At 40.4% G+C, this 72089-nt stretch overlaps 1 protein-coding gene across 1 annotated transcript; it reads left to right on the plus strand.

The window, feature by feature from the left end:
• Positions 1 to 2298: 2298 nt before the first annotated feature.
• Positions 2299 to 18370, plus strand: LOC311035981 (uncharacterized protein; the record flags this gene model as incomplete). The annotated part of the gene is made up of 5 exons (XM_084044509.1): positions 2299 to 2442; positions 3956 to 4129; positions 9681 to 9767; positions 17123 to 17166; positions 18044 to 18370. The coding sequence occupies exons 2-5, from the start codon at positions 3976 to 3978 to the stop codon at positions 18368 to 18370; spliced, it is 612 nt and encodes a 203-aa protein (XP_083900635.1). The 5' UTR covers positions 2299 to 2442; positions 3956 to 3975.
• Between the last annotated feature and the right edge of the window lie 53719 nt (positions 18371 to 72089).

Below are 72089 nucleotides of genomic sequence, written 5' to 3' on the forward strand. Positions count from 1 at the left end.
CCATAAGTTCCAGGACAGCCATTGGTGCTGAGGCTGACAGGCTGGTAGTAAATGCTAAATGTTGCATTTATATAGCGTTTTTATCCAAAGCGCTTTACATAGATTGTACATTACATTCACCCATTTTCTCACACACACACACACACACACACACACACACACACACACACACACACACACACACACACACACACCGATGGCGGAGGAAACCATGCAAGGCACCAATCTGCTCAGAGCAATTAGGGGTTCAATGTCTTGCTCAAGGACACTTCGACACTAACTCTGGGGGAGCCCGGGATCGAACTAGGAACCTTGCGGTTTCCAGTTCACTCTACCCAGCCACTTTACCCCTGAGCCACTGCCGCCCCATGGTGGTGCATGTGGAGTGGGCTGTTCATGTGAAACAGTGCAAGAGAGTTGTCATAGTCTCCAATGACACACACACCTTCACATTACTGCTATACTACACCCCATATACTTCCAAGCACTGAGGATGAAGGAGATCTGGCAGCAGTATGGCACTGGTGAGAAGCGGCGCATCCTCCCACTGCATCAAGCAGTCTCTCATCTTGGAGCACCACTAGCCAAGACAGTGATCAAGGCACATATCCTGACTGGAGATGACTGCATGAGTAAGGTGGGGACCAAACATGCAGCTATGGCTTCTGACCCAGTGCAATATCTGACAATCTTTGGAGAGGCAGACACCTTGACTGAACAAGACACAGCGTTGACAGAGAAGTACTTGGTGCGTGTCTGGGCAGGGGCCAGTTCAAGTACAACAGCAAGAAATTTGATGACCTCAGGGTAGAAAACTATACCAGTGGCAGTGCTGGAATGGATGTTCTCCCTCCCACAAGTAGTGTGATCAGAGGCCACATCCAAGGTGTCTTTCTGGTGCATAAGGCTTGCGACCTGTTGCGACAGCCAAGGAACCTCAGGCAAGACTAGCACCAATGGAACATGGATGGGAGGAGCACTTTGGTACACTCCTGCCATCTAAGTGTCTGAAGGCCTTACCACCAAGTCTGCTCACAGTATGCAAGTATTCAGGCAAGTGTGACACTCGCCGATGTGGGTGCCGTGCTGCTGGAGTTCCATGCATCATATTCTGCCATGGAAATTTTTTAAATCCATCCTGTAAAAGTCCATCACACTAACCAGCATGCACATATATGGTGCACTTTGAGAGGAATTGTTATTTGATTTTGAGTTATGATTTTATTTGTATATCATTTTGTAGGTCTAAATCACTCTTATTTGCTCATTTCAACACCCAATTAAAATAATAAAATATTTATAATTGTTATATATCTCATGTGTATGTCTTTTGTTATAAATAAAACAAATCATTATTGAAAATAAAAATACAATGAAAGAACAACATTATTGAGTAATTGAGTTATTGAAAAATTGCATTGACTTACATATTTCAATGACAAGATGCTCCTTAATGGTCAAAACAATATCAGAAAGGAATTATAAATGCCAGAATTAGTTTAATTAGTCTTATTACACCCGTTTTTAGTCCTAACAATGGCCAAGCTATGGCCAAGGTCTTGGATTTTCATCATAGCCGATGGCGGCCATTACGCCATTTGTGGCACTATGGCGGATGAGCACCTCTGTGATTTTTCATGTCTAGGTACCCATTGACTCAGTTCAAGTGAGAAATTGTCCTAACACCAAATTGCGAACGGTTCTATAGGCCAGGTACAGAACTACTGTGCAGATAATGAATGTGGGGAGATAATGGCAAAAACATGAATGTCCTAAAAAAGTATTAAAGCTACTCATTTGAAAAGGTTATCATGTTTCAAAGTACTTATATGGACCCTACAAACAAAATGGTGCCAAAGAGATTTTGCCACCTTACGTGTCCCTGACTTCTCGTCTGGCCCATGGACTATTTTCATCTGGTTCTCTGTCTCTGAGCATCTGTGTGCATGATGCTCTCAATCTCTCTGTCACATCCTTTGTCTGTCCACTGTTGTGTAGAACATCTAGAAACTTTATGCAAAACACTCTTCACATCATGTTCTGAATGAATGATTTTGTGTGTTATATTGACAAGCTGTTGTTTTGGTTATCTCTTGTAGCCTACTGTAGTGTTGAGTATTGTGGAGACAACACCTCTCACCATAACTGGTCATGTTGGGGGTAGAACGTCTTTCAACTGCTCAAACTGGGATGTCTGGACAACCACTAGGAGTAATACAAAGTTCTTCTGTAAAAATCAATGCAGCACAGATGAAGACATCATTGTCAAGGCAAATCAAGGAGAGACTACAACACAAGACAGAATAACTTTGCGAAACACAGGAAAATACTTATTTGTAATCATCAATAACCTCGAGAAGTCAGATTCTGGAACATACTTTTGTGGACTGGATAGATCTGTCAAGGATTCATATATAAAAGTGCACCTTGATGTTAAAGATGGTAAGTCTGTAACTATTGTTCTTCAATTATAAACTGTACATCATGTTTACACTGCAAGATAAACTACTGCCTGTGTTCCATATTCATCCTTCTGAAAACAAAAAATCACACCCTGTGTGAAGGAAGCGGTGCCTTTGGGGCGGGGCTTAACTCATTTCAGTTCGTCCCTATTGGTGGTCTGAGTCCACTTACCAAATTTGTACTTGGTAGCATGCTGCAAACTGGAATAATGGCTGTTTAAAGCCCAGCCAATGGGCAGACAGAGGGGGCGGGGCTTAAGTAATTACAGTTTGTCCCTATTGGTGGTTTTAGTCCATGTACAAAATTTGTACTCCGTAGCATGCTGAGAACTTGAGTTATGGCTGTTTAAAGGCCAGCCAATGGGAAGACAGAGGGGGCGGGGCTTGAGCAATTAATGCTCGTCCCGTATTGGTGGTCTAAGTCCACATACCAAATTTGGACTTGGTGGCATGCTGCAAACTGGAGTTATAGCTGTTTAAAATCCCGTGCTCATCCCGTGCTCATACGGGCGGACGTCCCTGGGGGTCCCTGGACCCCTCTTTGATAACCGGTGGCACGTGTGGCAAATGAGAGGAGAGATGGCATAGGCAATCTCCAAGTCTGTGTGTGTGTGTGTGTGTGTGTGTGTGTGTGTGTGTGTGTGTGTGTGTGTGTGTGTGTGTGTGTGTGTGTGTGTGTGTGTGTGTGTGTGTGTGTGTGTGCGTGTGTTTGTATGTGTTGCTTCTTTGCCGTGCTCATCCCGGGCTCATACGGACACACATACACACAGACACACAGACAGACACACAGACACCGAGTCAAAGCCCCGTGTAGAGCGGTTGGCACCGCTAAAAATGATGAAACCAAAATTTGGAATTTGGAAAATTTGGAATTTGAACACTATAGAATTGATGCTGATAAATGGGTACTCTCTCCTGATTTGATGAAATTGGCAACACAACTGAACATTTATTATTTATTATTTTCTTTTTATAAAAGGGTTGGAAAGGTGGAGAGACCTCTGTTATTGAACAAACACTTATGGCAATATGTAATAAAACAAAAAATAAACATTTTATTTTAATAAAAAATCAGTTACTCTATCTTTAATCCCTTTATACTTTGTTGACAGGGGTCTCCAAGCGCTCTATAGAGCGTGCCAAAATTCCTGAAAGGGGCGTCAACAAGTGTCTTTTGGTAGCGGCGGACATCTTTGAGGGGTAAAAACCAGGTTGACTTAACATTGCCCAATGCCACGCCCAATGCCAACGCCCCCCCGTGGTGACGACGCGTTGGCACGCTCTATACTATGTCCGCTAGTAGTTCCCTCAACACCAAATTGCATCGCCAATAAATAGCCCATCTAAGCGCCACAACATGTCGCAACACGTTGCAATGTGAGCTTGTAGATCTGCTACTTTCGCCAAATGTTTGCCCCAGAATAGTGACACTAGGGTTCATGTTAAACTTAATTGACTTTATATTCCTCTGTTGTTCTCAAACATGCTTCTAGCTCCAATTACAACAACTAAGATGACCACTCCTGTTACATCAGCTAAGATGACCACTCCCGTTATAACAACTAAGATGACCATTACCACATCTATGCTTCAACATCCTGATGTTTCTACAACCATCACCGTCGTATCCACAACAACCATGCTTTCCTCCTCGTCTTTAGGGACTGGTATGGTGTCTATTTACTCAAATAATTTGTTTATAATGCTTTCAGAGCTGCTATACACAAATCAAATATGATATTTATATATTATGATGATGATCATGATAGGGCGCTCGGGTGACGCAGTGGTGTAGTAGCTGCCCACCCCAGAGGTCTGGTGGTTCCAATCCACTGCGTGCATCTAGCTTTGTCGAGTGTATATAGTATATACGAACACAATTGGTATACAATATATATATATATAGTATATAAGATAAAGTATATTGTCAGATATACTGACATGTGCCTGATGTTTATAGTCTTACTATTACTTGAGGCACAAATTGATTCAAAGCTTTTGTTAGGAGGATGTATGTTGGTATGTCTGTGTATGGTATGTTGTGTCATGCTGATGTGGATCAATTATACACACTTCTAGGTTTGCCAGTTGGGTTAGCTGTGACGAGAGAGAGAGAGGGTGGGGGGGTGTAGCCCTGGGTGTACCCCTGCCTGTAGCCCAAAAGCCTAACACTAATGGCTCAGTTAGATGAACACATCTTGCATATATTTTTCAGTGGCCGTCCTCAGTGCCAGGAACCCCACTGAAGATGATGGAGAGGTGAGTATTATGATTATTTTCTTATGATTCTTCATTGTTCTTTGCTCTGGTGTAAATTGTGTGTTATTTTGTTGTTTTCACTCTACATAGTTTTTATATTGTTATGTCTGAAATGTGTTTGTGTGCTGCTGATTTTTTGGGCCAAACCTCTCTTCAAATGGTTGACATATAGCTCAACTCAAGGTCACTTCCTGATTAAATGAAGGTTAAATCAAACTGACTGGAACTAAACAGTTGGTTTCTGGTGGGTGTCCTGTCCTCAGACTTGCACTGCTGAAAGTGATGGTATTGGTGATAATCATAATCATACAAGTTGTGCCCTATAACTGCATGGCTCCGCTCCTTTTACGGCCTGATTACTTGCCACATCCACGTAGTTGCGATGGTCAATTTGATGTCATTCACTGCATTGCAGAACAACAAGAAGAGCAGGAGAAGGACTAGGGAGTTCAAGCTCAAAGCAGAACATTTCTGGGAAATGATTGTAGCCTATGTTTATCTCAGTCTTTTGTTTAAAATTTAGCATATATATTTGTTTATACATATTCCCTCTTCCTCCTATTTTCTAGACTCCTACAAATGAAGAAACGAGAGGTGAAGACCAATCAACAGGTCTAACCATGTCTCCTGTCTACTCGACAATCAACCTGCCTGCTATTGACACAACCTTCAACATATATGCTAATGATAATGATTACATCCACCAGGATCCTTCAGATACAGTTCATGATACTGTAGTCACCTCTGAAGAAAGAGTTACTGTTGATTTGCAACGAAACCAAGATACTAACATGTCTCAAATCTCTTCATTGGTGCCATCAGTCACTGTGTTTCCTGATGAGGATTTTTATTCAATGGCACAGTTACCTAAAGATCAGTAATTTCCAATTCCTCAGTAAAGCCACTGCCACAGAACAAGTATTATAAGTATATTGCGTGCGGTGTACAACAGATTTGGCATTGAAAATCCACAGCTGGTTTGCAAGATTATACACAGACGCACACAGACAGACATACCTTCTTCTACAGCTGAACAGTGATGGCACAACTCTCTCAATGTTATCAAACTTCTCAATGTTCTCAAACTTCTCAATGCTCTGGCTGACCTAGTGGCCAAAATATGTGTTAAAAATCAAATATCAATGTAAACATAATTGAAAGTATACCAAAAGTAGGCAGTTCAAAATCAATTATTGTCCCAGGTTTGGAGGCAATTTGACAACAGGTCTGGTAGGAGAAGCATTCTGGACACACAAATGCTCACCAGAAGGGATCAGCAAAAGATAGGCTAAGGTTACTCAAACTTGAATAATCCCACAAGTTATGTCCCAATTCTACTCTAGCATAAAATCATACAGTGCACAATTGTAATAACATTTAAATAAATAAATGAAAGTGTTAAAACTTAATCCCCAGAGCCAGGCCTTTTCCCCCTCTAATGAAGGGCCGGCAATTACATCAGTTTTCCAGTCCAATAATGGCTCTAGTCTGTCATCTTCATTTTCTTTTTTTAAATCTAGCTGTGGCAGGGTTCTGGTTTGTGTTTTTTAATACATAGGATCAGATTGATGAGCTGGACATATGCAGCAAAGAAACCAGTGTAGCTGATAGTCCTTGCAGAATACCTTCCCTCAATTGTCTTCTCTCACCACAGCTGTTCATCCCTGTCCTGTCCTAGTAGTGTCTACCCCTTCTACTCTGTCTATCCCCTCTTTATAGTGTGTACCCCCTCTACTCTGTCTATCCCCTCTCTCCTCTAGTGTGTATATACCCCCGCTACTAGTGTCCCCTCTCGTCTTCCCTCAGCATCAGTCGGTCATTCTGGTAAACATCCTTCAGCTCAGCCTATGTGGTGTCCATGCCCATGCTACACCTGTAGCTTTCTCTGCATTGGGTGTAAAAAAAAACACTGTTTTCTGGCAAAAGAGGAAGTGCAGCTTTTGTCCAGAGCACCAAATGTGTAGTGTAGTGTAGTATTCTAGTGTACTAATGTCTATTAATGTCTATTAAATAGGGAACACCAACCATCACTCGTACACACTGAATAAGGCCAGATGGCCGAAAATGTTTTCTGGAATGAATAATTAAACAAAGCAAACAGTGTTTTCTGACTGTGACTCTTTCTTTCTTAACCTGAATGTACATAGATATCTAGGATAATGCACCAAGGTCGGTGCAGTGGTATACCTACAAAAGTCATATTGTCAATATCAGCTTTCAAACTTATCAAGTTTGACAATTCTATTATACACCAGTGATATGTTTGATAATGTTGTTGTCTTAACAATGAGGAAATGTCATTTCCAACAGAGGCACACTTCAAAACCACAACCAGTTATTGTGGTTTTGAAGTGACAAATAGACAGTTGGTACAAGCTCCATTTTGCAGCACAAACTCAGACAGGTTACCAGCCTATATGTAGCACTTTGAAGTTATCTGAAGATTCAATGTGTTCTAAATTCAAGATCCAGTAATTAATAGATCTAAAGATACATACGCTACTATCAGTCAGTGAGGAGGACCATCATTGTCACTTTGTATTGGCCTCACTCTATTGTCTATTCTAATGAAAGTGAAACTTTGTACGGCTTCAAAATGTGTTTTTCTGGGAGTCTGGGTGTAAAGAGTCTGTGAATGACGTATAATACAAAAGAGATATAAATGAAACTAACGTGTGTGCGTGCGTGCGTGCGTGTGCACGGTAGAGATCAGAGGAAGAGGGTGGAGCAAATGTCTTGTTGATTATCATAAAAAACATCAAAACCTCTAATAAAAGCATGAGGAAGTCACACATCCTCTCTGGACAGAACTTGACAAGTTATCTGCAGCTCATTGTCATCATGAGAAATATCTACATTTATTGTTTGCTTTCTGGTGAGTGACCTCTTATTTTCATCTGTCTCTCTGTCTGTGTGGTTTTCTTTGTTTCTGAGCGTTTGTATGACTCTCTCAATCCCTGTGTCTCATCCATTGTCTGTCTGTGTAGAACATCTAGAAACCTTCAGCAAAAATACACTCCTCACATCATGTTCTGAATTAATACGTAATTTGTTACCTCTTGTACTGTAGTGTTGAGTATTGTGGAGACAAGACCTGTCCACAAAACCGGCCATGTGGGGGGTAAAGTGACCTTCACATGCTCATGGTCAAGGTCAAAGGATCTCTGGACTCTGAGCCCCATAGAGAGTTCTACAAAGTACCTCTGTAAAGATCCATGCAGTAGAGATGAAGACATCATTGTCAAGGCAAAACCTGGAAAAACTGAAAGACACGAAAGACTAACTTTACAAAACGCAGGAAAATCCTTATATGTATCCATCTCAGAACTCAAGAAGACAGATTCTCAAACATACATGTGTGGATTGGAAGGCTTCATATATGATTCATATATACAAGTGCACCTGACTGTCAAATATGGTAAGTCTGTAGGCCTACTGTGCTTCAATGAGGAAATGTACATCATGTTTACACTACTGCTTGTGTTCCATATTTTATTCTTTATATCTAGAAAGAACTACATTATTGATGTGTAAAAAATAATATTAGAATGCTTAAATATAAACACTTGACTTGATAAAATATATTTCTCTGTTGTTCTCAAACATGTCTCCAGCTCCCATCACAACAACTATGATGAACACTCCCATTGCAACTGCTAAGAAGATCCTGACCACATCTACGCTTCAACATGCTGATGTTTCTACAATGATCTCCATCGTATCCACAACAACCATGCTTCATGAATCATCTTCCTCCTCATCGTTAGGGACTGGTATGTAATTTGTTAACGTAGATTATTTGTGTGCAGTCCTGCAAAAGCAATCGTCAAATTCTATTTTTCAGTTTGATTCAATTTATGTTTGCGAAGCACTTTGTTGCTTTGCTTTCAGAGCTGCTATACATAAATCGAGTTTGTATTATTATTAAGACAACAATATACTTAAAGGTACTGAACTTACTAGATTAAGTAGAATGATACGGCAAGCCGATTGTCAGAAGACCATCCACATCAACTCTCCAGCCCATAGTAGAGCATTCTGCTACCAGTCCCGGAGACACCATATGAAACGCAAGGAACTTTAGTTGGAAATTAATCCTGACAATAGATTACAAGTTAAGATTGCAAATTAAAATTCCACAACAGGTCCTATGTGTTATTGTATCCATGTTTTAAATATTTTAGAGAGAGAGGGTATTGTTTCAAGCTAGCAGTGGTGTAAATTAACTAAGTACATGTACTCAAGTAAGAGTTTTTTTTTTTACTCTACTGTATTTCCGATTTTCTGTACTTTTACTTCTACTCCACTACATCTCAGAGGCAAATATTGTACTTTTACTCCTAGAAATGGTGATAGTGTTCCGTGGAGAAATATTGTTAGTGGGAATGAAAACATAGGTGCACCTCTGGAAGTGGAGGGCTGAGGGCAGACCAAAACCCTGGTTTCCAGTGAGCATACAGTAGGTCTACTTACCTGGGAGGACCAGGGAGCCCTGTAGAGACTGGTGCACTCCGTAGAAGTATAAAGTATTGAAAAATGAAATATTCAAGTAAAGTAAAAGTACCTCAAAATTGTACTTAAGTACAGTGCATGAGTAAATGTACTTAGTTACTTTCTACCACTGGTGAATAGTGAATGAAAACAAGCAGAGAATAGGTTAGGGTCTAAAGTGCAGCAGGTAGAGTGAATAAGTACAGACGTGCACTGTGCAGGAAGGCTCAGTCTCTGCTCAGCAGCCTGATGGCCTGGCTGTGGAAACTGTCCCTTAGTCTGTTTAGCAAATTGATACTGTGGTATCGCCTGTCTGATGTTCATATTCTTCCTATTACTTATGTACGGAGGAGGATGTCTGTTGTTGGTTTGTCTGTTTATAGTGCATGATTTCTAACTGCATGTCATGCTGTTTACGCATTTTTCCACCAGAGAATGCTCATGTAACTTAATTATGCACACTTCTAGGTTTGCTTGTTGGTTTAGCTGTCATGTTAGCAGTGACAGTGGTGGCTCTGCTGATGTTTTACATAAAGAGAACCAGAAAACCACAAGGTGAGTCTTACACACACACACGTGTAGGCTACTGTACATACGCATGCATGCATACTCACTCACGTACACACAAATAGCCCTGCCTGTAGCCCAGAAGCCTAATATCTCACTTGGGGGACCGAGAACAAAATTAATTTATATTATCAGTTAGATGAACATGTTTTGCATATTTCCAGTGGCCGTTCTCAGTGCCAGAAACCCCACTGAAGATGATGGAGAGGTGAGTATTATGATTGTTTTCTTAGGATTCTTCTTTGGTCTTTGCTCTGGTGTAACTTGTGCTATTGTGTTGTTTTCACTCTGCATTGTTTTCATGTTGTTTTGAATGGAATGTGTTTGATGGCCAAATCTCTCTTGACTTTCTGGCTTTCTGGTTAAATGAAGGTAAACTGTTTGTTGTCCTTGTTGCACTTATTTTAAGAATTGCACTGCTGTAAGAGTGATATTGACATCACACAAGTTGTCCTTTAACTGGGCTCATTTTAAGGCCCAATTATACTTGCCGCGCCTGCGTGGCCACGAGGGTCTACTATAAACCTTCTGTTTATACTACAATTTGTTGTCAGCGGGCGTGTATGAATTAAACTATTGAATTCAATTCATTATAATGTGTTGAATTTCAACACATGCTCACTACACTACACCAGTGTTGATTTTGTCGACTAAAACTATGACGAAAAATGTTCGGCGACAACCTTTTTTCACTGACAAAAACTAAATAAAAACTAAGCTATGATGACTAAAACTAAAACTCAATATATTGACAATTTCGTCAACAAATAAAACCAAGACTAAAATGTTAGGGAGGGACTAGCGGAGAAGAGATCCAGTAGAACTAAAAGACAAGTTGTTTTATGTTTGGTTGCGCTCAGGTATTGTGCGTTGTGAGCTTGTAGGTCGGCAATTTAAGCACGCAACCAAGTGTAAAATCAGCCATTACGACACCATCAAGGCACCGCCAAAATACATTTTAGTCGACTAAATCAACAGTAGATTTAGTCGACAATAATCTTATGACTAAAATATGACTAAAAAAAAATTGTATTCAAAAGACTATGACTAAAACTAAATAAGAATTTGCTGTCAAAATCAACACTGCAGTGCACCAGTAGGCTACAGATCAAAAATACTTAGCTCCTTCTTTGTTTCTTATACTTATACTACTCAAAAAGAAAGAAAAAGAAAATATAAAGGTAGGAAATGGTATTTGAGACCACTCAATGAGAGAAGGAACAGGGATGGGCACATCACCTGACCATACTGTTACCAGCAGCAGAACTTTAGTGGTGATGAGAGTCACTTGAATGAATTGAATACTTTATTATCAGTTTGCAAAGACACGGACAATGAAGTACAGATCAATGCAAGGTCTGTTGAGGGGATTTTAAACCCAAGAAAGCACTATGGCTTGTTTCCATTGGGGTCCTTTGTCCTCAATTCATCGAAACATTTAATGACAGACAAATACACACTACTATGCAAAAACATCATATAAATGGGTAGAAGTAAAAAAAAAAAAAAAAAAAACAATATGTACAGTAAACATCATATCAAAGATATCATATAACATCACATAAACATATAGGCATTATCAACATAATGAACATAATACCATAATGAACATAATACCATAATGAACGTCAACAAAAAGTTGCAAACATAGATAGAATACTCAGCAGATGTTCTGAAAACAGTTGTGAGAGTTAATTTGTTCACCTTTTTCTCTTCAGCTTCATCGCTTCACATTTGACTCACATGTCTGGGAAATCTTGTGTGTTTATCTCAGTCTTTGTTTCAAATTTTAAAAGTTGTATTTGTCTATTTTGTCTATGTGTTTGGGGGAAATGTTTCGGAACCCCTGGTCTATGACAAACTCCTTCTTCCTCCTATTTTCTAATCTAGACTCATACAAATGAAGGAAGGAGAGGCGAAGACCAATCAACAGATCTCACCATGTCTCCTGTCTACGCGACCATCAACGTCATGCCCACTGTTGACCCAACCTCCATCATCTATGCTAATGCTAATGATGACAATCACCAGGATCCTTCAGATTCAGTTGTCTACGATACTGTAGTCACCTCTGAAGTTACTTTTGATGTTGATTTGCATCCAAACCAAGATTCTAAAATGTCTAAAAGCTCTTCACTGGTGCCATCAGTCAATGTGATTCCTGATGAGGATTTTTATTCAATGGCACAGCTGCCTAGTGGCCATAGCTGAATGTGTAGAGAGGCCGCCTGGGAAAGAAAGGTTCCAGGTTTGATTCCCGGACTGGGAAAGGGTTGGGTGAACAGGCTCATAGGAACTGGAGTTCTGGCCTAACATGTTTGTCTACAGTAATGTAGGTCATCATATTTGACCCTTTAGTGCAGAGTTAATCATATTCAGCTCAGCACCACCCTCTGGTGGGCAGATTAGCATTTTGTTTATATGTATAATATATTGTATATATATTTTACACCAAAAGCAAAATTGTATTTTAATTTTAAGTTCGTTTTTAGGTTTTGTACCTACTATACTTAATTGCAATGTTACACAGCTCTGGTTTCACATTTCTTTATTCTAATAGGGCTATATATTTAATTCAATACTATAAAAAATCACCCTTTGGGCGTTTGGCCCCTTTCTATGTGAGAGGTTTTTAAAGCTGCACTATGTAACTTTCCTCTTCTACCCCGGATTTGAACCTGGTTTCCTGTGCAAGTGCTAAAAACTTTTACCATTGAGCTAATAGAGCCTGCCTGCTGGCTCAGGGGATACATGTAATCTTAACCTTGCTTTTTACATTGCTTGACATTGCTGCTTTACTTAGTATTGTTGTGTACAGCTAGGGTGGTTCAATTGTATTAATGTCTATTATATAGGAAACTATCTCTCGGACACTGAAGGCTGGATGGCTGAACATGTTTTTTTGCATGAATAATTAAATAAAGCAAACAGAGTTTTCTGACTGTGACCCTTTCTTTTCTTTACCAGAATGTACGGTATATAAACATCTAGGATAATGTACCAAGATCAGAGAGCAGTGGTATACCTACAAAAGTCATATGGTCAATATCAGCTTACAAAGTTTGAGGTAACACTTCTATTACACACAGTGATATGTTTGATAAAGTCTTTGCATCTTAACAGAATGATTAAATGGAATTTCCATCAGAGGCACACTTCAAAACCACAGCCGGTTGTTGTGGTTTTGAAGTCACAAATAGACAGTTGGTACAAGTTCCATTTTGCAGAACAAACTCAGACAAGTTACCAGCCTATTGTGGTAGTCTGAAGTTCATCATTCAATGTGTTCTGAACATGATAGGATACGGTAATTAATTGATCTAAAGATACATACGTTACTATCAGTCAGTGAGGAGGACCATCATTGTAACTTTGTATAGGCTTCACTCTATTTAAATGAACATGAAACTTTGTACGGCTTCAAAATGAGTCTTTCCTAAGAGTCTGAGTGTAAAGTGTCTGAATCTTAGAGATACAAAAGAGACATAGGTGTGTCTGTCTGTCTGTCTGTCTGTCTGTCTGTCTGTCTGTCTGTCTGTCTGTCTGTCTGTCTGTCTGTCTGTAGGGTAGAGATCAGAGGAAGAGGGTGGAGCAATGTCTGGCAAAGCTTAGTCAAAGCCTGAGGAAGTCACAAATCCTCTCTGACAAGTCATCTGCAGCTCATTGTCATCATGACAAATGTCTACATTTATTGTTTGATTTCTGGTGAGTGACCTCTGCTTGTTTTCATCTGATTCTCTGTCTCTGAGCATCTGTGTGCATGATGCTCTCAATCTCTCTGTCACATCCTATGTCTGTCCACTGTTGTGTAGAACATCTAGAAACTTTATGCAAAATATACAATCTTCACATCATGTTCTGAATGAATGATTTTGTGTGTTGTACTGACAAGCTGTTGTTTTGGTTATCTCTTGTACTGTAGTGTTGAGTATTGTGGAGACAACACCTCTCACCATAACTGGTCATGTTGGGGGTAGAGCGTCTTTCAACTGCTCAAACTGGGATGTCTGGACCTCCACTGGGAGTAATACAAAGTACTTCTGTAAAAATCAATGCAGCACAGATGAAGACATCATTGTCAAGGCTAATCAAGGAGAGACTACAACACGAGACAGAATAACTTTGCGAAGCACAGGAAAATACTTATTTGTAATCATCAATAACCTCAAGAAGTCAGATTCTGGAACATACTTTTGTGGACTGGATAGATCTGTCAAGGATTCATATATAAAAGTGCACCTTAATGTTAAAGATGGTAAGTCTGTAACTACTGTTCTTCAATTATAAACTGTACATCATGTTTACCCTGCAAGATAAACTACTGCCTGTGTTCCATATTTATCCTTCTGAAAACAAAAAGTGATGAAACCCAAAAAAAATGAATTTGAACACTATAGAATTGATGCTGATAAATGGATACTCTCTCCTGATTTGATGAAATTGGCAACACAACTGAACATTTATTATTTTATTTTTATAAAAGGGTTGGAAAGGTGGAGAGACCTCTGTTATTGAACAAACACGTATGGCAATACGTAATAAAACAAAAAAATAAATGTTTTGTTTTAATAAAAAAATATCACTTACTCTATCTTTAAACCCTTTGTACTTTGTTAACAGGGGTCTCCAAGCGCTCTATACTAGGTCCGCTAGTAGTTCCCTCAACACCAAATCGCATCGCCAATGAATAGCCCATCTAAGCGCCACAACATGTCGCAACACGTTGCAATGTGAGCTTGTAGATCTGCTACTTTCGCCAAATGTTTGCCCCAGAATAGTGACACTAGGGTTCATGTTAAACTTAATTGACTTTATATTCCTCTGTTGTTCTCAAACATGCTTCTAGCTCAAATTACAACAACTAAGATGACCACTCCTGTTACATCAGCTAAGATGACCACTCCCGTTACAACAACTAAGATGACCATTACCACATCTATGCTTCAACATCCTGATGTTTCTACGACCATCACCGTCGTATCCACAACCATGCTTTCCTCCTCATCGTTAGGGACTGGTATGGTGTCTATTTACTCAAATACTTTGTTTATAATTGTCTTTTTCTGTTTTGTTTGTGAAGCACTTTGTTGTTTAGCTTTCATAGCTGCTATACACAAATCAAATATGATATTTATATATTATGATGATGATCATGAAAGGGCGCTCGGGTGACGCAGTGGTGTAGTAGCTGCCCACCACAGGGAAGTCTGGGGGTTCGAATCCACTGCGTGAATCCGGCTTTGTCGAGTGTATATAGTATCAGACATGCAAAAGTGTCACTTTTCAGCTACAGTCACCTTTTTGAACCCAAATAGGGCAATTGTGTGACACCTGACCCGAAAGAAAACAACATGTTGTCACCTTTTTCACCTCGGGGCTGCATGCCTGAGTATATACTGTACGAACACAATATATATATATATATATAGTATATAAGATAAAGTATATCGTCAGATATGCTGACATGTGCCTGATGTTTATAGTCTTACTATTACTTGAGGCACAAATTGATTCAAAGCTTTTGTTAGGAGGATGTATGTTGGTATGTCTGTGTATGGTATGTTGTGTCATGCTGATGTGGATCAATTATACATACTTCTAGGTTTGCCAGTTGGGTTACCTGTGATGTTAGCAGTGACAGTGGTGGCTACCGTGGCTCTGCTGATGTTCTACGGAAAGAGAACCAGAAAACCACATGGTGAGTTTCACACACACACAGAGAGAGAGAGAGAGAGAGAGAGAGAGAGAGAGAGAGAGAGAGAGAGAGAGAGAGAGAGAGAGAGAGAGAGAGAGAGAGAGAGAGAGAGAGAGAGAGAGAGAGAGAGAGAGAGAGATGGTGGGGGTGGAGGGGTGGAGGGCTGGAGGGGGTAGCCCTGCCTGTAGCCCAAAAGCCTAATACCCTTTGGCACACAGTGTTGGGAAAGTTCACTTAAAATATGAACTAGTTCAAAGTTCAGTTCACAAATTTTAAAATGAACTAGTTCAAAGTTCAGTTCATAATTCAAAATTTTGAACTAAAGTTCATGGTTCAAAAAATGAACTAGTTCAGTTATTTTTCGTTCTTTTTTTGAATATATATTAGTGCGATTAATCGCATATTAATCGCATATTTTTTATTGGCTCAAACTTGAATGATGAACTGAAAAGCAGTGCATTGTATTGTATATGGAGCAGGATGCATCCAAATATATTATTTATTATTATTACTATACTTCTATTATTTATCCAATTCATTATAAAACCAATGTTATTTATTTAATTGTCTTATACATTATATCCTCTCTGGTGTTCATACATAAAGCACCCTATATTTATTATGTCCAGTGGTGTAAAGTAACTAAGCACATTTATTCAAGTACTGTACTTTATTTTTAATTATTTCAAAACTTGAGTTACTAGTTACTTTGTAGATTTTACAAATACATGAATCACTTCAGCCCTATTTAAGTTTTGGCTATTGGAAAATAGCCGATCTACAAGCTCACAACAGGTCACGGTGCGACATAGTGAGCTTGAAGATCTGCTATTTTCTAAAGATTTTCATTCATCTTGGGGGCGGGCTGGGGGCTTGTCAAAGTGAGTGTATGACACTGTTAACATCAAAAGCCAGGTGCAGAAGTCCACTTTTAATGCCAAAATAAAGTCGGGTCGGACGTCCAGACTACAATATGACGGTCATTCAGAGGTTCGGGGGCCGGGGCTACCGTCCTAAAGTCGGCTGTTAGGCTACGGTGCTACACAGCCACGTTGTTGTTGTGACATGATCCCAAACTCATTTCGCCATTCCGCGGTGTTTACTTATTAATTCAGCCCAGCTTCAAGTTAATTTTGTCGGCAGTGAAGCCAAGGAAACAACACCGATACTTTGGAAGAGACACAAGTCAACTTCCAAATGCTTGTGGCCGGGAAATGATCTTCGCAGAGCGGATAAAGTGTCAGCTCTTCGCCCTGGCCGAGTGGCCGTAACTGTCTGTGCTGCTCGGACTCCGCGCTCGGCGCGCTGCGCAGATGAATGTTAGACACCGCCTTGCTTTTCTTTTTTGGGGCTGGTGGTGCGTTCAAGGCGCCTCGGAAACACAGAATAGGATGAAATACAACATGACAAACCGATGTAACCATGGAAATTTGGGACACTCTTGAACGAAGTTGAACGAAGAGAGAACGCCGTTCACAAACGCCAGAATGAACGCGTTCACGATAACGTTCATCTAGCGGATATACAGTACGTTCAGTTCACGTTCGCCCAAAATATGAACGAGTTCATGAACGATCGTTCATTGAACGCGTTCAGGCACAACACTGTTGGCACAGTTAGATGAACACATCTTGCATATATTTTTCAGTGGCCGTCCTCAGTGCCAGGAACCCCACTGAAGATGATGAAGAGGTGAGTATTATGATTATTTTCTTATGATTCTTCATTGTTCTTTGCTCTGGTGTAAATTGTATGTTATTTTGTTGTTTTCACTCTACACAGTTTTTATATTGTTATGTCTGAAATGTGTTTGTGTGCTGTTGATTGTTTTGGGACAAACCTCTCTTGAAAATGGTTGACATATAGCTCAACTCAAGGTCACTTCCTGATTAAATGATGGTTAAATCGAACTGAGAACTTAGATTGTCCTCAGACTTGCACTGCTGAAAGTGGTGATATTGGTGATAATCACACAAGTTGTGCCCTATAACTGGGCTCCGCTCCTTTTAAGGCCCGATTACTTGCCACATCCACGTGGTTGCGAGGGTTAATGTACTCTTTGCCATTCATTAGAGAGCAAAAATACACGGAAGGCAGATCATACAGTAGCTGTCAAATGTGTTTAACAAGGAATTACAGTCATTAATGATACACCAATGGTTCAGAAGTGTTTCTCACTCTCTCTTTCTATTTGGGTCTCTTATACCCACCAGTCTGTTGAACTATACTGTTACCAGCAGCAGAAATATTGTGGTAACAGAGAAGTGTGTCACTCACAGTGCTTTATATCTCAGTGGTTTGCTTGTGTTGTTAAACCTAAAGTTTAATTACCAACATAATGAACGTAATAGCAGAAGAACGACAACAAAAAGATGCAAAGATACATACAAAACAGTTGTGAGAACTAATATGACCCCTGTTGTCTCTTGGGTGAGTTCAGCTTCATTGCTTCACATTTGCCTCAACGCAGAACATTTCTGGGAAATGATTATATCCTATGTTTATTTCAGTCTTTGTTTCAAATAAAAAATATATATTTGACATATTCCCTCTTGCTCCTATTTTCTAGACTCATAGAAATGAAGAAACGAGAGGTGAAGACCAATCAACAGGTCTCACCATGTCTCCTGTCTACTCTACCATCAACCTGCCCGCTGTTGACACAACCTTCAACATCTATGCTAATGATAATGATTACATCCACCAGGATCCTTCAGATACAGTTCATGATACTGTAGTCACCTATGAAGAAAGAGTTACTGTTGATTTGCATCCAAACCAAGATACTAACATGTATCAAATCTCACTGCTGCCATCAATCAATGTGTTAAGTGATGAGGATTTTTATTCAATGGCACAGTTACCTAAAGATCAGTCAATTCCAATTCCTCAGTAAAGCCACTGCCACAGAACACGTATTGCAAGAATTGTCAAGTAGTAGTACTGACTACTGTCAATTGGCATGATTACATTGGCACCACCAAATCTAACACACACATAACTTGCTGAAAAAACTGAAAGTAGGCCTACCAAAAGTAGGCAGTTCAAAGGCCAGACACATTACCAATTATTGTGCCAGGTTTGGAGGCAATTTGACAACTGGTCTGGTAGGAGAAGCATTCTGGACAAACAAATGCTCACCAGAAGGGATCAGCAAAAGATAGGCTAAGGTTACTCAAACTTGAATAATCCCGCAAATTATGTCCCAATTCTACTCTAGCATAAAATTATTCAGTGCACAGTTGTGATAACATTTAAACAAAAATAAATGATAGTGTTAAAACTGAAGTCTGTAACTCACAGCCCCCAAAGCCAGGCCTTTCTCTGCATTGGGTGTAAACCAAAGCACTGCTTTCTGGCGAAAGAGGAAGTGCAGCTTTTGTCCAGAGCACCACATGTGTAGTGTAGTATTGTAGTGTACTAATGTCTATTAATGTATTATTAGGGAACACCAACCATCACTCGTACACACTGAAGAAGGCCAGATGGCCACAAATGTTTGTTGGCATGAATAATTAAACAGTTTTCTGACAGTGACTCTTTCTTTCTTTACCTGAATGTATATAGACATCTAGGATAATGCACCAAGGTCAGTGCAGTGGTTTACCAACAAAAGTCATAAGGTCAATAACAGCTTTCAAGTTTATCAAGTTTGAGGTAATAATTCTATATACACCAGTGATATGTTTGATAAACTTGTTGCGTCTTAACAATGAGGAAATGTAATTTCCAACAGAGGCACACTTCAAAACCACAACAAGTCATTGTGGTTTTGAAGTGACAAATAGACAGTTGGTACAAGATCCATTTTGCAGCACAAGCTCAGACAGGTTGCCAGCCTATTGTACTTTACTTACTTTACTTTATTGTACTACAGCACTTTGAAGTTATCAGAAGATTCAATGTGTTCTAAATACAGGATCCAGTCATTAATAGATCTAAAGATACACGCTACTATCAGTCTGTGAGGAGGACTATCATTGTCACTTTGTATTGTCCTCACTTGCAAAAATCGGCCTCCTAGTAGCGCTATAATAGGCCTATGTTTAAAGGTTGGCATTTGTTCCTCAATGTAGTGCGATTGTGCGAATGTGCGTGCAAAGTTTCACCACAACCGGACGCTGTGTTCATGATTTGCGGCATTTTGTTCAAAACAGGGCACTCCTGCAAACTTTAGATGTCAATCTTAGCCAATCAGGATGGAATATGAAAAATCAAACAGATCCGTGTTGATCACATGACTATGGAGATCATGTGTACTGATTTGTGTGAAATGTGGAGAAAATTTGAAGGAGTAATATACAAAAATGTGTTTTACATAAGTCAGCCTCCTCGTGGCACTATAAAAGGCAGATGCAGGGCAAAGGTTTTTCCTTGGCCTCTAGAGTCTAGGGAGTGCACATACAAAGTTTTAGGTGCAGTTATAGGCAAGAACAAGAATCGTCCTGTTATAGCACCACCATGAGGCTGATTAAAAGAAATTCAAGTGGCATTTCTTCCTCGGCCTAGTGGGAATGTGCGTGCAAAATGTCACGGAAATTGCATGCTGCGTTCATGATTTAAGACATTTTGTTAAAAATGGAGCACTCCTGCAAACTTTGGAAGCCATCCTTAGCCAATCAAGATGGAATATGAAAAATCTGAAAGACCCGTTTTGTTTAATGACTGTACCAGCGTCAGAGAGCAGTTCTATAATCTTCATATCGTTGTCAACATCAGCTTACATACTTCACTGTACTGTAGCAAGGTTTAACACTTCTATTACACACCAAAGTTGAAATGATATTTCAACTTTATCAACAGACCATTGTGTAGGCATTTGATGTTATCTGAAGTTTATCCTTCAATGCATTTTAAATATAGGATCTAGTAATTAATATTAGTCAGTGAGGTCCAACATAATTATGTATCCATTTTGTGCCAAAAGTCATATTGTAAAAGTAGAATTATCTCTATTCAAATGAAAGTAAAAGTTAACTCTGTAAGGCTTCAAAACATGCGTGTGTGTGCAGTAGAGGTCAAAGGAAGAGGGTGGAGCATACTGCATTTCTGGTTGGTTAAAAATATCTATACCTTTATGAGGCATGAAGGCATGAGGAAGTTTCAAATCCTCTCCGGCCAGAACTTGACAAGTCATCTGCAGATCACTGTCATCATGAGAAATATCTACATTTATTGTTTGTTTTGTGGTGAGTGACCTCTGCTTGTTTTCATTTGATTCTCTGCCTGTGTGGTTCTCTGTCTCTGAGCATCGGTCTGTATGACGATTTCTATCTCTGTCTTTTATCTGTGCACTGTTGTGTAGAACATCTAGAAACTTTATGCTAAAATACACTCCTCACATCATGATATGAATTAATTATTTGTGTGAACTGTGAATACTGACGAGCTGTGTCCTTGGTTACCTCTTGTACTGTAGTGTTGAGTATTGTGGAGACAACACCTCTCAACATAACCGGATATGTTGGGAGTAGAGTGTCTTTCATCTGCTCAAACTGGGATGTCTGGACCGCCACCGAGAGTAATACAAAGTACTTCTGTAAAAATCCATGCAACACTGAAGACGTCATTGTCAAGGCAAAATATGGAGAAATTACAACACACGGAAGAATAACTTTGAGAAATGTAGGAAAATACTTATATGTAATCATCAATAACCTCAAGAAGTCAGATTCTGGAACATATGTTTGTGGACTGGATAGACCTGGCATGGATTCGTATATAGAAGTGCACCTTAATGTTAAATATGGTAAGTCTGCCTTCAAAGATTAACTGTACATTATGTTTACACTGTAAGTTAAACTACTGCCTGTGCTCTGTGTTTTATTCTCATTGATGTGTCAAACTAATATTAGATGCGCATAAACAAGAGCATTTGACTTTATAAAATATATTACGGCTCTACAAAGGCTCTACGTCCTGTAGGGGCTCCTCGCTGCCATGTGAGTCAGTAGGATACAACAGTAGTGACAACGCACAAATGTGTGTGGGGAGGAATTAATTGGCAGGACGACTAAATTGGGGAGAAAAAGAGTGGGGGGGGGGGAGAAGTTAAATGAATAAAAAAATATTTGTAGAAGGCCCAAGAGATATTATCTCTACATGTTCGAATATACAACAGATGAAATGTAAATGTTCTTCAGTCTATTGTGCAAAATGGGATGGATAGAATTGGCATCTTGGTGAATCATATATAAAAGTTAAAGATGGTAAGTCTGTAACTAATGTGCTGCAATGATTAACTGTCCATCATGTTTACACTGTAAGTTAAACTACTGCATGTGTCCCATGTGTTATTCTTCATACTTTATGTGTCAAACTATTAGAAATGCATAATCATGAAATGACTTGATCAAATATATCCCTCTGTTGTTCTCAAACATGATTCCAGCTCCCAATACAACAGCTAAGATGACCACTCCCATTACAATTACTAAGATGACCATAACCACGTCTACGCTTCACCATCCTGATGCTTCTACAATGATCTCTGTCGTATCCACAACAATCATGCTTCATAAATCCTCTTCCTTCTCTGTAGGGACTGGTATGTAGTCTGTTTACTCAAATAAATATTTTATGTCCTGCAATAGAAATACAGATAGTCAATAGATTAATTTACTGTTTGCTAAGTACTTTGTTGCTTTGCTTTCGTAGCTGCTATACAGTACATAAAGTAGATTATTTTTATAAAATGCATAATAATTATTATTAGTAGTAGTATTAGTATTAGTATTAGTATGATCATCATCATCATCATAAAGAAAACCAGTCAATAATCCAGTCAATACCAGAGCTACTGAATTGACTGGATTAAGTAGACCGATAAGGCCATCTTAATGTCAGAAGACCATCCACATCAACTCTCCAGTCCATAGCAGAAAATTCATCTAACAGTCCTGGAGACGCCACATGAAACATAAGGGACATCATTTAGTGATAATACATGATAATATGGTGTAGATAGTGTTCATAGTGAAGATTATATTTCATATGCCACCACAGGTCATGTACGGTGTTGTATTCATATTTTCAAACATTTAGAGAGTGTTGGGTTTTGTTTAAAGAGTAATGTCAAGTGTTGCACTGCGGTGCAAAAGAGGAAACTGTGGAAAGAAAACAGATTATGGTGTACAGTTCAGCAGGTAGATATATGGGTGAGGAAGTACAGATGTGCAGCAGGGCTCAACACCTGTTCAGCAGCCTGATGGCCTGGCTGTGAAACTGTCTGTTTAAGATGGCATTTTATACTGCAATATCACTGATGTTCATATTCTTCCTATTACTTGAGTCACAAAGTGATTCAAAGCTTAATGTAAGAAGGATGTGTGTCTGTTTATAGAATGTACAGTATGTCATGCTGGTTGCACATTTGTCCACCAGAGGGTGTAACTCAATTATACACATGTCTAGGTTTGCTTGTTGGTGTAGTCGTGTTAGCAGTGACAGTGGTGGCTCTGCTGATGTTCTGCATAAAGAGAACCAGAAAACCACATGGTGAGTCGCACGTATGGACACGCACACACGCACACGCACACACGCACGCACGCACGCACGCACGCACGCACGCACGCACGCACGCACGCACACACGGGTAGCCCTGCCTGTAGCCTAGAAGCCTAATATCTCCTCAGCCAGGGGGATTCCCCTATGGTTCACATTATATTATCAGTCAGATGAACACATGTTTTGCATATATTTTCCAGTGGCCAGGAATCCCACTGAAGTTGATGGAGAGGTGAGTGTTATGATTGTTTTCTTATGATTCTTCATTGTTCTTTGCTCTGGTGTTGTGTTGTGTTGTGTTGTGTTGTGTTGTGTTGTGTTGTGTTGTGTTGGGAATCCTCCATTCTGTTGAAGACCATACTGTTACCAGCAGTAGAGCCCTGGTGGTAACAGAATAGTGTGCCAGTCACAGTGCTTTACAGCTCAGAGTTACTGTATGCCTGGTGTTACGCCTAAAGTTTCATTACCAACATAATGTAAACAGTTGTGATAGTTGTCTATGACATACTCCTTCTTCCCTCTATTTTCTAGACTCATCATACAAATGAAGCAACAAGAGGTGAAGACCAATCAACAGGGACCCCCTGTCTCACCATGTCTCCTGTCTACGAGACCATCAACCCAACCTCTGACATCTATGCTACTGTACAGTAGACCCCTCTGAAGAAAGCCATTCCAACATTGATTGATTGATTGATTGAATATTTTAGTGACATTTGGAAGTACAACATATGGTATATTCAATTAAATTAAACATTCAACACTCAAGCATATTGGACATACAATCGTGCAAATACAATACTAGAAAAAGTGCTCTCGGAGCACAGGTCTGTGCTAGGTCACGTAGGTTATTGTGGTCCAGCAATGTTCGGAATTCGTTATCAGGATGGAATATGAAAAATCGGACCAAAACGTCTTGATCACTTGACTATAGAGATAATGTGTACCGATTTGCATGATGTTTGGACAAAATTTGTAGGAGTAATATAAAAAATCACACCCTGTGTGAAGGAAGCGGTGCCTTTGGGGCGGGGCTTCACTCATTTCAGTTCGTCCCTATTGGTGTTCTGAGTCCACTTACCAAATTTGTACTTGGTAGCATGCTGCAAACTGGAATAATGGCTGTTTAAAGCCCAGCCAATGGGCAGACAGAGGGGGCGGGGCTTAAGTAATTACAGTTTGTCCCTATTGGTGGTTTTAGTCCATGTCCAAAATTTGTACTCCGTAGCATGCTGCGAACTTGAGTTATGGCTGTTTAAAGGCCAGCCAATGGGAAGACAGAGGGGGCGGGGCTTGAGCAATTCATGCTCGGCCCGTATTGGTGGTCTAAGTCCACATACCAAATTTGGACTTGGTGGCATGCTGCAAACTGGAGTTATAGCTGTTTAAAATCCCGTGCTCATCCCGTGCTCATACGGGCGGACGTCCCTGGGGGTCCCTGGACCCCTCTTTGATAACCGGTGGCACGTGTGGCAAATGAGAGGAGAGATGGCATAGGCAATCTCCAAGTCTGTGTGTGTGTGTGTGCGTGTGTTTGTATGTGTTGCTTCTTTGCCGTGCTCATCCCGGGCTCATACGGACACACAGACGGACACACAGACAGACGGACACACAGACACACAGACACCGAGTCAAAGCCACGTATAGAGCGGTTGGCACCGCTAAAAAGAAGTGGTTTGAAAAAATCTGCCTCCTGGTGGTGCTATAATAGGGAAATGTTAAAAGGCTGGCATTTGTTCCTCAATGTAGTGCGAATCCTCACTCCTGCAAACTTTAGCCAATCTTAGCCAATCAAGATTGAATGTGAAAAATCGAACAGATCCGTCTTGATCACATGACTATAGAGATCTGAAATTTGGATAAAATCTGAAGGAGTGATATAAAAAAAAGTGTTTTACTTAAGTCGGCCTCCTGGTTTTTCCTTGGCCTCTAAGGGAGTGTGCATACAAAGTTTTACACAGATCGGTGCAGTTATAGGTAAAAACACAAATCAGGCTGTTATAGTGCCACCATGAGGCTAATTTGAAAATGTTTAAGTGGCATTTCTTAACCCTAACCCTAGTAGGAATGTGCGTGCAAAATTTCACGGAAATTGCACGCTGTGTTCATGATTTGAGGCATTTTGTTCAAAACGGAGCACTCCTGCAAATTTTGGAAGCCAATGTCAGCCAATCAGGATGGAATATGAAAAATCTGAATCAGTTTTACTGCAATGGGGCCTACGATGAGGGAAATTAGCTGTTCACAGACGGAAGGACGGACACACTGACTGACTGACGGACGGACGGACGGAGGGACGGACAGGGTGCAAAACATAGTCATGCCGAGACAATAATATATACATAGCAATGAACACACACACACACACACACACACACACACACACACACACACACACACACACACACACACACACACACACACACACACACACACACACACACACACACACACACACACACAAATAGTAAAACTAATGAGTTCAGTTATAAATCATAACTCTATAATAACTGAAAAAAGTATTGTATACAATAAAGTTCTACAACAAATGTGCTACATTTGTTGAGTTAGGAGTCTTTCCTTGTTAATTCAGCCCAATTGCTGTGCGACATATTTCCAGCTCAGTTTTTTGGCGAAAGAGGAAGTGCAAGTGCTTTTGTCCAGAGCACCACATATGTGTAGTGTAGTATTGTAGTGTCCTAATGTCTATTAATGTCCATTAAATAGGGAACACCAACCACACACTCGTACACACTGAAGAAGGCCAGATGGCTGACCTTGTTTTGTGGCATGAATAATTAAACAAAAGCAAACAGAGTTTTCTGACTGTGACTCTTTCTTTCTTTACCTGAATGTATATAGACATCTAATGCACCAAGGTCAGTGCAGTGGTATACCTACAAAAATCATATGGTCAATATCAGCTTTCAAATTTATCAAGTTTGACAATTCTATTATACACCAGTGATATGCTTGATAATGTTGTTGCATCTTAACAATGAGGAAATGTCATTTCCAACAGAGGCACACTTCAAAACCACAACCAGTTATTGTGGTTTTGAAGTGACAAACAGACAGTTGGTACAAGCTCCATTTTGCAGCACAAACTCAGACAGGTTACCAGCCTATATGTAGCACTTTGAAGTTATCTGAAGATTCAATGTGTTCTAAATTCAAGATCCAGTAATTAATAGATCTAAAGATACATACACTACTATCAGTCAGTGAGGAGGACCATCATTGTCATAATATAAATGAAACTAACGTGTGTGTGTGTGTGTGTGTGTGTGTGTGTGTGTGTGTGTGTGTGTGTGTGTGTGTGTGTGTGTGTGTGTGTGTGTGTGTGTGTGTGCGTGCGCGTGTGCACGGTAGAGATCGGAAGAAGAGGGTGGAGCAAATGTCTCGTTGATTATCATAAAAAACATCAAAACCTCTGATCAAAGCCTGAGGAAGTCACACACCCTCTCTGACCAGAAGTCATCTGCAGCTCATTGTCATCATGAGAAATATCTACATTTATTGTTTGCTTTCTGGTGAGTAACCTCTGCTTATTTTCATCTGTCTGTCTGCCTGTGTGGTTAACTCTGTTTCTGAGCGTTTGAATGATGCTCTCAATGTGTCTCATCCATTGTCTGTCTGTGTAGAACATCTAGAAACCTTTGGCAAAAATACACTCCTCACATCATTCTGAATTAATAATTTGTTACCTCTTGTACTGTAGTGTTGAGTATTGCAGAGACAACAACTCTCCACAAAACCGGCCATGTGGGGGGTAAAGTGACCTTCACATGCTCATGGTCAAAGTCAAAGGATTTCTGGACTCTGAGCCCCATAGAGAGTTATACAAAGTACCTATGTAAAGATCCATGCAGCAGAGATGACATCATTGCCAAGGCAAAACCTGGAAAAAATGAAAGACACGAAAGAATAACTTTACAAAACGCAGGAAAATACTTGTATGTATCCATCTCTGAACTCAAGAAGACAGATTCTCAAACATACAAATGTGGATTGGAAGGCTCCATATTTAATTCATATATACAAGTGCACCTGAGTGTCAAAGATGGTAAGTCTGTACTGTGCTTCAATGAGGGAAATGTACATCATGTTTACACTACTGCTTGTGTTCCGTATTTTATTCTTTATATCTAGAAAGTGATGTGTCAAAATAATATTAGAAATGCTTAAACATAAACACTTGACTTGATAAAACATATTCCTCTGTTCTCAAACATGTCTCCAGCTCCCATCCCAACAACTATGATGACCACTCCCATCACAACAACTATGATGACCACTCCCATTACAACCGCTAAGAAGATCCTGACCACGTCTACACTTCAACATGCTGATGTTTCTACAATGATCTCCATTGTATCCACAACAACCATGCTTCATGAATCATCTTCCTCCTCATCTTTAGAGATTGGTATGTAATGTGTTTATGTAAATTATTTGTGTGCAGTACATAGACTGTAAAAAGAAGGGACAGCGTTACACCCATAGACTTTACAGACCGTAAAAGAAGCCTATTTTTCAGCAATTTCAAATCCGCCTTTCTATATCGTGTCATATTGTGTCATTCCTATGCAACCGGAAATTAATGCTATTGGTTGGGTAGCTTGTCAATCAAGAGCGGGGGCGGGGAATGAATGCCATTGGTTGTGTAGCTTGTCAATCAAATCATCCCACCCCTCCTAAAGCATACCCTACTTTATCATCAATTTTAAAATAAATGGGACCATAATTTACCAAAACGCATATCATGATGATTGAAAGAAGACTTTAAACTAGCGACTCGAAGCATATAGCATTTATGACAATGTTTATTAACGTAATAAAATCAAGTCTAAAGTTCGGCAAAAACCCACCCACTTGTATTGAGAGTTATTTCTTCTGACACCAGCAGGGGTAAAACAGCAAAAATTCAGGCCATTCATATGAACTAAATTAGAAAAAGAGGTTGCGCATCAACAATGGGTTTTCTCAGTGGAGTGCTAGACCCAAAATCCAGTATACACATCAAAAGTAGGAATTTAAAAAATCCCAAAAAGGTAGCACATCTAAAATTTCAAATCAATGGAGGACAAAGTACTCACATTTCCTATGGCTATGAGCCTTCATCAGAGCATTCATATCACATAGATTCAACTCACTTTATACAAAAGGTCAGAGTTCACCTACATCTGAAATGTCAAGTCAATCACCAAGGTCCAATCACGTGTATGCAAGAACAATCGCTGATTACAGGCAATTACACGCATATATCAGAAAGGCATATATCATATATCATGCATATATCATAAAGTAACACATCCAATAAACAGTGCAGCATTTTATCGTCATTCGGAATGACGATTAGAGCCTGTAATTGCCTGTAATCAGCAATTGTTCTTGCATACAAGTGATTGGACCTTGGTGATTGACTTGAAATTTCAGCTGTAGGTGAACTCTGACCTTTTGTATAAAGTGAGTTGAATCTATGTGATATGAATGCTCTGATGAAGGCTCATAGCCGAAACGCGTAAGCGTTCGTTTATTGGTGTGTGCCAATAAAACATGTTTTTAAAAAGTGGAAATGTGAGTAGTTTGTCCTCCATTGATTTGACATTTTGGATGTGCTACCTTTTGGGGATTTTTTTCATTCATATGAACTGTCACTTCCTATATGGACTCAATTTCAAAGGCGGATGCTGGGCCCTTGGTGCAGTCCTGCAAAAGCAATCGTCAAATCTTTTTTCTATTATTGTATCTTTCGATTTTATGTTTGAGAAGCACTTTGTTGCTTTGCTTTCAGAGCTGCTATACATAAATCTAGTTTGTATTATTATTAAGACAACAATATACTTGAAGCTACTGAACTGATTGGATTAAGTAGAATGATACGGCAAGCCGATTGTCAGAAGACTATCCACATCAACTCTCCAGACAATATGATCTACATAGTGTTCATAGTGAAGATTACGAATTAAAATTCCATGACAGGTCCTATATGTTATTGTATCCATGTTTTAAATCTTTTAGAGAGAAAGATGGGTATTATTTAAAGAGTAATGTCTAGTGTTGCACGATTTCAAGCTAGGCTGTCAAGGACAGTAAAGAGGAAACTGTGGTCCGGTGGTTGTTGATGATGTGAAGACGATGATACTGATATGTTTTTAGAGCATTACTTGTCTTAGTGTTGACTCTGAATTTCTTTCATTTGTTGTGTCATGTTCACGAGTCAAATATAAAATGTTCCTCAGTCTATTGTGTAAAGTATTATCATATATACTGTATACGTATATGTCATAGTGCACATCACTGAGAACTTCTCATGGACAATGCACCGCTGAGAAAATTAAAAGCCTCAAAGGCAGCTACCACTAGATCATCCTGATGGGGCCGTGGGCTTTATTATTTTGTTAAAATAAGTGTTAAATAGCTCTACATTCTGATAGTACTCATTGCTATAGAGTGTTTGTTCAGTAAAAGGAGTCCCCCATGTCTCTTTAGCTCTTTATTAAACAGAAAATGCATCAATGCTCTCTCCTGATTGGCTTAAATGTTGTCACCTACCTGAAAATGTATTATATTCTGTTTACTAAAGAGCTGGAGAGAGCCCTGTGACCAAACAAACGCTCTGTAGCAATGATTACTATCAGAATATAGTACTTTAAGCTTTTTAACAAAAATAAATAAATACCCAAAAATATCACTAAACCCTACCTTTAATTATACACACTTCTAGGTTTGCTTGTCAGTTTAGCTGTCAAGTTTGCAGTGACAGTGGTGGCTGTGCTGATGTTCTGCATAAAGAGAACCAGAAAACCACAAGGTGAGTCTTACACACATGTGTAGGCTACTGTATATACGCACGCATGCATACTCACACACAAATAGCCCTGCCTGTAGCCCAGAAGCTTAATATCTCACTTGGCCAGGGGGACTGAGAACAAAATGAATAAATACTATCAGTTAGATGAACATGTTTTGCATATTTCCAGTGGCCGTCCTCAGTGCCAGGAACCCCACTGAAGATGATGGAGAGGTGAGTATTTTGATTGTTTTCTTATGATGCTTACTTTTTCTTTGCTCTGGTGTAACTTGTGTTGTGTTGTGTTGTGTTTTCATTTTACATAGTTTTTATGTTGTTTTGTCTGAAATGGTTTTGTGCTTGAAGCTGCTCTTACGATTTGGTCAAATCTCTCTTTAAAATGTTCGATGTGGTTGATGACTTCCAGATGAATTGAAGGTTAAATCAAATTCAGGTCCTGCAGTCTGTTTCTCGTGGGTGTCCTCATTGTACTTCTGTTAAGAATTGCACCGCTTTAAGTGTGGTATTGATATGTCTGTCTGTCTGTCTGTCTGTCTGTCTGTCTGTCTGTCTGTCTATGTTGGGGAGGGAATCCTCCACTCTCTTGAAGACCATACTGTTACCAGCAGTAGAGCTCTAGTGGTAACAGAATAGTGTGCCAGTCACAGTGCCCTATTTTACGTGTCGAAAGTACCTCCAGGTCTTATTCCTTCATTTAAGAATTAAATTATAACAATCGGTTTAGAATTGACCGAGTTGTGGTTTATTTAAATGTGAGTGCTGACATTTGCTTTTAGCTTGAAATCGTTTGATGGAGAGACAATAAAAAAATACTCCTTCTTCCTTCGATTTTCTAGACTCATACAAATGAAGCAACAAGAGGTGAAGACCAATCAACAGGGACCCCCTGTCTCACCATGTCTCCTGTCTACGAGGCCATCAACCCAACCTCTGACATCTATGCTACTGTACAGTAGTCCCCTCTGAACAAAGTGTTACTTTCAATGTAGATTAGCATCCATTCTAAACCAAGATACTTCACTTTGAGATTGATTGAATATTTTATTGACATTTAGAAGTACAGTTTAGAAGCCAAAGGCTTGTTTCCACTATGGTATATTAATCATTCAGCACTCAAGCATATTGGACAGACAATAGTGCAAATTCAAAAATATATGATATATACATGGCAATGAACACACACACACACACACACACACACACACACACACACACACACACACACACACACACACACACACACACACACACACACACACACACACACACACACACACAGTACACCTAATGAGTTCAGTTTTAAATCATAACTCTATAATAACTGAAAAAGGCATTGTATAGTTGTATTGAGGTATGATTATTTATATTACTTTATTAATTCTCAAAAGGGAAATGCAAATTGTCACCAACAAAGAAACATCCACATGGAGAAATCATCATCATCATCATCATTTTACGTTTATTATTAGTGTGGTTGCCCGAATAGGGTAACCAGACTATAGTAATAGATAAACTTTATTCTTTATTGTCTCCGCCAGGCCGAAAGGCAAGGCGAGAGAGTATGTTTTGCCCCCCGTCTGTGTACAGCTAATCTCCGGCACCATTGGCTTGCTCGCAGTGAAACTCTGCACACACACTCCCTAGATGCCACAGAAGAACCTCTGCCCAATTATTTTTCAGATGGGTCTTTTATAGCACCACCAGGAGGCTGATTTGTGCAAAACATATTTTTTGACAGTACTCCTACAGATTTTGTCCAAAAATCCCACAACTCGGTACACAGTATCTCTATTATAGCTTGGCGGCGTAGCACGAAAATCGTTCAATTTTGTGATGAAAGCGCCAAATTTGGCAGAAGTGTTGATTGATATATTGGAAACAAAACTGGATATTGGGACATCAGAAATTCTCACCCTTGTGGGCGTGGCAGGCATTTTTCAAAATGGCCACCAAACCTTCCTAAATCACCCTCTAGCAGCTACAGATTTTGCCTTAGGAAGCTGAAATGTTGCATGAAGGTCAAGTATATGTTTGTGAAGCTGTGTGTGCGTGTTCGTGTCAATTGGTTAAAAGGGGGTGTGGCAATGGGAGTGGCCGATCAAACAAATTGCATAACTTTACTAACTTTGAGTAACTGTTCATCACAAATTCTCACCCTGGTGGGCGTGGCAGCCATTTTTCAAAATGGCCACCAGCGGTTGATAAAATCCTCCTAGTTGTTGTCCTAGTAGGCTGAAATGTTGCGTGATGTATGCGAGTATGAAAGGTGTGTGGGTGTGTTCATGCTAATTGCCTAAAAGGGGGCGTTGCAATGGGAGTGGCCTAGTTAACGGCAATATTTTGGGAGAATTGTTCAAATGGTGATACAAGCGAGAACTTTGGTACAAATCATCTTTGGAGATCACACTTCGATTTAGGACACCGGGCCACTCATAAATCAAAGATGGCAGCCATTTTTTTCAAGATGGCTGCCAAAATGTGACTGTTTTTGCATTTCTGCATAATTTTGCCTATAATTCTTTGAGGTAAATTACCAAATCACCAAAAAGCACTCCCATAGTAGTGTATGTTTTGAACATTTTCAAACAGGAGTTACCATTTACGGTGAAGGTGCCAACAATCGAGTACCATGGCTTGAGTCCTGTGGTAGGTACTGGGAGCTGATGTTAGGTGTGAAGATGAACAAAGAACAATGCTCTGTGGAGCTCAGGGAGGAGACAAGAAAGGCAGCAAGAGAGATGAAGAAAGTAGGGAGGAGTACAAAGAGATGAGGGGTAAGGCGGAGAGAAAGGTTGTGAGGGTTAAGGAAAAGAGTATGAGTAGTTGTATGAAAGTTTGGACACCAAGGAGGGAGAAAAGGACCCGCACCGATTGGCTAGACGCAGGCAATGAGATGGGAAGGATGAGCAAGAGGTTAAGGTGATGAAGGATGGATGGAAATATTCTAGCAACCGAAGACAGTGTGTTGAAAAGATGGAAGGAGTAGGCCTACTTTGAGGGAACGGATGGAGGAAAGTGTCAGTGTTATTCTATTTATAGTGGCTCATAGGAATGGACTATGTGACAACCAGGAATAGTTTGTGACCACTGGAGAGACGTTTGACAGCCGGAATGTAGACAGCATCCGGGAGCAATATGGGTTAGCGCCCTAGCCTGTGTCTTCCGTGAGGAAGAAGCCCAACAAATCCACGGTGAGGCCGCAAGTGGAGCCTGTAGTACCACCACGGCCCAAGAAACCATCACGCCAGAATGAAATGTTTGGAACAGGGGAGTCTGGTGCAACACTCAGGTCCTGGACCTGGTGAGACGAAGGAGGAGACGGCCAGGAGGCCGCATCGACAGAGCCTAGTCCCTCCACGTGCCAGAGCTTCCACTCTCCCCCAGTCCTGGCAGAGTAGTCCCGGATAAGCGGACTGAGAGGCCCCGTCTTGCCCTAAGAGGACTGACCGTGGGTAGCTACTGGGATGTAAGTCGGGGGCTTGATCAACCCCAGCCATGTCACGTCGGCGAGGATGTATGTTGCGAGATCCGAAACACCCATCGACCCCAGGCTAAAAAACTGATGATACATCCCAGGTGCATCCATGTGATGTGTTTCTTTATTCAGGAGTTATTTGTAACAGAAGGATACCAGTGAGAGGGAAGATGTACTGTATAGGACGGTAGGAGGACCAGCCATGACCCATGATGCTGTACGGCTTGGAAACGGTGGCATTGGCGAAAGGCCAAATGCCAAAGTGGAGGTTTAAGGATGCGGTGAGAGATGACATGCAGGTGGCCATGGAGTCACCGAGTAAGACACAGAACTAGAAGGGAAAAAAATATATGTTCAGAAGTCATCGACCTTGAGTTTGACTGTGAGCACAGTTGTATGGCGTGTTTTTGAAATGTTTTAATTTAGATGGTTATAAATGGTAACATACTATGGGAGTGCTATTTGTTGATTGACCTCAAATAATTAAAAGATATGCAGAAATGCAAAAACAGTCTAATGTTGGCGGCCATCTTGAACAAAATGGCTGCCATCTTTGATATAGGAGTGGCCCGGTTTTCTAAATCGAAGCGTGATCTCCAGAGATGATTTGTACCAAATTTCCAACTTGTATCACTATTTGAACAATTCTCCCAAAATATTGCTGCTATCTAGGCCACTCCCATTGCAACGCCCCCTTTTAAGCAATTAGCATGAACACACCCACACACCTTCATACTCACATACATCACGCAACATTTCAGCCTACTAGGACAACAACTAGGAGGATTTTATCAACCGCTGGTGGCCATTTTGAAAAATGCCTGCCACGCCCACCAGGGTGAGAATTTGTGATGTCCCAATATCCAGTTTTGTTTCCAATATGTCAATCAACACTTCTGCCAAATTTGGCGCTTTCATCGTAAAATTGAACGATTTGGCTATTGATGACTATTAGTCATCAAACGAAACGGGTCTTTCAGATTTTTCATATTCCGTCCTGATTGGCTAAAAATGGCTTCCACAGTTTGCAGGAGTGCTCTGTTGTACCTACCAAAAAGTGACCTTTTCAAATGGCCCGGATTTACATAGGACTATGTCTAAAAAAAAAAATGCAAATTCTCTATCACACACACACACACTCTTCCAATAACAGTCACAACAGAACCGACATGATAGTGTAGATCAGCCTTCAATTCCAGAGCCACAAAACAATAGTCACTGAACATGTTTCACTGCCACACCGGGCCCCAGCATGACAGCAACAGACCTACTGTACATCTTGAGCAGTCAAGCATCAAACACGAACAGCATAAACCACAAAAACATCATACAACACAAACTGCAGCAGCAGCATCCAGCAAAGGAAAAGGAAAAATCACCTGATCGCAAGTATTTCAGATAATCGCAATACTTTTTCGAATAATCATTTTCATGTTGAAAAATGCTCATATGTTTTCAAACATTTTCAAAAATAGTGGAAATAGCAGACTGCTATTTCCACTATTCATGTTTTTTTTGTTTGTTATTGAATTATGCAAGTTATTTGTCATATCTGACCCATGCACCTTTTGTTTATGAAGACAGACACATTTTTATTAATAATGTTACAATGTTCAGTGTACGACGCAATAATTAATTCGGCCTAGTTAATCGCAATTATTTGAGCAAAAATTTATCGTCAAGTAAAATAATCGTGACAGCCCTAAAGAGGTTCCTACTTTGAGTCGTCTTCATCAGCCGTCTTCAGGGGAAACCCCCGAGAAGGACGAGGTCTTCGGCCGTTCACCCGTGCGGACGTCTTCGGAGGAATCCCCCATGCAGACAAACCCATGGATAGAGAGAGATCTCCAGATCTCCATCTCTAGGGCAGGGCATCCTCGGATGAGCCTTCCAGCGGGCGTCTCCCGTCATCTCCATCCTCCATCTCTCTGGTTAACTTCACCAGTACTTTATTAGAGGTGGATGGTCTGGGATGGTGTTACACTGTAGGTGAGAACCTCAGTCTGGGCATTTACGTATGTGTGGGGGTGTATGGATGGGTGGGTGTGTGTGTGTGTGTGGGGTGTGTTTGTTTGTGTGTGTGTGTGTGTGTGTGTGTGTTTATAAAATAAAAAAAAGACTACATTAGGGAGTCATCTAGACCTCCTAGTTGTAGCAGTGAAGCCCAGTTCTTGCTCCCCTCCTCCACTGATGGCCTGTCTTCATAGTCCACGCTTATAATGAAGAGGAGGGGGGGTGTCCCCTGCAACACCTCTGCCAGCCTTGAGTATCTGAATGAAAGAAAGAAAGAAAGAAAGATTAATTCAAGTAACCGAGAGCCACATACTGTATCCTGTCACAACCAGTGGTGTGTTCTACCGTCAGACGCTGTATACGCCGTACACAGTCCAGATTATTTTGGGAAGAAGCGTATACAGTCTAATAACCATTTCATCCATTGAAAACGCGAGAGCGTATACCCGCGGCCACGCGCATCGTATCGTATACCCTCCGAAAAAACCTAGAACACAACACTGGTCACAACATACACACCCTAGTATACATATACTGTATCCTGTCACAACATACAGCCTAGTATACGTAGAGCTTGTAGATCGGCTATTTTTACAATGTTTGCCTCTTTCTTACGGAATATTTGACCATTTGGACAATTTAGTATTAAAAGTCATTAAATTGTAAACTTTATAAATGTGCAAATACCCTGTATACACTTATAGGGCATAGCAGTGGCGGCCATTTCGTGGTGTCACAGATAAAAAACCCATACATTTTTCCCATGGAGATTTAAGAAAATATTTATTAAGCCTGGAACCAAGCCATCCAGGATCCTGATGAATGTGCCCAGTGGTGCAGAAAGCACTCAAAATCTTTACTTGAGTAAAAGTACCAATACAGCAATTTTGAAATACTCTATTACAAGTACAAGTCTGGTATTCAAACTTTACTTCAGTAAAAGTACAAAAGTATTGGCATCAAAATATACGTAAAGTACCAAAAGTAAAAGTACTCATTATGCACAAAGCGTTACGATGTGACGCGTTGTGAGTTTGTAGATCGGCTATTTTCAAATAGCCTAACTATATAGGCTATAGGGCTGAAGTGGTATGTTTTGTAATAATAATCCAAATCTACAAAGTAACTAGTAACCAAAGTTTTCAAATAATTGTAGTGGAGTAAAATATTTGTCTCTGGGATGTAGTGGAGTAGAAGTAAAAGTATTGAAAATTTAAAATACTCCAGTAAAGTAAAAGCTCCTCAAAATTGTACAGTACTTGAGTACATGTACTTAGTTACTTGACTAGGCCTGCATAGCTTGTCTTAGAATCACAATCAAACACAGCTCAACAATACAACATGACATGTTCACTTCACATCACATCACACAACAATGCTTCATCCTGACTAGTTGTTGCTTTACCAAGTAAAATACAAGTGAAATTAAACACACATTCCATCAATTCCTTTAACGCTAAGCCGCTAATTAGCTAAGCTAAGTCACCTGTAGAAACTCACCTCTGTTTAGTCAGATGGAGAAAATGTCTTGTCACAAGCGTGTTTATAGCAGCTTTCACCACTCTGTAAACACTGACAACTCTACTCAATGTTCATGTAGAGTAATGTTACATTATGAGTTGTTTATTTTGATCTTTTACTTCCAAACATAGCAGAGCTTGTAACAAACTGTGTGTGTCTGTTTGTCTGTGTGTGTGTGTGTGTGTGTGTGTGTGGGGGGGGGGGGGGGGGGGGGGGGGGGGGGGGCGGGGCTGACAATTGGAGGACTTATAAAGCCCGCCCCTACCTCCCTGCTCACTAGGGAGTGTGGAGCAATAACTAATTACTTCCCAGGGCAGGGTTTCTCAAAGTGGGTGCCCCGTGGCCAGTGGTGTGAAGTAGCTAAGTACATTTACTCAAGTACTGTACTTGAGTATAATTTTGAGGTATTTTCACTTTACTGGAGTATTTACAAATTTCAATACTTTTACCTCTACTCCACTACATCTCAGAGGAAAATATTGAAAACTTGAGTTACTAGTTACTTTGCACTTTTGCAGATATAAATTATGACATTATAAAACATACATTAACCACTTTAGCTACTATTTGAAAATAGTGGCTCTACAAACATTTTTGTACTTTTACTTTTGGTACTTTAAGTACCTTTTGATACCAATACTTTTGTACTTTCACTCAAGTAAATTTTGAATTACGGACTTTTACTTGTAACGGAGTACTTCTACAGTGCAGTATTGATACTTTTACTTAAGTAAAATATTTGAGTACTTTTTCCACCACGGGCCGTGGCAAGTCCAGGGGTGCCAGAGCAGGATACTTTAATAATATTTGGAATTCATCAATATCACTTCAGTTTAACCACTTAGAAACGGCCCTCACTACGTTATTTTTTGGTCTACACCAAAAATCTTTGCCAAAAATGACAGCTCTACAAAGCTCACAACGTGTCGCCCTTGCGACCTATTTGTGAGCTTTTAGATTGGCTATGTTTGGCTAATGTTCCTCCCAGAATAGGGATAGGGGGGTTGAAGTGGTTAAACGTATAGTATAACGTCAATCTGTCCTAACTCCTAAAGGAAACTGATATTCTCTCAAGTTTTCCCTGTGACACGCTGTATCTTAGGGGGGAAAGATGTACATATTTGCGTAGCATAATTTGACATAAAGGTAAGGTGCTATAAAGTAACAATGTTATTCAGGGGTGCTGTAAATGAAAAGGTTATTTACAGGGATGACCTGAGACATATATATGAAGTGGTTAAAATGATAGCAATCTGGGAACCCAGAGCCAACTGAAAAGGAAAAACAGCGCCCTCTGCTGTTTGTTCTATCTCAGTCGGCTCTGGGACAATGACGACGTAGCACACGTGCGCAAGGAAACCGGGGTTTTGGTCTGCCTTCAGCGTTTCACTTCCGGTGGTGCGACTATGTTTTCATTCCCACCAACAATATTTCTACACAGAACACTAACACCACTTCTCCCAGAGAACATGATCGTTTTGGTTATAAGCCCACTTGTTTCTATGATGAAAGAGCAAGTTAAAATGTGAATATCTTTCCGTGGTTGTGTCTGCTTCGCGGACGCTATTGTTAAATTAGTTTCGGTTGGTTTCGAGTGGGGAAGAATCGGCGGACACGTAAATCCCGCCCACTACATTTGATTGGGTAAAGCGCGGCCTGCTTCCTGATCTGAAGGCACGCCCACTTGTAGGCCAGTGTGTACACGTTATGACGAACCTTCACGACAGATTCCAACACAGATCAGAATCTGTTCTTGAGAGATTAAAATGATAGTGACACTATATTAACGATGGACCTGCAATAATTTAGCTGGTGTGATGTCCCAATATAGGCTACAGTGGGTGTGGTTCAGTTGGGTTGCCTAAAGGTCCTTACACACCGGCGAAAATAGCGAATATACGCAAAATTCGGACTCGTTCCGAATAATTAAAAGACGCTTTTTCGCTTCGCTTTTTCACGAAAAAATCGCCCCGGTGTGTAACAACCTTAACTCTGCAGATCTGCGTTCTATTATCAAATTATTATTTTTTTTTTAAATTCCACAAGGGGAACACAGCTTTGGAATGATCGATCGTCACTCAGAGAAGAAGTGACATCATTCCAAAAAACAGACATCCATCCACCCTAACTATGGGATTTTTAGAAAAACACTCCTAGCTAATTTTTTTTCAATGCAAAAAACACCAGTTTTCAACAGGACATAGCCCCAAAATGGCTGCTCTAGCTTTTTTTTTTAATACCTTTTTTTGTACACAACGTGGCTTCCACTGCGTTTCAACGATCGTCTATTTAAGGTAATTACGCTAGCAAGGGGATAAAAAACAATGTTTAATATCAAGGCAGGTAATGTGTTGAGAGGGACTCAGAGACGACAGACCTGCCAGCATTCTCCCCTCAGTGCTCCATATTATTTTTCTTATAGGCTCGGCTTTCCATCCACAGACCTGCACTACACCATATTCCACACATCCATAGTATATGCATTCATACACCACTGATTTACTGACTCCACACCTCACAGTATCCTTATCTCATCTGTTCAGTTATGCCATCCATTTATATCGTAGTTGATTATGTTAGGTTAATTCTTTAATAAACATTTGTTATTGATTTTACACCTGATGTTCCTTTCATTTTTTGTCATGGATTTGAGCCAGCCATGACACTGGGGACACCCTGCCCCCCTGGATTCGCTATTTTCTTTTGTCCAGAGCACCACATATGTGTAGTAGTATTGTAGTGTCCTAATGTCTATTAATGTACATTAAATAGGGAACACCAACCATCACTCGTACACACTGAAGAAGGCCAGATGGACGAAAATGTTTTGTGCCATGAATAATTAAACAAAGCAAACAGAGTTTTCTGACTGTGACTCTTTCTTTTTTTACCTGAATGTATATAGACATCTAGGATAATTGCACCAAGGTCAACATCAGCTTTCAAGTTTGAGGTAACAATTCTATACACTAGTGATATGTTTGATAAACTTGCATCTTAACAATGAGGAAATGTCATTTCCAACAGAGGCACACTTCGAAACCACAACCAGTCATTGTGGTTTTGAAGTGAAAAATAGACAGTTGGTACAAGCTCCATTTTGCAGCACAAACTCAGACAGGTTACCATGCTATTGTGTAACACTTTGAAGTTATCTGAAGATTCAATGTGTTCTAAATACACAATCCAGTAATTAATTGATCTAAAGATACACACTATCAGTGAGGAGGACCATCATTGTCACTTTGTATTGGCCTCACATTATTCAAATGAACGTGAAACTTTGTACGGCTTCAAAATGTGTTTTTCCTGTGTGTGTGTGTGTGTGTGTGTGTGTGTGTGTGTGTGTGTGTGTGTGCGTGCGTGCGTGCGTGCGTGCGTGCGCGCGCGCGCGCGTGCGTGCGCGCGCGCGCGCGCGTGCGTGTGTGTGTCTGCGTGTGCGTGTGCGGTAGAGATCAGAGGAAGAGGGTGGAGCAAATGTCTGGTTGATTATCATAAAAAACTGAAAGTCACACATAATCTCTGGCCAGAAGTCATCTGCAGCTCGTTGTCATCATGAGAAATATCTACATTTATTGTTTGCTTTCTGGTGAGTGACCTCTGCTTGTTTTCATCTCTTTTCGTCTCTCTGCCTGTGTGGTTGTCAATGTTTCTGAGCGTTTGTAATCTCTGTGTCTCTTAGCAAATAATATACTCCTCATATAATGTTCTGAATTAATAATTTGTGTGTCCCTTTGTTACCTCTTGTAATGTAGTGTTGAGTATTGTGGACACAAAACCTGTCCACAAAACCGGCCATGTTGGGGGTAAAGTGACCATCACATGCTCATGGTCAGAAGATATCTGGATTCTGGGCTCCATGGAGAGTTATACAAAGTACCTGTGTAAAGATCCATGCAGCAGAGATAAAGACATCATTGCCAAGGCAAAACCTGGAACAGCTGAAACACACGAAAGAATAACTTTACAAAACGCAGGAGAATCCCTACATGTAACCATCTCTGAACTCAAGAAGACAGATTCTGGAACATACTTTTGTGGACTGGATAGATCTGGCAAGGATTCATATATAAAAGTGCAGCTTAATGTTAAAGATGGTAAGTCTGTACAGGTAACTACTGTGCTTCAATTATGAACTCTACATCATTTGTACACTGTAAGACTTACAGTGTACAAATGATGTAGAGTTCACATAGGCAGTAGTTTAACTTACAGTGTAAGTTAAACTACTGCCTATGTTTTGTATTGTATTCTTCATACCTTGAAAAGACTACATTATTGATGTATCAAAATAATATTAGAAATGCTTAAACATAAACACATGACTTGATATATTCCTCTGTTGTTCTCAAACATGCTTCCAGCTCCCACGATAACTACTAAGATGACCACTCCCACTACATCTACTAAGATGACCATTACCACATCTACACTTCGACATCCTGGTGCTTCTGCAATGATCGCCGTCGTATCCACAACGACTATGGGTCATGAATCATCTTCCTCCTCATCTTTAGGGACTGGTATGCAGTTTGTTTACTCAAATCCTTTATGTGCAGTATGTCACTGTGTCCTGCAATAGCAATACAGTGACATAGTCAAAGAAAGTCCGTTTATATTGTCTTTTTTGTTTGCAAATCACTTTGTTACTTTGCTTTCAGCGCTGCTACAGTTGTGGCAGTACAATATTATGTAAAGATAGTGTTCATAGTGAATATTACATCCCACCACAGGTCCTACATTGTATCCATATTTTCAGTCTTTTAGAGAGATGGGTAGATAATGTTAATAGTGCTCTACTGACTGAGTTACCCGATAGATATTTGATGTTCATTCACTGCCAGATTTATTTCTGGCTGTGATGTCCCAGTGCCAGGATTTTTGCGATTTTCTTACCTTTTGAAGTAGTCACAGAATATTTATCTCGAGTATGATCGATCCCCTGATGGTTGCTAATCACGGACGGGTTCACTGTGCTTCCGTGAAAGAAAAATAAATTCGATTCCCGTTCGCTTGTTATACCCAGTTAAAAATAGCAGTTTCGCTCAAAAATACATGGTAAAACACAGGAGCAGAGATTCAGAATATGTCCTTAATATTTTAACAGGGAAGTCAATGGAGCAGTAAATTTTAAACTTTGGATCGCGTTATCTCCTGGTTCTTTGTGAAAAACGGGAAGGGGGGGGGGGATAAAAATGTTTTTTTTATATAGGTATATATATATATATATATATATATATATATACACACACACACACACACACACACACACACACACACACACACACACACACACACACACACACACACACACACGTGAACTGCTATTAACGATCCCGCATTCGTGATGCGTGCCGCTTTGATTTTATGAATGTATGCTGAATGTATGCTGGTGATGTATAAAATAGGTTTAAAGTGGTTACACTGATTTTTATGCTATTAAGCCGTTTTGCTGGGGACCCCCCGGAACCCCCTCACACACAGACCACACTTTGAGAACCACTGGCATAGAGTGCCAGTACACCCAGTAACGCCATTCCAAAAAAAGTTCTTCCATGCCAATGAATGACCTGATTTTAACTTAGTTAAACAAGATAAGAGCTGGGTTTCCGGCTCTCACTCTAATAAAGACACTGCCAGACAGGTATTCAAACCTTGTTAAACCAGGTATCAGCAGTAGCGGATACAGAACATGCTTAGTGACTGGACCTGAAAAAAAAATGTTTTTTAAGCTTTTTAAAAACACAGCATGTGTTCTCCATCGTGTCTACTGGAGTAGTATATTGTACATTTAAGGTTGTGTTTCTGTTAATATTATTGACCACTCATTTTATATGTCCGTGGCAAACTTTTTTTTTTAGGAATATGTCCATCACAAGCCGGCATGTTGATGACCCCTGGCCAGGTTTGATGTGTGAAATAGGACCCTCCCACTAAATAAATAGGCCCCTCCCATAAATGTAACAGGACAATTATATTCGTCACTCATGAGATCACTTGCATTTCATTTTGAGAGGACTGATCCCCCCAAAAATCATGTTTTTGCATCAAACGGTTACATTTTGCGCATTTGTGGCGCCTGGGTCAAAGTGGAAATGCTTTTGGGAATTTGTTGAGTAAACCACCCTTAACATGTGATTCAAATTTGGGATTGCCTGGACATTTCGTTCGTGATTTTTGGCATTTTTTGTAAAACCGGCCCCTCCCACTAACTTTGGAAGCCAATTACGGACGAACGGTATGGACAATCAAAATGCAGTTTGGATATGTTTATCGCTTGGGTCCAGAGATCATGCTTACCTATTTTTGTGAAATTTGGACAGAATATGTGGGAGGAGAAGCTAAAAGTGTGTTTTGAAGAAAATTCAAAATGGCGGGAAATCTATCCAGACGCAAATGGGCATGGCCTATATAGGGAGTTGCGTCATGACCCAAGAAATCAAGGGGAAATATATTTTTATTCTACGACCTACGGTTCAAGAGTTATAGGCCAAAACGTAAAGGACGCTTTTATAGATGGATGCACACGATTCCCGGTGAAGCCGGTCAATTTGACATGTCACGACTGTGGGGGGAAAAAACTGTGGGAGGAGTAGCGCGGCAAAATAAAGTTTATCTATGAAGAAGAATAAAGTCGGAAGATTGCTATAGTCTGGTTGCAACCACACTAAAACATGAAAAAAGTGAATATATACAGATAAGGGCTCAATGCCTGGTCAGCAACCTGATGGCCTGTCTGTGGAAACTGTCCCTTTAGTCTGTTTAGCATTTGATACTGCAGTATCACATGTCTGATGTTCATATTCTTCCTATTACTTGAGTCACAAAGTGATTCAAAGCTTAATGTAAGGTGGATGTCTGTTGGTTTGTTGGTTTAGTTTAATATGTAAGCCTAGCCTATGTCATGCATAGATGGTGCTAATGTAACTCAATTATGCACATTTCTAGGTTTGCTTGTTGGTTTAGCTGTCATGTTAACAGTGACAGTGGTGGCTCTGATGATGTTCTACATAAAGAGAACCAGAAAACCACAAGTGCTTTCTCTTCTAAAACAAGCAAGAGTATACCTAGCGGGTAGCGCTAAGGTGAAAGTGCAATATATCAGCTACCTACTTTCTTAAACAGATGAGACAAATAGGAAAATCAAATGAGCAAGAGCTAAAACAAATAAGTGTATCAAATAAACAAGATCCAATAAAACAAGAGCTCGTACAAATAATTGACAACAAGCTGGTACAAATAATTGACAACAAGTAGGCAAGGCTAAGAGGAAGGATCAGGGTAGTGTTTCCTGAAGAGGTGGGATTTCAGCCTGCCGCGAAAGATGGGCAGTCACTCTGCTGTCCAGACATCAGTGGGGAGTTCATTCCACCACTGTGGGGCCAGAACAGAAAAAAGCTGTGACCGTGTAGATCGGCCAGAAGGACCACTGAGCGACGGGGAAACCAGTCGCCCCGAGGCGGCAGACCGAAGTGGTCGAGCAGGAGTGTAAGCCTTGACCATAGGGGTGTAAGCTTTGAACTTTATGATTAATGTCGTGTTTCATCTGGATGTGACAGTCCAGTGTGGATAGCTTTTGTGAAACATCTGTGTTTGTTTGATGTTTCATCTTCAAATGCGTGTGCATTGTTGTTAATTCGTGGTTGGACAACATGCCAACTTTACTCACAAGTGCCCTCTCGTTTGAAAGTGTCTGTGACGTATTCTAACTAACTTAATAGCCGTGCGGACTGGCCGGCGATCTCACATTTTGAATGCCGACAACATAACTCTAGTCTACGCGTATGCAACAACTTCCTAGTGACAACTCTCCTGTTCCGGTCTCATCTTCACAATAAAGTGTCTCCCGTTTACCTCCCAATGCAGCGCGTTTTACACAGGTCATTATTAACAGGAAATAGGTGTAACTTAACCTTGAAGTTAGAACTTAACAGCGTGTGTGTGAGACAGAGAGAGAGAGACAGAGAGAGAGAGAGAGAGAGAGAGAGAGAGAGAGAGAGAGAGAGAGAGAGAGAGAGAGAGAGAGAGAGAAAGAGAGAGAGAGAGTGAGAGACAGAGAGAGACAGAGAGAGAGACAGAGACAGAGAGAGAGACAGAAAGAGAGATATGCGGTGATATTATAATGAACTGCCGTGTCATTGTCAACCGGTCAGGATGTCCGGAGAGATTTATATTTTCCGGTCTTAGTCATAAAATATCAGTCAAAACCGGCAATTACCGGTCTAACGTGACCTCTGGTATATATGTATATGTCATTGTGCACATCACTGAGAATTTCCCATGGACAATGCTGGCAAGGAGGTCTATCTGTACTACCTCAAATTGCTGAGTAAATTAAAAGCCTCACAGGCAGCTACCACTAGAGCATCCTGATGGGGCCGGGGGCTGGTCCTGGGAATAACTCCTCCCAGGACCGGGGAGCCCTGTAGAGACTGGTGCACTCCCAGAAGTATAAAGTATTGAAAAATGAAATAGTAAAGTAAAAGTACCTCAAAATTGTACTTATGTACAGTGCATGAGTAAATAATATACTTAGTTACTTTTTACCACGCGTGAATAGTGAATGAAAACAAGCAGAGAATAGGTTATGGTCTAAAGTGCAGCAGGTATATACTGTATATATGAGTGAATAAGTAAATAGGCTCAGGAGGAGGGCTCAGTCTCTGATGGCCTGGCTGTGGAAACTGTCCCTTAGTCTGTTTAGCAAATTGATACTGTGGCATCGCCATGTACGGAGGAGGATGTCTGTTGTTGGTTTGTCTGTTTATAGTGCATGATTTCTAACTGAATGTCATGCTGTTTACAAATTTGTCCCCCAGAGAATGCTCATGTAACTTAATTATGCACACTTCTAGGTTTGCTTGTCAGTTTAGCTGTCATGTTAGCAGTGACAGTGGTGGCCCTGCTGATGTTCTGCATAAAGACAACCAGAAAACCACATGGTGAGTCACACACACACACACACACACACACACACACACACACACACACACACACACACACACACACACACACACACACACACACACACACACACACACACACGGGTAGCTCTGCCTGTAGCCTAGAAACCTAATCTCTCTCTTTTTCTCTTTCTCAGTGGCCGTCCTCAGTGCCAGAAACCCTACTGAAGATGATGGAGAAGTGAGTATTATTTGACTTTGCTCTGGTGTAACTTGTTTGCTGTTGTGTTGTTTTCACTCTACATTGTTTTTATGCAAGGGTCCATTTGGTTCCATTTGTACTACTGCTACTTTTTTGACGGGCCTGTACATCTCCAACTTTGCGTTCTACTGCCTTATACTGTGTGTGAGGGTCCATTTGGTTCTATTTGTTTACTTGTCTGTAACTCTGAGAGTGTACAAATGGAATGGAAATGATCATTGAAAACACCTGTCCTTGGTTCTGGTGACCGATAATTAGCATAATAAAATGGTTTGCTGATAATCCTTTCTTTTCTTAGCTAATAAAGTTAATTTAATAAGAATTATTATATTAATTCAAATGTTTTTTATTCTATTACAGAAGCAGAGAGGAGCCGATGACACGTACACGGTAACACAAACACACACACACACACACGGGGGGTGGGGGTCAGCCTATGTTATATATTGTCTCCTCCTGGAGTCAATTAGATCAGTGGACAGTTCAGAAATCTGCCTACCAGTGTTACTGTCTTATTGTATCCTGCTGCTCAGCATAGAAGCCATTCTACTGCTGTGTTGATTTTGACAGCAATTTTTGATTTAGTTTTAGTCATATTTGAGTCATCTGAAATGTTTTAGTTTTAGTCTGACTACCTTTTTTCACTGACGAAAACTAATTAAAAACAAAATGAAAACTAAGCTACGATGACTAAAACTATGATAAATATAATTTCCTCTACAAAATAGACTAAAATGTCAAGGAGGGGCTAGTGGAGATGAGATCCAGTAGAAGTAAGTCATTTGATGCTTGGTTGTGTGTGGGTGTCACGCTCCAAAAATAGCAGATCTACAAGCTCCATCTGAACTTTACTCACAATGTTCTGAGCTTGTAGATCGGCTGCTTTTGTGTGACAGTGTATAGTATGATGAAGTATGGTTTTATACTCTCAGAGTTCCAGACCCGTAAGGGTCCATTTGGTTGCATTTGTACACTCTTAGAGTTACATTATAAATCTATAAATCTATACATTTATAAATCTATAAATCTATACATGTATAAATCTATAATAAATCTATAATACATCATAAATATGATCGATGATATGATCTTTGATAAATAGTTTGGCGTGAGCTCTTCTCTTTCACCGAGTGGAAACTTCTAGAAAATAACCTGCACACATACACACACACACACACACACACACACACACACACACACACACACACACACACACACACACACACACACACACACACACACACACACACACACACACATTTCTCAAAAATTAAAAAAGACCTCCCCCCGGACAGGAAACGGATAAAGTGGGTTTCCTGTTTTTCAGTTTGTGGGCTTTAACCTTTTTTACTAAACTTTTAGAGCAGAGTTTCTCAAAGTGCGGTGCAGGGACCCTCTGGGTTCCATGACGGTACCCTTACAGGTCTGTAACTCTGAGAGTGTACAAATGGAACCAAATGGAGCCTTATGGTCTATTTGGTTCCATTTGTACACTTTAAGAGTTATGGGGGTCCTTGAAATGATTTTTTTTGAGAATCTCTGTTTTAGAGCAGGCCGGGGAAACTCTTCTCCATGTTTTGGTCATATTCCGGTTCTTCATGTCGTAAAAATGATGCTCGGTTTCAGCCGTCAGATTTATCAAAGCTCCGACCAAATGTACGCTAGGATTGGCTGTATAGGATCCTTTGATGAAAGCCAGATTATGGCTAGATTTAAGGCAAAAAATATGCAGTTTTTTACGCTCCATTGATAAATGAGGGCCACTGTTTTTTACCATGTCAGGCTGACACAGTGATGTAACTGCAGTTACAATTTTACAATTTACAATTTTACAATTTTACAATTTAGGTAAACCAAGAACCTAGAGGTTACGTAGGTAACCCCGGTTCTTTTAGTTTAGGAGTGAGACACTCCCTATGGGAAACAGCGCCATCTGGCGATGCAACAGAGCTACACTATACGCTCCCGGGGCCCATTTATTGGGCTAGAGGGTATGGCACGTGACCGGCTGTCCCTTCCCCTCTCCGGAAGGACATATATGGCCCGGTCGTGACGTAATACTTTCTCTTAACACAGGTCCTCTGTTCGCAGTGGCGAAACAAAGGGGTGTTTGGGGAGTGTCTCACTCCTAAACTAAAAGAACCGGGGTTACCTACGTAACCTCTAGTTCTTCTTCGTTTTGGTCTTGAGACACTCCCTATGGGATCTATAAACCCCCCGGAAGCGTTAAAAACGTAGCCTGGTAAACCCTCCCTCCGGAAATCTAATTTCCATTTGATTTCAGGAAGGAGTCTGGTCTGAAACGCCTTTCTGCAATAATCGCTGTGGGCTGGAGTTGGGCGGGAGTAATACCGTTGACTGACAACCCCTTCAACCAATGATCGTTTTTCCCCTTCAGCCAATGAGCAGTTCATTTTGACGAGCTCCAGACTATGTGACGCAAGGGGACTTTTGGGACGGCCATGCCGAAAATAGGTTGCCTTATTGGGATACATGCGTGTCACTCCCCGCCCCTGCCGGTTCTCTAAATTTATATTTTTAAATAGGCTCTGTCATGATTAATTGACCACATATATGAAGTTAAACAACTAAATTCTATCCAAACGATATGTTAATAGTAAATTCCGTGCCTCAAAAAAGAAGTTTGAGACCGTTTTAAGAACGAAACTAAGAAGTGACGGCACTCGGAGAACAACAATGGCTGTCGTTCGTCTTTTGTCGGCGGCTCTCAGGCTGCACTCGGGTTCATTCGGGCTCACTCGAACTCGCCACCTGATTGGCCAACTGTCGCTGTCAATCACAGAACAATGAGCGACGACGCTGATAGGCTCGTCGGCTCGGCGAGCAGAGCGATTATTGGAGAAAGGCGTTTCAGACCAGACTCCTTCCTGAAATCAAATGGAAATGAGATTTCCGGAGGGAGGGTTTACCAGGCTATTAAAAACGTTGTACTCCCAAAAAACGCACGTGCCCCTACTGGCTCCCACCGGGCCTGGACACGGCACAAGGGATGAGATAAAAGAAACCCTGACAGACCGAAGTCTTCCCCATTCAGCTAATAGAAGACAAGGCTCGTCACCTACTAACCTCCTAGTAAGGGAACAGGGCCCCCCTGCTCCCGAGGACCAACAGATTGTTAGCCCCACGGGATCACATCAGGGGAAGAAAGGCACCTCAAGTAGATGAGGCTGCCACGCCAAGGACTGCGTGCGCCACCGAGGAAGCCGCCACGTCAAGGCTGTAGAAAGCTGCAAAGGTCGAAGGAGACGACCAGTTAGCAGCCGTGGAAAAGAGCGACAAAAAGCTAGGCTAACAGCTCTATTAGGGGAGTTAGCTCAGCGGATAGGGGGTTAGCGTCGTGGAGTAGCCAAACAGCTAAGCTAAACAGCTAGCGGCTAGGCTAAGAAAACGACTAAAGGCTAACAGCCGGCTCATCACGAGGTATTAAAGTAGTGTTTTTCCCGGAGTCCTGACGAGAGAGAAAACCCGTGGGTGACTTGTCCTAGTCTCCGCTTGAGGGCTAAAGCTGGTTTCTCGCTCTGGGTCCGAAAGAGTGGATTAATCGATAAATGTAGATTTCAGTTTTTAACAAGCGTGTAGCCATGTTATCATCTGCGAACAGAGGAACTGAAGAGAAAGTATTACGTCACGTCCGGGCCTTATATGTCCTTCCGGAGAGGGGAAGGGACCCGGGACCGGGAGCGTATAGTGTAGCTCTGTTGCATCGCCAGATGGCGCTGTTTCCCATAGGGAGTGTCTCACGAAGAAGAACCAGCCTCAGTCTAAACAGTATAATTATCTAAATGACATTTTAACCTTTGCATAAGACTGCATGGTCGTCAAGGCTAGGGCAAGTGCTACTGCAGATAGAACACTTAGAACTACAGACTCACTACCAATCTTCCGCCATAATCTGAAGACTCGCCTCTTTAGATTCCACCTCACCTCTGATAAATGCCTATATTGTAAATTGATCCAGGGGGTGTGTGTCTGCGTGTCCGTGTGTGTGTCTGTGTGTCCGTTGCCTTGATCGCAGCGAAACTGTGCACACACACTCCCTGGATGCCAGAGCAGAACATCTGCCCCAAATGTTTCACATGGGCCTGTTATAGCGCCACCAGGAGGCCGATTTGTGCAAACCAATTTTTTTACATTACTCCTACAGATTTTATCCAAACATCACACAAATCAGTACACAGTATAATAGTCATGTGATCAACACGGATTTGAACAAAATGCCTCATATCATGAACGCAGCTTGCGATTTCCGGGAAATTTCACACGCACATTCCCTCCAGGCCGGGGAAGAAATGCCACTTGAAAATGTTTAAATCAGCCTCATGGTGGCGCTATAACAAGCCGATTTGCATTCTTAACTCTAACTGCACCGATCTGCATGAAACTTTGCACGCACACTCCCTAGAGGCCAAGGAAAAACATCTGCCCTGCATTTGTCACATTTGCCTTTTATAGCGCCTCCAGGAGGCTGACTTATGTAAAACAATTTTTTTGATATTAAGCCTTCAGATTGTATCCAAATTTCATGCAAATCGGTACATATGATCTCTATAGGCGGAGACCTGTGCTCCGAGGAGCACTTTTTCTAGTTTTATTTATCACCGCTGTAAATAACTTCTACACGGCACCCCTGGAATTACATTGTTACTTTATAGCACCTTACATTTATGTCATATTACGCTGCATAAATATGTAAATATTTCCCCCTAAGATACAGTTTATGTCACGAGGAAAACTTGAGAGAATATCAGTTTCCATTATAGGACAGATTGAAAATAACTTTATACTTGACGTTTAACCACTTGAACCCCAGCTTCCCTATTCTGGGGGGATCATTCACCAAAAATAGCAGATCTACAAGCTCACAATGCAACGTGTTGTGAGCTTATAGGCTAAGGCTGACCTTATAGTACAATAGTGATAATCACATTGTACTGGAGGGGTTCTAAACTGTCCACAGCCCACCAATGACACACCAGAGTGAGTAGACAGAAAATGATGTCACTGGTAGGTAGGTGTCTGAACTGTCCAGATCTGCTATTTTGGGCAAATGTGAGCTTGTAGATCTCCTATTTGTGGCAAATGTTCCCCCAGAATAGGAATGCTAGGGTTTAACTTGTTTATGTAAACAAAAACATGTATCTATTAATGTATTTATAATAATAGCTCAGATTTATGTAGCGCTTTTCTAAGTACCCAAAAGTCGCTTTACATAGAGAAAAGAAAGGAACCAACCAATATAATATATATAATATAATAATGTGCTCTCAGGCCCTGAAGCCTCATGAAGGTGAATACAGAGAGCTGCCTGTCAAGAAGGAGGTGAGTTTTTAATTCATTATTACACATTAATTAAACATTAAACCTAAATATGAATAAAACATGTTTTTTTATCCACAGTGCCGTGGGAAGACCGAGCAGGTTTACCAGGTGAGTTATGATATTAATATGTTATCAACACTATATTCATATATTAGACCAGGTGAGTTATATCAATGTTATCAATACTATATTCATATGTTAGACCAGGTGAGTTATGATATCAATATGTTATCAACGATATATTCATATATTAGACCAGGTGAATTATGATATTCATATTTTATCATATATAAATTATTCATATATAAATGACCACAAAAAGTTCAGAAACTTAACTTTGGTCGATTATTTCTCCCTTTTAATAATACCAATTGTTTTTGTATTTTATATCATTTTTATCATTGATTAGTTACCTTTACAACGAGGTAGGCTCGTAGGTAGTGCAATCGCAGAATGAGCAACATAGCTAAACGTGTACAGTAGGTAGCGCCCCCAAACTATTTGGCAAAATCCCCCAATATGCTTCTGTTGGTAATCGCTCTCGTTTTGAGCGACCTGCCAGCACACACCTGCAGAGAGGTGTGTGACTGGCACCTGAGCTTGGGTCCTGCTGCAACTTGTTGAGTTTGTGTATGCTCCAAGCAGCAACACTGTCCCCATGGAAAGATGCCGCGTTTGTCCCTTCAGGATAAGGCCTGTGCAATAGGGCAAGTGGAATCTTGTGTTCTTGAGTGGCAGCATTATTTGGTGTCAGCCCTGGAACCATTTCCAAACTTAGGACCAAGTTCCGTGAGACTGGTGAAGTCAAAGACGGACAGTGAAGTGGCCGTCCCAGGAAGACAACACCCCAAGAAGACCGGTTCCTCACCCTTGCTTCACTGAGGAACTATAGGCTTTCTTCCACAGATTCTCAGAGTCCAACTATAACTGGACTCAGAGCTGGGTGCGGCTGCGCACCTGTTGTGCATCGAGGAAATCAAGGCACAACAGGATAAATCAGTCATCTCCACAAACGTTCAGGGAGAGCCACTGTCCGGACAGAAGAGAAGCATCTGGTCTCCTGTGGAAAAGCTTTTTTTTTCCTTGTTGTGATAATGTACGACAGTAGGCTATACACCAAAGACAACGGCTGTCGTCTGTCCTACAACTGAACCTGTCACAATACCAAAGACAGATGTCAAAGTTGCAGGACCCATGCTCAGGTTGACTGGCAACTGGAGAACCCACCAAGTCATGTAAGCAACACAGCTGCATAAGGCTAACCTTATAGTACACAATGATGTAATGTCAAAATCACATTGTACTGGTAGGTTTCTGAACTGTCCACAGCCCACCAATGAGAAAGAAGGTAGGCAACCGACAGATCTGCTATTTGTGGCAAATGTTCCCCCCAGAATAGGAATGCTAGGGTTTAAGTTGTTTATTTAAACAAAAACAAAAATGTATCTATTACGGTATATAATAATAATAATAATAATAATAATAATAATAATAATAATAATAGCTCAGATTTATATGGCGCTTTTCTAAGTACCACAAGTCGCTTTACATAGAGAAAAGGAAGGAACCAACTTATACTGTATAATATATAATGTGCTCTCAGGCCCTGAAGCCTCGCGAAGGTGAATACAGAGAGCTGCCTGTCAAGAAGGAGGTGAGTTTTTAATTCATTATTACACATTAGTTATTACACATTAATTAAACATTAAACCTAAATATTAATAAAAACATGTTTTTTTATACACAGTGCCGCCGGAAGACCGAGCAGGTTTACCAGGTGAGTTATGATATTAATATGTTATCAACAATATATTCATATATTAGACCAGGTGAGTTATGATATTAATGTGTTATCAACAATATCCCCTTTAATAATACCAATTGGTTTCGTATTTTATATAATTGTTATTGTTGATTAGTCACCTTTACAACAAGGTATAACGTGTAAGGATCGTGCAATCGCGGAATGAGCAACACAGCTAAATGTGTAGGTAGCACCCCCAAACAATTTGCCAAAATCCCCCAATATGCTTCTGTTGGTAATCGCTCTCGTTTTGAGCGACCTGCCAGCACACACCTGCTGAGAGGTGTGTGCCAGTGTGACTGGCACCTGAGCATTGGTCCTGCAACTCCGTGCAATAGGGCAAGTGGAAGCTTGTGTTCTTGAGTGGCAGCATTATTTGGTGTCAGCCCTGGTACCATTTCCAAACTTAGGACCAAGTTCCGTGAGACTGGTGAAGTCAAAGACAGACAGCAAAGTGGCCATCCCAGGAAGACAACACCTCAAGAAGACCGGTTCCTCACCCTTGCTTCAGTGAGGATACATATAGGCTTTCTTCCACAGATTTTCAGGCAACAGTTGCACAACGGTACCTGTGAGATGGAGGATGACTCATTGAAGCAGTCACACCTGGCCTGAGTCAAACTATAACTGGACTCAGAGCTGGGTGTGGCTGCGCACCGGTTGTGTATCGAGGAAATCAAAGCACAACAGGATAAATCAGTCATCTCTACTAACATTCAGGGAGAGCCACTGTCCGGACAGAAGAGTTACAACAGGATAAATCAGTCATCTAAACATTCAGAGAGAGCCACTGTCCGGACAGAAGAGAAACATCTACTCTCCCCTGTGAAGTTAATGTGTAGCTATAGGATCTGGGAGGACGAGCCACTGAGCTGTGCTACGTGTTAGGGGTAGAGGGTGGAGTTGGCTGGTCAACCTGGGGAGTGTGCCTTCGCCAGTCAAGACTGCGTCCAGTTCTCCGGTCTCCGAGAGGGAGGGGGAGGGTGGGGTTGGCAGGACAATGGGGAGGTGTGTGGGACAGTGGTGTTGGAGGGGTTTTAATATTTTATGTATGGTAACCCTGTTTCAGAGTCCATTGTTTATGTTAGGTATGGTAAAATAGTATTACATAGTATTGTTGAAGGGGGAGAAATAACCGACTGAAGTTAAGTTTCCGAACTTTTTATGGGCAATTTTAATATCATGTCTAGTTTGTTACATAACTATATGAGATGAATGTTACCTCTTTTTTTCTAAAAGATGTACTGTATGTAAATGTATTTTTATTATTTTATGTGTTTGTCTGCTGTATGGTCTGACTGTCCTCTGTTATCAAGCATATCGTCGGTGTCCAGCCGGGACCAGCTAACTCCATTTTCAGTTTTTTTTTTTTTTTTTTTTCATAAATCAATGCTATTGAACCCCCTTTACATCTGTGTAAAGTTTTTTTTTTTATAATAACCTATGAAAAGTATTAAAAAGCGCCTCTGACGAAAACTCCCAACTTCATTGGATCCTCAAACTGTCCGTCAAAAACAAACAACTCCCCCCTCCTCTCATGCTCTCCACTGCTGCATACTATATATACATGGTTTTTGCCAATTGTCAAATATAAATACTACAGATTTAAAAAAACGTAATTCAGACTTTTTTTTGACCAATTGTCAGATATAAATTTGGACAGTTTTCACTGTGTAATTTCAGCGTTAAACCAATATGCAGGATGTGACTGAATATCACTCATGTCAGACTGCATTCATGCTTTACCCTCCACCTTTAGCAGAGACTTTAAGTGAACAGTCATTTGCTCTCGGCTCTGGTCACCGTTTGTGTTGGGTGTTTTCACCAACCCAGTGACTGGAAGGTTTAGGCAACACACAACACACAACAGTGTAATAATAAAATGTTGATGGATAGGTAAATGCAACTGTGGTTGTTATTGTTAGTGCAGTAGGCTACAGATTTGATAGGCTACAGATTCTATTATTCATGAATGTATTTTTTTTATTGATATGCCATTTATTTATTGTTGGTGTGCCATGATTGCTTTTGTTAAATACATTTAGTATTGAGTATTGAGGCAGAATTGTTTGTTGTACTCAACTGTAGAAGAACAACAGTGGTAACAGTTAGATCCATGGATGTTTCCAATGCATGTTAAAATAAAAGTTGTTTAAGTACAGTATTCAGCTTGATCTATACTTAGTATATGAGGATGGCGCACACCATAAATAGCTGATCTCCAAGCTCACAATGCGTTGTGATGTGTTGTGAGCTTTGAGATTCATTGTCAGCTGTTCTTATCAATGATGGACAAAACCTCCTAACTCCACTCAATGATGGACAAAACCTCCTAACTCCACTTGAGCTGGATTTGGGTAAAGTGGTGATAATATAATGACACATGCAAGTATCTGATAATATATAAAGTCACAATACCAAGTTTGATGATGCAGTATTGCTTTGTTTTAAAAAAATACAAGGTTTTCTTCATTTTCTGAAAAAAATATATTTTGTTTTTCATTTCCTGAACAATTACCATTTTGGAGTTAGCTGGTTCTGGCCGGACAGCAGAGATATATTATATTATATTGTGTTAATTGTGATGTAGTTTTAGTCATTCGTTTTTTTTATAAAATTACATTTAGTTTTAGTCACATAAATATTATAAGATTTTAGTCGACTAAAATGTATTTTGTCCTCGATGATGTCATAATGCCTTGATGGTGTCATGATGCCTTGATGGCTTCATAATTATATTTGAGCATGCATGTCTCTTGTAGGACCCGTCCTTGGTTACCAAGGATACCTACGACTCTCTGCAGATGAAGCCTGTCTCTCCTCCTCGCTAAGCTCGTTGACAGGATGACTCCAAATTTGGGTAATTTCAGTTTTTTTAACCCCGATTCTAAAACCACTTCCCTAAAAAATTTTACATTATGACATTAATATTTACACACACATCAACATATTTGGACAGCAATTTTATGAAAGCTGTTTTTAATACTGTTATCCATTTTAACTGTAAGCCTAAAGCTCACAAATAGCTGATCTACAAGCCCACAACGTGGCACGCTGCGACACGTTGTGAGCTTATAGATCAGCAATTTTCGGTGCATGACACTGGCATGAAACTGAGTATAAATCATGTTTAACTCTAATTCCAACCCCTAAATCTAACTTCGAAATATGTGATCCTAATCCTAACCTGAATCTTTTTCTAATTGTACATTTATTTCTAGAAATCATCAAATCAACATTTGTCTTATGAGGACCATGAATTTCTATGGTCTGTTTCTCATATCTACTATAATTGTGGGGACATTTGGTCCTCACAAGTATAGTAATACACACACACACACACACACACACACACACACACACACACACACACACACACACACACACACACACACACACACACACACACACACACACACACACACACACACACACACACACACACACACAAAACATTATTGCTGAGCTTGACAATCCACTGTACATGTCTAACATCTACGAGCACAAATAACGTATCATGGCAGAGAGTATGACTATGAAGTTGTATTGCTTTAAAACGTTTTTATTTTATTTTATGAACTGAGGTTGTTCCACTCATTAATCTGACCCAAATTAATCAGAAATATGAAAATATCGTCTTAAAGCACTGGTTCTCAACCTTTCCAGGCTGCGGCCCCCCCAAAAAAAATTGAACTGGGGAACCCCCAAAAATAATCTTATTTGAACTGGGGACCCCCCAAAAAGAATCATATATGAACTGGGGACCCCCAAAAAAGAATCATATTTGAACTGGGGACCCCCACCCTGACAAGCACTTGGAATAGGCTCTATGCACAGCAGCCATATTGTAAAGAAAGTGTGCCTCTTAGTGTTTTAATTCCAAGGACCCCCATAACTCTGAGAACCATTTGTAGACTCTCAGAGTTACACACCCGTAAAGGGTCCATTTGGAACCCCCTCAAGGAACCATGAGGGTCCCTGGACCACACTTTCAGACCCACTATTTTTGCCATGTTGATGAATTGAATACCAAGGACCACAATTTTTTCTGTTATCCTTTTAGACTAAATTTGTCTGACTGTACCCTGTGCTGTTTTTCATTTTATGTCTAATAGCAGAGTGTTTCCAGTGAGCAGCCAACAATATCATAACTCCTGGTCTATGACATAGTCCCTCTTCCTCCTATTTCCTAGACTCATACAAATGAAGGAACGAGGGGTTCAACAGGTCTCACCATGTCTCCTGTCTACGCGACCATCAACATCATGCCCTCTGTTGACCCAACCTCCAACATCTATGCTAATGATAATGATGACATCCACCAGGATTCTTCAGATTCAGTTGTCTACGATAAAGTAGTCACCTCTGAAGAAAGAGTTACTTTCAACGTTGATTTGCATCCAAACCAAGGTATTAAAATGCCTCAAAGCTCTTCACTGGTGCCATCAGGCAATGAGATTCCTGATGAGGATTATTATTCTCTGGCACAGCTACCTTAAGATCAGACAATTCCAATTCCTCAGTAAAGCCATTGCCACAGAACAAGTACTGTAAATACTGTCAATAGTATTGACTATTATCAATTGGCATGATCACATTAGCACCACTAAAGCTTACACAAAGACGGCTTGGCTCTGAAATAAAAGCAGCTACAGTAACAGAAGATGCCAACCTTGGGTATGCCTGTGCTTAACATTTGCTTGATGATACTTAAGTTATTACAGTCACACAGTTATAGGTTCAGTATAGATGACGTCATGATACATGCCATCTGTAGCCAAATTTGGACAATCTGAGCCCCTTTGACTTTCATTATAAAATGTATAGAAGTTATGTATTTTTAAAAGTCTAGGACACACGTGATAACAAATTAGTGGGGTTCAACAATTAGCCTAGTAGCAGTTGTTCTGCACAAGAAATGTGGAGCTAATCAATCCAGAAGTTTGCAAGATTAGCTTTGAACAGACAGACAGACAGACAGACAGACAGACAGACAGACAGACAGACAGACAGAAAGACAGAGTATAAATGCCATATCCTATATCATCAAAAATCATACTAGGCGATATTTCAACATAATTTATCTCTTTTCTCTAACACCATATTATACTGTCAGAATATCCTTAAGTATGGATTGGTGTGAAATCACCTGAAGATATAATTTATCCAATAATAAAGTAACTTGACCTCACACAAATTGCAACAAAGGTGAAAGTCTTTCATTGCCCGAATGAGTAATGTGGGGTGTAAGGACAGGGCAGTAGGTGTTGTTTGGTTTCCTTTGTTAATCTCTTATTATTGATTATTTTTGTCAAAGGGCCTTTCCATAATTTAGATGTCGTTGACCCTCAATATTTTCGCACTTTTTGTAGATATGTTTTTGCTCTGTCCTTATTTTCTTCTGTTTCATGTAAAGCACGCTGTAACTTTGTTAACATAAATGCTCTATATAATAACGTTTTGTAATTTTGCATTATTACATAATGCTTACATTTTTTCAAAAGCATTTTGACATTTAGGGGACGAAACAAAAATTGCTTTACCCTTTAACGGTTAAATTGTAAAGCAATTTCTGCTGATTAGTAACAAGTCAGTAAGAGACGTGATAACTCAGAAAAGACTTTAACAGCTTCTACAAGGATTTGGAGATGGATGCTTCTTTTCGGAACATGTCCGTCCGTATTCTGATCCGTAGGTCTGTAAATGGTGCCAACTAGCAGAGGTTTAGCACTTTTTAATATTACTTCAACTGGGTGTGGAAACTTAGTCTGATTGGCATTTAATACTGCAGTACGACTTGCCTGATGTTCATGTTCTTACTATTAATTGAGTCACAAAGTGATTCAAAGCTTTTGTAAGGAGGATGAGTATTGTGTACTGTGTTGGTTTGTCTGTGTATAGAATGTATGTCATGGCTTTCTTGGGTGTTTTATCCTATTAGCTGACCTTGTTTTGAATTGTACTTTTCATCTGCTTTGTTCTGCAAACTTCTAATAAAGTATTCAATCATGCTGTAGCCAAATTTGTCCACCAGAGGGTGCTGATGTATCTCAATTATACACATTGGGTTTGCTTATGGTTTAACAGTCATGTTAGCAGTGACAGTGGTGGCTCTGCTGATGTTCTGCATAAAGACAACCAGAAAACCACATGGTGAGTCACACACACACAGGGGTGACCCTGCTTGTAGCCCAGAAGCCTAAAAGCACGAGGCACACTATTTATTCTCTTACCAGTACAGCTCTGCTTGTAAAAGTGTGGTCTTCAACAGAGTGGAGGATTCCCTCCCCAACATATTCAGACAGACAGAGAGAGAAACAGACAGACAGACAGACAGACAGACAGAGAGACACAGAGAGAGAGACCGAGAGGCAGAGGTTATGTTGTATTATTTTATTTTATTTATATTATATTAATCAAATGGCCTCTATGTTCTCGGTGATGACATGCCCTCTAACAGGTGCCTAGTTAGAGGGCACAGCCTGTGTGAGGTCAATATCACACTTATAGCAGTGCAATTCTTAACAGAGGTACAGTGAGGACTCCCACCAGAAACAGACTATAGTTTTGGACCAGTCAGAGTTAACTTTCATTTAAACAGGAAGTCACCTTGAGATCATCCACGTCAACCATTTAAAAGAGAGATTTTGCTACCGAAGAGTAGCATCAAGCATTTCAGACAAAACAACATAAAAAAAATGTAGAGTGAAAACAACAGCACACAAGTTACACTAGAGCAAAGAGCAATGAAGAACCATAATACTCTCCATCATCTTCAGTGGGATTCCTCCCACTGAAGATGGACACTGGAAAATATATGGAAGACATGTTCAACTGACTGTGTGTGTGCGCGTGTGTGCAGATTAGAGGAAGAGGGTGGAGCAAAACATCAAAACCTTTGGTTAAAGCATGAGGAAGTCACAAATCCTCTCTGGACAGAACTTGACAAGTCATCTGCAGCTCATTGTCATCATGAGAAATGTCTACATTTATTGTTTGCTTTCTGGTGAGTGACCTCTGCTTCTTTCTCTCTACTCTACCTGTGTGGTTGTCTTTCTCTTAGCATCTGTATCTCTCAATCTCTGTCTCATCATTTGTCTCCCCACTGTTGTGCAGAACATCTAGAAACTTACTACAAAAATACACTCTTCAACATCTTGTTCTGAATTAATCATGTGTGTGTTATACTGATGCTGTTTCCTTGGATACCTCTTGTACTGCAGTGTTGAATATTGTGGAGACAACACCTGTCCACAAAACCGGCCATGTTGGGGGTAATGTGACTTTCACATGCTCATGGTCATACCTGGATACCTGGACTCTGGCCTCCATAGAGAGTTCTACAAAGTACCTCTGTAAAGATCCATGCAGCAGAGATGACATCATTGCCATGGCAAAACCTGGAAAACCTGAAACACACAAAAGACTAACTTTACAAAATGCAGGAAAATCCTTATATGTAACCATCTCTAAACTCAAGAAGACCGATTCTCAAACATACATATGTGGATTGGACGGCTACTTGTATGATTCATTTATACAAGTGCACCTGACTGTCAAAGATGGTAAGTCTGTACTGTGCTTCAATGAGGAAATGTACATTATGTTTACACTACCGATTGTGTTCCGTATTTTATTCTTTATATCTAGACAGAACTAAATTACTGAAGCGTCAAAATAATATTAGAATGCTTAAACATATTCCTCTGTTGTTCTCAAACATGTCTCCAGCTCCCATTACAACAACTATGATGACCACTCCCATTGCAACTGCTAAGAAGATCATAACCACGTCTACGCTTCAACATGCTGATGTTTCTACAATGATCTCCATCGTATCCACAACAACCATGCTTCATGAATCATCTTCCCCCTCATCTTTAGGGACTGGTACTGTATGTAATTTGTTTATGTAGATTATTGTCTCCGCCAGGCCGAAAGGCATGGCGAGAGAGTATGTTTTCCACCCCGTCCGTCCGTCCGTCCGTGTGTGTGTGTGTGTCCGTCCGTCTGTGACCAGCTAATCTCTCAAGAACAGATTCCGACCTGCGGTGGAATCTGTCGGAGCGGTTCGTCCTAACCAGTGCGCATTGGCTAAAAGTGGGCGTGCCTTCAGATCAGGAAGTGGGCCGCGCTTTACCCAATCAAATGTAGTGGGCGGGATTCACGTGTCCATCCACCATGATCCATCCTCCCCCCCTCGAAACTAGCCGAAACTAATTTAACAATAGCGTCCTCGGAGCGGACAAAACCACGGAAAGATATTCACATTTTAAATTACTCTTTCATCATAGAAACAAGTGGGCTTATAACCAAAACCATCCATGTTCTCTGGGAGAAGTGGTGTTAGTGTTCCGTGTAGAAATATTGTTAGTGGGAATGAAAACATGGTCGCACCAACCGGAAGTGATGCGCTATAGGCAGACATGAAACCGGTGTTTCCCTGCGCTCTAGTCTAACATTATACTCCTGCCAGACTCCACAGAATATCAGAAAAGCAGAGGTCGCTGTTTTTCATTTTCTGTGGGGTCTGGCTACGCGAGACTAGTGACCAGCTAATCTCCGGCACCGTTGTCTTGATCGCAGCGAAACTGTGCACACACACTCCCTGGATGCCAATTCAGAACCTTTGCCCCAAATTTTTCTCATGGGCCTTTTACAGCGCCACCAGGAGGCCGATTTGTGCAAAACATATTTTTTGACAGCACTCCTACAGATTTTGTCCAAAAATCACGCAAATCGGTACACAGTATCTCTGTAGTCATTAAACAAAGTAGGTCTTTCAGATTTCTCATATTCCATCCTGATTGGCTAAAAATGTCTTCCAAAGTTTGCAGGACTGCTCCATTTTGAACAAAATGCCTCAAATCATGAACACAGCATGCAATTTCCGTGAAATGTTGCACGCTCATTCCCATTAGGCCGAGGAAGAACTACCATTTGAAAATGTTCAAATCAGCCTCATGGTGGCGCTATAACAGGCCTGTTTGTGTTTTTACCTATAATTGCACCGATCTGTGTAAAACTTTGTATGCACACTCCCTAGTGGTCAAGGAAAAACCTTTGCCCTAAATTTTTCACATCTACCTTTTATAGCGCCACCAGGAGGCCGACTTATGTAAAACACATTATTTTATACTACTCCTTCCAATTGTATCCAAATTTCACGCAAATCGGTACACATGATCTCTATAGTCATGTGATCAAGACGGATGTGTTTGATTTTTCATATGCCATACTGATTGGCTAAGATTGACATCTAAAGTTTGCATTATTGGCTTGTTTTGAACAAAATTCCGCAAATCATGAACGCACCGTCCAATTGCGCTCAAACTGTGCACGCACATTCACACTATGTTGAGGAACAAATGCCACACTTTTAACATTGGCCTGTTATAGCGCCACCAACAGGTCTAATTTAGCAAAACATGTTTTTAACAAAATGCCTCAAATCATGAATGCAGTCAGTGTCCGATTGTCGTGCAAGGCCTAAGAAGAAATGGCAGCCTTTTTATGCGGCCTATTATAGCGCCACCAGGAGGCCACAATAGCCTACCTGACCTGGCGGAGACCTGTGCTCCGAGGAGCACTTTTTCTAGTTTGTATTTAGTCCTGAAAATACAGTCGTCAAATAATCTTTTTTTTATTATTGTATTTTTCAGTTTGATTCATATTATATTTGAGAAGCACTTTGTTGCTTTGCTTTCAGAGCTGCTACACATAAATCTAGTTTGTATTATCATTAAGACAACAATATACTTAAAGCTACTGAACTTACTAGATTAAGTAGAATGATACGGCAGAAGACCATCCACATCAACTCTCCAGCCCATAGTAGAGCATTCAACTACTGTACCAGTCCCGGAGACACCACATGAAACACAAGGACACTAGTTGGAAATTAATCCTGACAATATGATGTAGGTAGTGTTCATAGTGAAGATTACAAATTAAAATTCCACTACAGGTCCTATATGTTATTGTATCCATGTTTTAAATCTTTTAGAGAGAGAGAGAGGGTATTATTTAAAGAGTAATGTCTAGTGTTGCACTATTTCAAGCTAGCAGTGGTGTAACTGTAACTAAGTTAAGATGATGTAAGATGTACTCAAGTACTGTACTTAAGTACAATTTTCGGTATTTTTACTTTCCTGGAGTATTTCCAATTTTCTGTACTTTTACTTCTACTCCACTACATCTCAGAGGCAAATATTGTACTTTTACTCTACTACAATTATTTGAATACTTTAGTTACTAGTCACTTCGTAGATATTGATTATTATTATAAAACTACTTCAGCCCTATATACATTTCGGCCATTTGAAAATAGCCGATCTACAAGCTCACAATGCGTCGCAATGCGACGGATTGTGAGCTTGTAGATCTGCTATTTTCAAAAGATTGTTATACATTTTATACATTTGAAAACGTGTGAAATGGGACATTCTGCATAATGAGTAGGCTACTTTTACTTTTGGTACTTTAAGTACATTTTTATACCAATACTTTTGTACTTACTCAAGTGAATTTTGAATTCCGGGCTTCCGTACTTCTACATTACAGTATTGATACTTTTACTTAAGTAAAAAAATCTAGTACTTTTTCCACCACTGCAAGCTAGGCTGTCAAGGACAAGCAGTAAAGAGGAAACTGTGGTTGATGATGGTATGAGATGTTTTTTAGAGCATTACTTAGTCTTAGTGTTGACTCTGAATTTCTTTCATTTGTTGTGCCATGTTCACAAGTCAAATATATAATGTTCCTCCGTCTATTGTGTAAAGTATTATCATATATACTGTATATACGTATATGTCATTGTGCACATCACTGAGCACTTCTCAGTGATGTGCACACAATGCACACAGACAGTGTGGCGAAGAGGTCTACCTGTACTACATCAAACAGCTGAGAAAGTTAAAAGCCTCACAGCTACCACTTAGAGCATCCTGATGGGGGGCCCTGGTCCTGGGAATAACCCCTCCCAGGACCAGGGAGCCCTGTAGAGACTGGTGCACTCCGTAGAAGTATAAAGTATTGAAAAATGAAATATTCAGGTAAAGTGAAAATACTGTGTGTACTGTATCGCCTGACTGATGTTCATATTCTTCCTATTACTTATGTGTGGAGGAGGATGTCTGTTGTCAGTTTGTCTGTTTATAGTGCATGATGTCTAACTGTCATGTTGTTTACAAATGTGTCCAACAGAGAATGCTCATGTAACTTAATTATACACACTTCTAGGTGTGCTTGTCAGTTTAGCTGTCATGTTAGCAGTGACAGTGGTGGCTCTGCTGATGTTCTACATAAAGAGAACCAGAAAACCACAAGGTGAGTCTTACACAAACATGTGTACACTGCTGTACATACACATACACACGCAACACTGAAGATGATGGAGAGGTGAGTATTATGATACTTTTCTTAGGATTCTTCATTGTTCTTTGCTCTGGTGTAACTTGTGTGTTATTGTGTTGTTTTCACTCTGCATTGTTTTCATGTTGTTTTGAATGGAATGTGTTTGATGCTGCTCTTTCATGGCCAAATCTCTCTTGAGAAAGGAGCATAATATATTATGTTCCATTTATATCATGGTGACTTTCTGGTTAAATGAAGATAAACTGTTTGTTGTCCTTGTTGCACTTATTGTAAGAATTGCATTGCTGTAAGAGTGATATTGACATTTGTGAGAGTTAATTTGTTCGCCTTTTTCTCTCAGGTGAATACAGCTTCATCAATGACAATTGACTCACATGTCTGGGAAATCTTGTGTGTTTATCTCAGTCTTTGTTTCAAAGTTTCAAAGTTGTATCTGTCTATGACAGTGTTTGGGGAAAATGTTTCAGAACCCCTGGTCTATGACAAACTCCTTCTTCCTCCTATTTTCTAATCTAGACGCATACAAATGAAGAAAGGAGAGGTGAAGACCAATCAACAGGTCTCACCATGTCTCCTGTCTACGCGACCATCAACATCATTCCCACTGTTGACCCAACCTCCAACATCTATGCTAATGCTAATGATGACATCCACCAGGATCCTTCAGACTCAGTTGTCTACAGCACTGTAGTCACCTCTGAAGTTACTATCGATGTTGATTTGCATCCAAACCAAGATACTATAATGTCTGAAAGCTCTTCACTGGTGCGACCAGTCAATGTGATTCCTGATGAGGATTTTTATTCAATGGCAGAGCTGCCTAGTGGCCATAGCTGAATATGTAGAGAGGCAGCCTGAGAAAGAGATGGTACCAGGTTTGATTCCCGGCCCGGGAATGGGTTGGGTGAACAGGCTCATGGGAACTGGAGTTCTGTCCTAACATGTCCACAGTACTGTAGATCATCATATTTGATCCGTTAGTGCAGATTGTATCATATTCAGCTCAGCACCACCCTCTGGTGGGCAGATTAGCATTTTGTTTATATGTATAATATATTGTATAATAGTTTCCACACCAAAAGCAAAATTGTTAGTTTGGAACTTTTCATTTTAAGGTCATTTTTAGGTTTTGTACCTATTACTTAATTGCAATGTTACACAGTTCTGGTTTCACATTTATTTATTCTAATAGGGCTATATATAGATTTAATTCAATACATACTAGAAAAAAGCACCCTTTGGGCGTTTGGCATCTTTCTATGTGAGAGGTTTTTAAAGCTGCACTATGTAATTCCTCTTCTCCCCCGGATTTGAACCCGGTTTCCAAGCAAGTGCTGATTTCTTTTTACCATTGAGCTAATAGAGCCTGCCTGCTTGTTCAGGGGATAAATTGAATCTTAACCTTCAGGTCAAAATTCGTGTCAGATCCTGTGTCTAGGTGAGACATGACCTTTGATCTAAATGTCTCTATAGAAGAGCAGGGAGAGAAGGTACAACAAAAAGTTATATTATCATACTCTACCATACAGATTGGACAAAATTACATTTCATTCATTAAAAAAAGTTACATAGTGCCGCTTTAAATGTATCTCCTTGAATTTAATGTGGGTTTCAAATTAAGTAGGCTACTTCACTGTATTTGAGGTAGTTTTTTTTGTGGATTGTTCTGGTTTGTGGTTTTTCATACACAGGATCAGATCGATGAGCTGGACATATGCAGCCCAGAAACCAGCGTAGCAATGGGTCTTTCACAGAAAGACCGATTGCTATACTTAGTATTGCTGCTTTATAGTATTGTTGTGTACTTCTAGGGTGGTTCAATTATATTAATGTCTATTGTATAGGAAACACCAACTATCTCTCGTACACACTGATGAAGACTGGATGGCTGAAAATGTTTTGTGGCTTGAATAATTAAATAAAGCAAACAGAGTTTTCTGACTGTGACCCTTTCTTTCTTTACCAGAATGTACATTATATACACACATCTAGGATTACGTACCTAGATCAGAGAGCAGTGGTATACATACAAAAGTCATATGGTCAATATCAGCTTACATATGTAGCAAAGTTTGAGGTAACACTTCTATTACACACCAGTGATATGTAATGTTTGATGAAGTCTTTGCATCTTAACAGAATGATTAAATGGAATTTCCATCAGAGGCACACTTCAAAACCACAGCCGGTTGTTGTGGTTTTGCAGTCACAAATAGACAGTTGGTACAAGCTCCATTTTGCAGAACAAACTCAGACAAGTATTGTATATTGCTGGTTCGCCAATTGTAGTAAATTACAATAAGGAGAAGAAGTTGAAAGGTCCAGACCAGTAATGTTCCTCAAGTCGATTTATTGGACAAAAACAGAGTACAGAGCACAGGAGCACATGTCAGCCTTGCTGCTACATGGTGTGGCCGGAACAGAACAGAGCAAGAAGAAGAAGGGCAAGGCAAGGAGGCAAGAAGGGGAAGAAGGGCAAGAAGGGGAAGAAGGGACACTGTGGGGACGGTTTCTTTGTCCTCACAGTATATATAGGCAGACTTCACATGTGTGTGTGTGTACTTGCATACATTGGATGTGCACGGAACTAGGTGTGTGTGCTACATCCTCTTCTTCTGTGTGTGTCCATTGTGCAGAAGAACAACACCCCAAGACCCTAAAGGTCAGCTAAGGTCAGATGCCCTCTGGGAAGCCTCCTTTGAACTGGACATCTAGTGTTAGAGCAACCACTCTGGAATGTGCACTGTCGACCACTCAGTATCAGCCTCATGTCTCTGTGTGTGTGTGTTCCAATTGGGCTCTATAAGTCCATAAATGTGTATCAATTTACCACATTCCCCCCTACGGAGGGCCCTATTGGTCCTTCGTAAACAAGGGTACAACGAAGAAAATCAAAACACAAGTAAGAAAACCATAATTCAAAACATACTCCTCAAAAGACAGAACTCATCACACCACATCATCTCATAGGCCCCCCTTGATAGACAAAGTACTGGGACACAATCAGACAAACATAAAAACAGGCATTAAGATTACACAGTATTGTCATAAGGTGATTCACATTCAATTTCAAAATAAAAATAGACAAACTGTTTCACAAATCATGCAAGAATATCAGTATTTAGAAACGTGTCGGCTTATGATCACTGCGTAGCCATGGATCACATGACGCTCGTCTGACGATAACCGGCAACACTGGAACTTATTTCCCAATAAAACAAGCTTAAAAATAAAACAACTCAGAAAATCTTATTCACAGAAAATACATAGGATGCTCACGTCGCATCAAAATGCATTCCCCTTCCAATCAGTGTGCAGGTCTCTCTGTTCCTTAAACTCTAGGAAAAAATGTTAAACATATTCACAACATCACAATCTCACGGAAAAACACAGTTTTCAGTGAATATAAGTAACAGCCCTCGGCCGCAACTCAACAGTTCCCAGTCTCAACAACGAAAATAAAAAACTCCACATTTGATACAAGAGACCAGAGAGTGAAACAAAATCCTTTACAACACTGCAATAAAACGGCAGCCAAACACTCCGCAGTTTAAATCACCATTATCACAAACATATAACCCACATACATTCATTCAACAAAACACTAGTTGATACAGCTGCGTCTTCACTCACTTACAGAATAATAGATCTGCTGGTTTGTGTGTAAAAACTCTCCCCAATCTTCAAATTTAGGACATGTAAGATAATACATCTGTTTGTACTTTAAATCTCTGTTTTCCAAGGCCAAGAGCTTCCGAACCTCTGTCGGACCCGCTCAATTGAAATGTTAAAATGCCAGAGGTTAGGCCATAAAAACAAATAATCTTCACATTCGTGGCAAATACCTTGTTGACTCTTTTTCTTTCACATGTCAACTTTCCTCTAATACTCCTCATATTAATTTAGTCAGCTAAATATCAACAAACATATAACATCAACAAACAACCTGTTGAAAAGACAGACAAACATTGAAACATGTTAAACCTTCCATCCAGTCCACAAACACAATGTCCAGTCACACGGAGGAGAGATGGATCCTGTGGCATAGGCAAAGAATGGGTGGGGGCCATCTGTGCCCCTCAGTGCTGAGCGCTGTTCCCTGGTTGCATCCTTGCTGCAGCTGTCTGTGCAGCTAGCAAGCCAACATGCTGCTGTCCTCTGTCCATACTACTCTGAAGTCTTCCTGTAACCCTCTTTTTACTTCTTTTCTTCCATGTCGTCACAGGGGTTGATGCTGTGAGGCTGAGTTAGTATCATCACAGGGTTGATGCTGTGAGGTCCCATCGTAGATCAGTTGAAAATCAGTTCTTGTCAATTTTCCATAGCCTGCTCCTCTGGTGGATCTGCATCTGTGTAGGAAGATGGTCTGCTTCTGGTCCGGATGAGCTTTCAAAAAAATCTTCTTCCCAAAAGAAAATCACAGCTTGTACTCCTCTTCTCAAGTTCTTCTCGTGTGGAACGGTCACAGACACTCCAGTGTCCAGCACTGTTGTCTAAAAAAGACCAAACCATTTACACTGTTGTCTAAAAAAGACCAAACCATTTACACGTCCTGGCTGGTTCGCCAAAGTATTGTATATTGCTGGTTCGCCAATTGTAGTAAATTACAATAAGGAGAAGAAGTTGAAAGGTCCAGACCAGTAATGTTCCTCAAGTCGATTTATTGGACAAAAACAGAGTACAGGGCACAGGAGCACATGTCAGCCTTGCTGCTACATGGTGTGGCCGGAACAGAACAGAGCAAGAAGAAGAAGGGCAAGGCAAGGAGGCAAGAAGGGGAAGAAGGGCAAGAAGGGGAAGAAGGGACACTGTGGGGACGGTTTCTTTGTCCTCACAGTATATATAGGCAGACTTCACATGTGTGTGTGTGTACTTGCATACATTGGATGTGCACGGAACTAGGTGTGTGTGCTACATCCTCTTCTTCTGTGTGTGTCCATTGTGCAGAAGAACAACACCCCAAGACCCTAAAGGTCAGCTAAGGTCAGATGCCCTCTGGGAAGCCTCCTTTGAACTGGACATCTAGTGTTAGAGCAACCACTCTGGAATGTGCACTGTCGACCACTCAGTATCAGCCTCATGTCTCTGTGTGTGTGTGTTCCAATTGGGCTCTATAAGTCCATAAATGTGTATCAATTTACCACACAAGTTACCAGCCTATTGTGGTAGCACTTTGAAGTTATCTGAAGTTCATCATTCAATGTGTTCTGAACATGATAGGATACGGTAATTAATCTAAAGATACATTCGTTACTATCAGCAGTGAGGAGGACCATCATTGTAACTTTGCATAGGCTTCACTCTATTCAAATGAACGTGAAACTTCATTTGTACGGCTTCAAAATGAGTCTGAGTGTAAAGAGTTTGTGAATCTTAGAGTTATGATAAAAAAGAGACATATATGAAGCTAGTGTGTGTGTGTGTGTGTGTGTGTGTGTGTGTGTGTGTGTGCGTGTGTGCGTGCGTGCGTGCGTGCGTGCGTGCGTGCTGTGCGGGTGTCTGTCTGTCTGTGCGTGCGTGCATGTGTGCGCGTGTGTGTGTGTGCGGTAGAGATCAGAGGAAGTGGGTGGATCAAATGTCTGGTTGTCGATTATCATAAAAAGATCTAAACCTTTAGTCAAAGCCTGAGGAACAAGTCATCTGCAGCTCATTGTCATCATGAGAAATGTTTACATTTATTGTTTGCTTTCTGGTGAGTGACCTCTGCTTGTTTTCATTTGATTCTCTGTGTCTGAGCATCTGTCTGCATGATGCTCTCAATGTCTCTGTCTCATCCTTTGTCTGTCCACTGTTGTGTAGAACATTTAGACACTTTATGCAAAATATACACTCTTCACATCATGTTCTGAATGAATGATTTTGTGTGTTATACTGACAAGCTGTTGTTTTGGTTATCTCTTGTACTGTAGTGTTGAGTATTGTGGAGACAACACCTCTCACCATAACCGGTCATGTTGGGGGTAGAGCGTCTTTCAGATGCTCAAACTGGGATGTCTGGACAACCACTAGGAGTAATACAAAGTACTTCTGTAAAAATCAATGCAGCACAGATGAAGACATAATTGTCAAGGCAAATCAAGGAGAGACTATAACACAAGACAGAATAACTTTGGGAAACACAGGAAAATACTTACATGTACTCATCAATAACCTCAAGAAGTCAGATTCTGGAACATACTTTTGTGGACTGGATAGATCTGTCAAGGATTCATATATAAAAGTGCACCTTGATGTTAAAGATGGTAAGTCTGTAACTACTGTTATTCAATGATACATCATGTTTACACTGCAAGATAAACTACTGCCTGTGTTCCATATTTATCCTTCTGAAAACAAAAAGTGATGAAACCAAAAGTAAGAAGACAAAATTTGAATTTGAACACTATAGGATTGATGCTAATAATGGGTACTCTTTCCTGATTTGATGATAACTGACAACACATCTGAAAATGTATTATTTATAATTTTCTGTTTATAAAAGAGCTGGAGAGATGGAGAGACCCTTGTTATTGAACAAACACGTATGGCAATACGTAATAAAACAGACAAAAAAACATTTTGTTTTAACCAAAAAATATCACTTACACTATCTTTACCCTTTATACTTTGTTGACAGGGGTCCCCAAGCGCTTTATACTAGGTCCACTAGTAGTTCCCTCTACACCAAATCACATCACCAACAAATAGCCCATCTAAGCTCCACAACATGTCGCAACATGTTGCAATATGAGCTTGTAGATCTGCTATTTTAACCAAATGTTTGCCCCAGAATAGGGACACTAGGGTTAAACTTAATTGACTTGATATTCCTCTGTTGTTCTCAAACATGCTTCTAGCTCCAATTACAACAACTAAGATGACCACTCCTGTTACATCAGCTAAGATGACCACTCCTGTTACAACAACTAAGATGACCATTACCACATCTATGCTTCAACATCCTGATGTTTCTACAACCATCACCGTCGTATCCACAACAACCATGCTTTCCTCTTCGTCTTTAGGGACTGGTATGGTGTCTATTTACTCAAATACTTTGTTTATAATTGTCTTTTTCTGTTTTGTTTGTGAAGCACTTTGTTGTTTAGCTTTCAGAGCTGCTGTATACAAATCAAATATAATATTTATATATTATGATGATGATCATGATAGGGCGCTCGGGTGACACAGTGGTGTATAGCTGCCCACCCCAGTGGAGTCTGGGGGTTCGAATCCACCGTGGTACATCCAGCTTTGTCGAGTGTGCATAGTATATAGTCTATACGAACACAATTGTCCCGTGGTCGGGTGTTATGTCCATGTTTTACAACTGTTAGACCTACTATAGTCTGTGAAGGACATGCAGTAAAGAGGAAACTGGGGTCACATGGTTGATGATGGTCTGAATATGACATTGATCCTGATATGTTTTATCCAATCTGGGAACCCATCATCAAATAAAAAGGAAAAACAGCACCCTCTGCTGTTTTTGACTTATTCATTTGACTCTGGGCGGAGCTGTACGGAGGACCCGTGCTCAGGGAAACCGGGGTTTTGGTCTGCCTTCAGCCTTTCACCTCCGGTGGTGCGACTATGTTTTCATTCCCACTAACACCATT

This window comes from Gymnoscopelus microlampas (genome assembly GCF_963454915.1).
Source record: "Gymnoscopelus microlampas genome assembly, chromosome: 20".
NCBI classification, from domain to species: Eukaryota; Metazoa; Chordata; class Actinopteri; order Myctophiformes; family Myctophidae; genus Gymnoscopelus; species Gymnoscopelus microlampas.